The sequence below is a fragment of the Eretmochelys imbricata genome, chromosome 2 (assembly GCF_965152235.1).
Source record: "Eretmochelys imbricata isolate rEreImb1 chromosome 2, rEreImb1.hap1, whole genome shotgun sequence".
NCBI classification, from domain to species: domain Eukaryota; kingdom Metazoa; phylum Chordata; order Testudines; family Cheloniidae; genus Eretmochelys; species Eretmochelys imbricata.
This window is the reverse complement of record NC_135573.1, coordinates 149,209,429-149,281,517: the sequence shown is the minus strand read 5'-3', so window position 1 is coordinate 149,281,517 and position 72,089 is coordinate 149,209,429.

The following is a 72,089-nucleotide window of genomic DNA, read 5'->3' as shown; positions in this document are numbered from 1 at the left end:
GAGGGCAACCAAAATGATTAGGGGACTGGAACACATGACTTATGAGGAGAGGCTGTGGGAACTGGGATTGTTTAGTCTGCAGAAGAGAAGAATGAGGGGGGATTTGATAGCTGCTTTCAACTACCTGAAAGGGGGTTCCAAAGAGGATGCATCTAGACTCCTCTCAGTGGTAGCAGATGACAGAACAAGGAGTAATGGTCTCAAAAGTTGCAGTGCAGGAGGTTTAAGTTGGATATTAGGAAAAACTTTTTCACTAGGAGGGTGGTGAAACACTGGAATGCGTTACTTAGGGAGGTGGTGGAATCTCCTTCCTTAGAAGTTTTTAAGGTCAGGCTTGACAAAGCCCTGGCTGGGATGATTTAGATGGGGATTGGTCCTGCTTTGAGCAGGGGGTTGGACTAGATGACCTCCTGAGGTCCCTTCCAACCCTGATATTCTATGATTCTATGATTCATTATCATCATCTAGTCTGACCTCCGAATTGCTGCACTCAGCCCATAACTTCTGGTTGAGCTAGAGCAGAGTTGGGCAAACTATGGCTTGCAGGCCATGTCCAGCCCACGGGACTGTTCTGCCTGGCCCCTGAGCTCCTGGCCTGGGAGGCTAGCCCCTGGCCCCCCAACCAGTGTCCCTTCTCCCTTGCAGCCACATGGCTTGTGCCCACCCACCTCCTAGGCTTTCCAATAAGCCTGTCCTGCTGCTCTGAGTGGCATGGTAAGGGGTTGGGGGGAGAGGGGGTTGGATAAGGAGCAGGAGGTCCCAGGGGGTAGTCGGGGGCGGTTGGATGGGGCGGAGGTTCGGGGGGGAGGGGTGGTCAGGAGACAGGGAGCAAGTGGGGTTGGATAGCGGGTGGGGTCCCGGGGGGTTGGGCCAGTCCCGGGACGGGGGAGACAGGGAGCAGGGGGGGTTAGATGGGGGTGGGGTCTGGGGGGGGCAGTTAGGGACTGGGGTCCTGGGAGGCGGTGGTCAGGGAACAAGGAGTGTGGGGGGGTTGGATGGGTCGGGGGTCTGTCATGGCTAGGGATGTGGATAAGGGTTGGGGCAGTTAGGGGACAGGGAGCAAGAGGGGTTGGATAGGGGGTGGGGTCCCGGAGGGGCGGTTATGGGTGGGGGTGGTCAGGGGACAAGGACCAGGGGGTGTTGGATGGGTCGGGGGTTCTGAGGGTGGCATTCAGAGGGTGGGAAGTGGGAGAGGGCGGGGCCAGGTTGTTTGCGGAGGCACAGCCTTTCCTACCTGGCACTCCATACCATTTCGCAACTCCGATGTGGCCCTCGGGCCTAAAAGTTTGCCCACCCCTGAGCTAGAGCATATTTTTTTGAAAAACATCCAATCTTGACTTCATAGAATCATAGAAGATTAGGGTTGGAAGAGACCTCAAGAGGTCATCTAGTCCAACCCCCTGCTCAAAGCAGGACCAACACCAACTAAATCTTCCCAGCCAGGGCTTTGTCAAGCCGGGCCTTAAAAACCTCTAAAGAAGGAGATTCCACCACCTCCCCAGGTAACCCATTCCAGTACTTCACCACCCTCCTAGTGAAATAGTGTTTCCTAATATCCAACCTAGACCTCCCTCACTGCAACTTGAGACCATTGCTTCTTGTTCTCTCATCTGCCACCAATGAGAACAGCCTAGCTCCATCCTCTTTGGAACCCCCCCTTCAAGTAGTTGAAGGCTGCTATCAAATCCCCCCTCAATCTTCCTTTCTGCAGACTAAATAACCCCAGTTCCCTCAGCCTCTCCTCATAAATCTTGTGCCCCACCTCCCTAATCATTTTCATTGCCTTCCAATCTGGACTCTCTCCAATTTGTTCACATCCCTTCTGTAGTGGGGGGACCAAAACTGGACACCATACTCCAGGTGTGGGCAAACCAGTGCCGAATAATGGGGAATAATCACTTCCCTCGATCTGCTGGCAAAGCTCCTACTAATACAGCCCAATATGCCATTAGCCTTCTTGGCAACAAGGGCACACTGCTGACTCATATCCAGCTTCTCATCCACTGTAATTCCCAGGTCCTTTTCTGCAGAACTGCTGCTTCGCCAGTCGGTCCCCAGCCTGTAGCAGTGCATGGGATTCTTCCTTCCTAAGTACTGGACTCTGCACTTCTCCTTGTTGAACCTCATCAGTTTTCTTTTGGCCCAATCTGTTAGGGGGCTTATTCCTTCACCCACTTACTTCCCTGGTCCTTCTCGCATGAACAGAGAGCAACAATACCCGAAGTCCAAAGGTGCAAACAATTTGATGTTTATTGGGGTGAACTTCCAGAAAGCATGATTCCAGTTTCCTTCCTTAGTATCCTCCTTCCCAGCTCTGACACCACAGAGCCTTACACCTGTGTCCCTGTTCCCATTCCTACCCTTAGCCAAACATGATTCCAACTTCCTTACTCCCATTCCCTGTTCCCATTTCCCCCTTTAGCAAAACATGATTCCAATTTTCTTACCCCCATTCCCTGTTCCCATTTCCCACACCCACCCCCTCCCACCCACACCCACTCACTTCCTCACTGACTACAGATTATATAGTAAAATTTGAGTTCTGCTTAGCTATACCTTAACCAATCATTTTCCTGAAATTTAACTAACCAATCCTAACATATTGTAACATGATTATGTGACCAATTATATCCCACCACCTTAATTAGTTTACACCCAGCAAAATTAATTATACAGCAGACAGGAACAATCACAGAACCAGACAGAGATTATACAGACAAACAATAGCAAAGTGGGAACTATAATGATAAAACAATACAGAAGTGAGGATTTCACATCCCAGCTATTGATAAGTGAGTTCTTGCCAGACAGGATGCTATCAAACTAAGTTTCCTTTTACATTTTCTAGGCACTTCCCTTTCTCTGGAGGTGATAGGAATACAATCCTGTCCTGATAGTGCCTAACAGCCCAATAGCACCTTATTTCAGTGTGACTAGTTTGGAATGTGAGGATGTGACTGTTCGCTTCCCAGCTTATGGCTGCCTCTGCTGCTTAGCCAAAGGCCTGAGCCTAAGCACAGGGCCACAAACTGTCACAGTAAGAGAAGGCCCTTACACCGGCAGACAGTGATTTTGATTCTTTCTTTTATACCTCTATAACTAGCCAAGTGATAAGAATACACCTAAATTCTTAAGAGTATAGGCCTTTACAGACAGACCTGAATATCTATATCCTAACACAATCCTGCAATTTGTCTAGGTCACTCTGGACCCTATCCCTACCCTCCATCGCATCTACCTCTCCCCCAGCTTGGAGTCATCTGCAAACTTGCTGAGGGGGCAATTTATCCCATTGTCCAGATCATTAATAAAGATGTTGAACAAAACCGGCACCAGGACCAACCCCCAGGGCACTCTGCTTGATACCAGCTGCCAACTAGACATGGAGCCATTGATCACTACCCGTTGAGCCTGACAATCTAGCCAGCTTTCCATCTTATAGACCATTCATCCAATCCATACTTTTTTAACTTGCTGGCAAGAATGCTGTGGGAGACCGTGTCAAAAACTTTGCTCAAGTCAAGATATATCATGTCCACCACTTTCCCCATATCCACAGAGCCAGTTATCTCATCATAGAAAGCAATCAGGTTGGTCAGGCATTACTTGCCCTTGGTGAATCCATGTTGACTGTTCCTTATCACCGTCCTCTCCTCCAAGTGCTTCAAAATGGTTTCCTTGAGGACTTGCTCCATGATTTTTCCAGGGACTGAGGTGAGGCTGACCGGTCTGTTGTTCCCTGGGTTCTCCTTCTTCCCTTTTTTAAAAGATGGGCACTATATTTGCCTTCTTTCCAATCGTCTGGGACCTCCCCTGATCACCACGAGTTTTCAAAGAAAATGGCCAATGGCTCTGCAACCGCATCAGCCAACTCCCTCAGCACCCTTGGATGCATTAGATCTGGACCCATGGACTTGTGCATTTCCAGATTTTCTAAATAGTCGTTAACCTGTTCTTTCACCACTGAGGGCTGCTCACCTCCTCCCCATACTGTGTAGCCCAGGACAGCAGTGTGGGAGCTGACCTTGTCTGTGAAGACTGAGGCAAAAAAAGCACTGAGTACTTCAGCTTTAACCACATCATCGGTCACTAGGTTACCTCCCCCATTCGTTAAGGGTCCCACACTTTCCCTGACCATTTTCTTGTTGCTAACATACCTGTAGAAACTCTTCTTGTTACCCTTCACATCCCAAGCTAGCTGCAACTCCAGTTGTGTTTTGGCCTTCCTGATTACACCCCTGCATGCTCGAGCAATATTTTTGTACTCCTCCCTAATCATCTGACCAAGTTTCCACTTCTTGTAAACTTCTTTTTTGTGTTCAAGCTCACCGAAGATTTCATTAGGCCTATCTCGTTGCCTGCCATATTTGCTGTTCTTTCTGCACATTGGCATGGTTTGTTCTTGTGCCCTCAGTAAGGCTTATTTAAAATACAGCCCTCTTTCCTGGACTCCTTTCCCCCTCATATTAGCTTCCCAGGGGATCCTGCCCATCAGTTCCCTGAGGGAGTCAAAGTCTGCTTTTCTGAAGTCCAGGGTCCGTATTTTGCTACTCTCCTTTCTTCCTTTTTGTGAAGATCCTGAATGCAATCATCTCATGGTCACTGCGGCCCAGGTTGCCACCCACTCCTACTTCCCCTACCAATTCTCCCCAGTTTCTAAGCAGCAGATCAAGAGGAGAACAGCCTCCAGTAGTTGCACCAGGAAGTTGTCCCCAACACTCACCAAAAACTTCCTGGATTGTCTGTGCACTGCTGTATTGCTCTCCAAGCAGATGTCAGGGTGATTGAAGTCCCCCATTAGAACCAGGGCCTGTGTTTTGGAAACTTCAGTTAATTATCTGAAGAAAGCCTCGTCTACCTCATCCTCCTGATCCGGTGGTCTATAGCACATGCCCACCATGACATCACCCTTGTTGCTCTTGCTTCTAAACTTAACCCAAAGACTCTCGAGGCTTTTCTCCAGTTTCATACTGGAGCGCTGAGCAATCATACTGCTCTCTTACATACAGTGCAACTCCTCAACCTTTTCTCCCCTGCCTGTCCTCCCTGAATAGTTTATACCGATCCATGACAGTGCTCCAGTCATGTGAGTTACCCCACCAAGTCTCTGTTATTCCAATCACATCATAGGTCTTTGACTGTGCCAGGACTTCTGTCATAAATATAAAGGGAAGGGTCAACCCCTTTAATATCCTTCCTTGCCAAAGGAAAAACCCTCTCACCTGTAAAGGGTTAAGAAGCTAGGATAACCTCGCTGGCACCTGACCAAAATGACCAATGAGGAGACAAGATACTTTCAAAAGCTGGGGGGAGGGAAAAACAAAGGGTCTGTCTGTGTGATGCTTTTGCTGGGGACAGAACAGGAATGGAGTCTTAGAATTTAGTAAGTAATCTAGCTAGATATGCATTAGAATATGATTTCTTTAAATGCCTGAGAAATTAAGCTGTGCTTAATAGAATGGATATTCCTGTCTGTGTGTCTTTTTGTAACTTAAGGTTTTGCTTAGAGGGATTCTCTATATTTTGAATCTAATGACCCTGTAAGGTATTTACCATCCTGATTTTACAGAGGTGATTCTTTTTTACTTTTTACTTCTATTAAAATCCTTCTTTTCAGAAACTGAATGCTTTTTCATTGTTCTTAAGATCCAAGGGTTTGGGTCTGTGGTCACCTATGCAAATTGGTGAGGATTTTTACCAAACTTTCCCCAAGAAGTGGGGTGCAAGGGTTGGGAGGATTGGGGGGGGGAGGACGTTTCCAAACAACGCTTTTCTAATAAACCCAGATAAATGTTTGGCGGTGACAGTGGAAGTCCAAGGGCAAAGGGTAAAATAGTTTGTACCTTGGGGAAGTTTTAACCTAAGCTGATAAAAGTAAGCTTAGGAGGTTTTCATGCAGGTCCCCACATCTGTACCCTAGAGTTCAGAGAAGGGAAGGAACCTTGACAACTTCCAATTCCTCCTGCTTGTTTCCCAGGCTTCTTGCATTGGTGTACATGCACCTAAGATAATTAGCTGATTGCCCTGCTTTCTCAGTATGAATCAGGAGGCCCACCCGTTGCACCCTCCTCCTTGTGTTTCCTCCCAGTATCCCACTTACCTCTGGGCTTACGTCACCATCCCCCGGTGACCCTAGTTTAAAGTCCTCCTCACTAGGTTAGCCAGCCTGCCTGCAAAAATACTCTTCCCTCTCTTTGTTAGCTGGATCCAATCTCTTCCTAATACTGTCCTTAGAATTCTGCAAAACCCAAAGCTATGCCCACCATGGAAAACTGAAAGGCCTGAGCTAATCTTTATATACATGCATGAACATGAGATCCCTATTTCAAATAGTTTACTATCTAAACAGAAAACATAGAGGAAGGCATGCTAAAAACCAACAACATAGGAACTGAATGGTGAAGTTCAGCCCTCTGTTCGTTCGTTATTTCCACAGCTATTGTTTTGATATTGTGAGGAAAGGTGAAAGGTATCTTGTCATTTACTTTCCTCACACTCCTCTGAGGGGAGGACAGGAGCTAGGACTTGAAGGTGGAAAGTGTGGATACATTGGGTCAAAGCTGTAGATCCAGGCATAAGGGGTTACAAGGGGATAGGAACAGTGATTAGAGTCAAGCAGCAGCGAGGCTCTGCACCGCCTTCAAGATGAGGACAAGTGAATTTGCTAAGGAATTTGAAATCACTCTTCAGTTTGCCTGGAAAGGCGTCATCTTCCTATTCCACCTCTCTTTATCTCACACTTTCACAGTTGCTGCAGCTCTGCTTTTGGCATGCAGGGTAGCCCTGAAAATGCTAGATTTCAGACCCGGAACTCCCTGGAAGCTTGCATCTCAAGATAAAAGCTGATGTTAGGCAAATGGCCCCGACTCCCACAGCCATGATGGCCTCACAGTTGGCAGAGCTCCCACGTGGGCGGTAGGACTGTGGCCTGCCGCTATGTTCGAGAATGATAGGGCCGGGTTGAGGTGGGAAAGAAGGTGTGAGATCGTGGGGCTCCCCTACAGTTGCTTATTGGGGTCCCTCATAGGCTGTGCTTTAGAGAGTGCAAACTTCAGTGGCCCTCCGTGGTGCTGTGTGGGACTCGGACATTTTAAACCCTTCCCACTGGGGCATTGCTTACATCTCCCCCGTTTACATTGTCCCCAGAGCCTGCGAGAGACCCTGGGGGCTCCACAGAGCCTCCTGCGGACCCCAGCGAAGTGCAAAGCCAGCAAGCAGCTGCAGCTACTGATACAAAAGCAATCCTGCTCGGAGAATGGCGGGGGGAGCCGACGAGCCGCTGTTCTCCCTCTCGCTGCCTCCTGGTGTGAAATCTGCAGAGCTGCCAGCGGAGGGCGCCCGCCCCGCTCCACGCCTCCCGCAGCCGGTGGAGAGCCGGCAGCCTCCGGCCCCTTGCCGCCTTCGCTGGCCCCTCGCTGCGGAGTCCCAGTTCAGCCAGCGGGGCTCGTCCGCGCGGGCCGTGAAATGCTGCTCTCCGCTCGTGCGGCTTGTTCCCCTCCCCAGCCTCCCACTTCGTCAGCGTTAAATGACTGCACCAAAGGCAGCCCTGTGGCCGGACTACAGGGGGGAAAAGGACGAAGACGCTGTCTCCGGAGCCGATGCAGGCAAGGGGCTTTCCAAAGCTTGCACAAGGAAGTTAGCATTTCTCAGCAGCGCCCCAACTCGCCCTGTTCTCCAGTGCGCAACAGTTCACTGGAGCCTCGGAGCAGCCCCGCCAGCTGATCGGGCTGTAATTTCATGGCAGACTGGGAATCAATATAAAATTCAAATACTTTTGTGCCACCTGTTGGATTTTGCCGCTAATTACATGTAACTGGAAATAACGTTTATGCATTAATATGGAAGATGTTTCTTAAACTGGTGCTATTAACTGCCTTTGTAAAACTACTATTTTCACTTACCCTTTAGAAATATTTTCCCCATGTACGCTTGGTGGTGTATTACCCTTCATAATGATCTGGGCTGTTAATTATTGCCATCGTTTAAACTGGTTACAATCTGATGTGCAATGGGAGACAGAATTTTCTCTCTGAAAGAATATTCTAACCAAAATTCTAGTCACACAATAATGGAAGGTGGAAATAATCAGAAGTTCTCAGCTCTAAAAAACTGTGTACATACGTAGCACTAAAGAAGAGACATTAAAAGTAATCATGTTCTGTGCCCATGCTGTGTTCAAAGTTGAAGAAGTGATAGATATTAATAAATAATATAATATTACACCAACAGCACAAAGGACACTGACAATATTCAATATCAGGACATCTCAAGAAACTGTTTTGTCCAGCTTAGATGTAATAAAGATGTCAAATAATATGATTCAAGGTTGAAAAATAGCTTTCTTTGTAAACTTTTTTTTAAGAATAAGTTTTGTTTTCCTTTCACATTCTAGGGGACAGACTTAATATTTAGCAGGATATTTTTAATATACAAGGTAGTGTACATTTATATAAGAATAAATATACTCATCATTAACTGGTGATTTTATCACCTGGAAATTTTGAGCAAAGTACATTTATTAGAAAAGAAAACAAGATTATCTATAGATCACCAAAATATGCTATCCCTTACTCCCTTTCTGTGTATAATTATCTTATTCTCTACTTTTTTCCTGGAGATTATCTATAGATGAGCATGCACACAGATGTGTACACACACACACACACACACAGAGGGCCCAGCACATTCACGTATGAGTACTGCTGGACTAAATACTGGAGGCCCCTTGCTGCTGTGTTGCCTCTTCAGGGGTGAGCTTTCTCCCAGCTGCCACCCCTGCTGCTCCTGAGGGAAGGGGAGTAGAGTCCCTGCTGCCATTCCTGGGGAACATAAGAGGATCCCATGCCGGTCCACATGGGGGCACAAGGGCCATCCCTGAAGACTAGCACCATAAAATGGAGGGTAGGGGATAGAGTGCTACGATGTGGTGTGCCTAGAGTCCTGGTTTAATCTGGCCCCATTTTTTTCTGACTCCTGTTTTTAAGGGGAGGAAATGCTGCACTAAGCAATCCATGCACAAAATACTTTTTTTCACAAATATAAACATTTGTGCTGTGGGCATGTTTCCGCGATTTATTTTTGTGAGACATCAAGATACAAAATTGTAAAGAAACATTGTATAATGCAAATGTGTGGAAGAATTAGCTGTGGATTAATTCTAACAAAAAAATCGACACTAAAATTAATAGTTATTGTTATGGATTACACTTTATTGTGGTGATGACCTCTGTCCCTACACTCTTCGGAGGATTTTAGTGGTAGAGTTAGTGGTAGTATCATATTATCACAACAATGACTTTTAAATAGGTACTATTTTATCTAGCTTGGGGTTTAAAGTGATTTTGACCTATAGTTTCCCCCTGCCCTTACAAAGAGCCTAATTTTGCACGGTTAGTACATTGTGTAGCCATTTACAACTATGCAAAGCGACTGTAAAATATTACCAGATCAAAACAGTGTTTATACCCACTTTTTACTCTGTTTGCAAGAGTATAAATAACTTCACAAAGTGTAAGTGGAATACAATGGGCAGTGCGTATTACATGTCATCCCTGTGCCCAGTCTACAGAGGATGGGAGTATGTTAAAGTGTTTGGCTGTGAAGACTGGCTCTTTAGCTCAAGCTCACCCGTTTAGCTCTGGAAGGCATGGGTTCGTGGCTCATGTGATGACTAATATGGTGGCTGGAACAAAAGTAGAGTCCCATTCCTTTAAAACTGCTCTGCTGAGCTGTCTATTCCTATTCCCATTAAACAATCTTATTCCCCATTAACTATATTAGGTTTTGTCTACATCTTACGATTAGGTCGACACAAGGTAGCTTTAATCAACCTAGCTGTGGAAGTCAAGTATCAGGGGATAGCCGTGTTAGTCTGTATCCACAAAAACAACAAGGAGTCTGGTGGGAAAGCTTATGGCCAAATATATCTGTTAGTCTTTAAGGTGCCACCGGACTCCTTGTTGTTTTAGCTGTGGAAGTGTCTTCACTTAAATTTGGCTCCTGCTGATGTAAGCATCTCTCTACGCTGATTTAGTAACACTATCTCCCTGAGTGGCATAGATTGATGGTCCTTGTAATTAGGTCAACACAGTGTCAGTGTAGACACTGTGTTACTTACGTTGACTGTTTCTGGCCTCCAGGAGCTGTCCTACAGTGCCCCACATTGCCTTTACAATGCCCCACAATGTCACCATTGTGAACTCTGCTGCCCAGCGGTCAAGTAGACAGGAAGCTACCCCTCTCCTTTAAATCTCCGCTAATTTCTGAAATGCCTTTTTCTGGTTGCCCGGCTTGGTAAGCACACCTAGCAGCCATTGTTGAGTTTAACTGTCCAGCTGACCATGCCTGCTACACGCTCCTGCCTGGAGTAGACAGGAGGTGTTGGCTCTCCTCGGCCTGCGGGGAGGAGAGGCTGTGCTGGCACATCTTCGATCTAGCCATAGAAATGTGGACATCTACAAGCAGATTGCTCAGGGGATGCAGGAGAAGGGCTACAACAGGGACAGCCGCAGTGCCACATGAAGGAGCTGCGACAGGTGTACCAGAAGGCCTGGAGGCCAACAATCAACCTGGTATGGAGCTGCAGACCTGTCACTTTTACAAAAGAGCTGCATTCTCTGAGGAGACCCCACTGCCACCTCCAAGACCCACGTGGATACATCCAAGAAGCCCAAGTCATAGGCCTCTGCTGTGAACAGCGAGGAGGAGGAAGTGGACCAAGAATAGGAGGAACAGGAGGAGAATTGGGGGCCCAATGACCCAGGGATCCAGCTGCACAGCAAGCCAGGGCTTGTTTTTCACTCCCCTGCAGTCCAGCCAGTCCCAAGAAGTTGAGTAGGGTGAGCCTGATGCAGGGGATAGAACCTCTGATAAATATGCTGTTTGTTTTGAAATCACAGGGGTGGCACCCCCAAAGGAGCAGCACACATCTTTTGATTTGCTCATTTTTACTTGTACTAGAAGAGATAATGGAACAACCAAGAGAGGTAGAGTTTCTATCTGCTTTTCAATCCCCTCTAGAGTTAGGCAGCCGGGGCCACATGGAGCAGTGCACCAGGATGTCCCATGAATCCTATGTAGACTTCTCAATGAAACTTTCATGGATGTAATCTGCAGTCCTCTGCTGAAGGTTTCTGGGGAGGGCTGCCTTATTTCTTCCTCTGTGGTAGGACACTTTCTCGTGCCATTCAGTGATTACTTCAGCAGGCACCATTTCAGTACACCGGCTAGCAGTATACAGGTCTGCATGGTTTTAGGACACCAGCAGCAGCTGTGCTCTCTTTACCTCTGTTTACCCTCAGGAGCGAGATATCAGCTAAATTCACCACTGCCTGTGGAAAATGGTGCCCATGTTCAGTGCCATTGCCCTATACAATTAGAATCATGCAAGCAAGCTATCCCTTCCTCATGTCCCAAACCTCTGGAGGGCCAGACTCACCATGCTTGATGCTGTGACTGGCACCATAAAAATCTCAAGTGGAAGTGAGAATGTAGTGCTTACAACTTTGGGGGAGCAAGGAGAGTGAATTCAGCATCTTAAGTTTCAATTTTCATCATGAATACACTGACAATGATACTTCTGTGCTCACTTCCCTCTGCAGCCCATAGAGAATGCTGTATTGAAACTTCCCTGTACACCCCCTCAACATTCTTCTTGGCATCAGGGTTGTTGCACTACCATTACCATTCCACCCAGGTGGACATTAAAGAAAATAACAGCTTCACATACACTGACCTGTGAAAGACACGGTTTGTGTATGTGTACCTGAAATGGAAGTGAATGTTCTTTCCCCCTCATAAGTTCTTTTTTTCTTAATTTATTAAGTTTTATTAATTTCTAATTTTTTTTAATTGCCTGGTGTGATGGGATCCCCTAGGTCCAACCTGGAACGGTGGGACTGCTCTACCCCCTTAACTCTCCAGCACGGTCTGTCTCTCATAATGCTTCGCTAGTGACAAGCAGCAAACACCTGCAGGCACTGTTATCACTCAGACACCAGCATACAGAGACACACCCAACTAAATTGCATGAATGCTCTCTAAACCATTCCTGAACTATACAGAGGGGAACACCAGCAAATCATCCCAGTCCCCAACCTTGAGCCCCAGAAATGTACCATCTTACCCTGCTCAAGACCTTCTCTTGAACAATGCAAACTCATTAATTAGTTTGCCACTTGGTCAAAGGATAGTAGACATGCACCATATTTTGTAATCTGAGCAGATTCCCCAAGCACTTTAAACAAACTCACTGGTAAAGATAAAACATTAAAATAAATTTATTAACTACAGAAAGATAGATTTTAAGTGCTTATAAGTGGTAGGCATAAAGGTCAGAGACAGTTACATGAGAAAAGAAAAAGTAAACACATTCTAAATTGTAAACTTTCAGATTAAGCAAGATTTGAATCAAACTGTTTTTCTCACCCCACTGGATGTTGCAGGTAAATTACAGTTCTTAATACACAGAATGAATTTCTTTCTCAGCCTGGGACAAATCTCCCCAGTTTAAAGTTTTTGTCTTCCCAGCATTCTTGTTGCCTTCAGTGTAGGTGGGGGAGGAGAATAGTGGTCTCATGATGTCACTGTTCCTTATTCATGTCCCAGGGAAGATGTTGACCCAGACATGTCCTACTGGGCCTTGCTGAGTCACACAGTCAACCAGTCTCCATTGTGTGGTGCTTGCGCAATAAAGTCAGAGAGTTGAGCAATCCTCATTGTGTGGTGCTTGCACAATTGTCTCTTACAGAATTGTAAATTTCTTGTTTACAATTCCCCTGCTGGTCAAGGTCACTTAATACCCATTTGGGTGTGGGTCACCACTTTTTGTTTTCATTGGACAGCTAGCAGTGGGTGTCTCCCAAACTCACACCATATTTCAATAACAGCCATATAGAAGAATATCATAATTCCACATATTGTGATGATACACATTTTTTGACAGAAAATGATTACAGCAGCTCATGAACTTTCATATGGTAACTTATGAGGCATGCTTTGTATGAAATATCATAACCATATATAAATGCTGAATATGGGGGTTACAGGGTGCTACTTTGAGGCACAGTGCTTCAGACCTGGTTCATGTTCAGAATAAAATTCTTTTTTTTCTTTTTTTCAGAATATAATTAATGTTTATTAGTTCACAACATATGCTGGCTGGTTACGGGCAGGTCTGACAGTGATCAATTTCCTGTTACTGCTCTGTGTTGCACAATCCAAAACATTGTTCACAAACAATATTAATAGGAGTATTGCAAATATTATATTCCTACATACACAGCCATCACTACAGGTTTCGTTCTGGGCCACAAAACAGAAAGGGTAAGTAGAGCACACTACTTTGTCTCACTATTAAAATGGTCTTCCAGAGCCTCCCTGAACTGTGTAGCTCACCATTGAGCTTTTTTTATAGCCCTTGTATCTGACTGTTCAAATTCAGCAGACAGTCCCTCTGCCTCTCCCTCCACTTCAGTGGAAACTTTCCCCCCTTTGCTTTACAGATATTATGCAGGACACAGCAGGCAGCTATAATGATTGGGATATTTTTTTCTCACTGAAGTCCAATCTTGTAAGTAAACATTGCCAGCAACCCTTCCAATGCATGTTCAACTGTCATTCAGCACCTGCTGAGCCTGTAGTTAAAGCGCTCCGTTGTGCTGCCAAGGTGGCCAGTTTATAGCTTTATTAGCCATGGGAACAAGGGGTAGGCTGGATCACCCAGGATTACTATTGCATTTCAACATTCCCAATGGTAATCTGCCAGTCAAGAAAGAAAGTCCATGCTTGCCGCTTTCTAAAACGCCTGTGCATGTCATGCACCTTCTCTGACCAGCCCACACTGATGTTAGTAAAGTGTCTACAGTGATCCACCAGTGCTTGCATACCCATAGAAAAGTAACCCTTTCTTTTGATGTACTCTGTGGCAAGGTGGTCTGATGCTAAAATAAGGATATGCATGCCATGTATCATCCCACTGTAGTTTGGGAACCCCATTGCTGAAAACCATCTGCTATGTCCTACACATTGCTCAGAGTGATAGTCCTTCATAGCAGGAGGTGATTAATGGCCCTGCACACTTGTATAACAATGGACCCCATGGTGGATTTCCCAACTGCAAAATGATTCCTGACTGACTGATGGCAATCTGGCATTGAAAGTTTCCACAGTGCAATCACCACTTGTTTCTCAACTGTAAGGCTGCTCTCATTTTAGTGTCTCTGCGTTGGGGCAACGTCAGCACACAGATCCAAGAATGCACGCTTGTGCATCTGAAAATTCTGCAGCCACTGCTCATCATCCCAAACCTGCATAACAATGTGATCCACGAGTCAGTTCTTGTTTCTTTGACCCGGAATTAGTGCTCCACCATCTCCAGCTGCTCCATGAACGCTGCCAACAACCTTGAATTGTTTCTTTCTCTGTCCCACAGCAATCTAGCCTTCAAGGAATCGTTATGTTCCCTGTGGTTCCTCATGCAGTTCTTGAAAGACTGCAGAATCAGGCGCCCTGTGCTTTCAGTGCTTCTGACAATAGTGCAGAACTGTGCAGCCTCCATGCTTCTGTCAGAGATGGTGGAAGTAAGAAGAGACATGCGGGTTTGTAGGACTTTGAAAAGAAGGTGTGCAATATTATGGGTGTGACATTCTGTACCTTGGGGGAGTGTATTGTAACCCCCTTATTCTTCATTTTCATATCATCGTGATCTCACATATAAAGCATGCCTTGTAAGTTATCAGGGAAGAGGTTATGATCTGCTGAAAGTCATTTCTCTATCCATATATGTGTATCATTAAATCATATGAAGTTATGAGAATTGTGTTGTATGGTGGTCACTGAAGCATGCTGTAAGTTGGGGAATCAGACAGATATTAGCTCCCCAGAGGCAACAGCAAGGAAAGTAACCAATATCTGGGCTGGGTGTCAAACAGCCCATCAACAGCCATTGTCCAGCAAGGAAGCTACAATGCAATGACTCACCTGCATGAGGCCCCACCAGGGGATTTGCTCAACCTTGCTTGGAGAGACTCAGCAACGCCCCCCAGACATGCCTGGCCTTGTGTGCTACAGGCACATGGACTGAGGGTATAAAACAGACAGAGTGGACACATACTGGGCCCTTCTCCTGCCCCCACCTATGCTGCAAGCAACTCAGTCACTGAGAAGAAGGCAAGACTCCAACACAAGAGATTGGCCCAGGCTTAAGGAACAAACCTGTATAATAAAGACTGCAATATCCAGTGGGGTGAGAAAAACTGCTTAATCTAGTTGCTGCCCAGTCTAATAGGGTTGAGAGTTTAGACTGCTTGCTTATATTTTCTTTTCTTTTGGTAACCACTCTGACTTGTTATGCTTTGACTTATAATCACTTAAAATCTATATTTATAGCTAATAAATCTGGTTTTTTATTCTACCTGAAGCAGTGTGTTTGGTTTGAAGTGTGTCAAAGGCTCCCCTTGGAATAACAAGCCTGGTACATATCAATTCCTTTGTTAATTGACAAACTTATATAACCTTGCAGCATCCAGTGGGCATAAATGGACACTGCAAGGCGGAGGTTCCTAGAGTTGTTTCTGGGACTGGAGATATTGGCTAGTGTAATTCGCTTGTAAGTAGCTGGGAGCAGCTTACATGCCAAAGGCTGTGCATGAACATCCCAGGAGTGGGGGTTCTCACAGCAGAGCAGGGTAAGACTGGCTCCCAGAGTCAAGGATTGGAGAGGCCTAGCAGATCACTAGAGGGGAACGTCACAATGGGCTACAGATGAAATTATGGGATGGAGAACACTGTATTGTGGGAAGTTGACCATGCTCCCAGTCACCTCTGCACAACTTGCTTTGGCCCCATCAGGCATTGCAAGAACTTCCCAAAAGACTGTGCTGGAAAGTGCCAAGTTGCACAGTGCAATACCTACCCAGGGTGCACTGCTCCTGGTGAGGATACATACTACCAACACAAGGAGCCAAGTGTGCACATGTACAAGCAGCCACATGCCAACATAACTTAGGTTGACATAATTTTGTAGTATAAACATGGCCTGAGTTATTAGTAGGGAATGTATTACTAGATATTCAAATTAGCTAGAAAGTAAGGAAACTACAATCTAACACAAGTGTGATCTTGTCTACATGAGGAAATTGTGCCCATGTAACTAGATCAGTTTTGAACACCTGCAAAATGTGTGTGATTGATGGCTGAGGTTCCTTCCCCTGCCATCCAATCAGCACCCTCCCTGTTTCATTTGTTCCCTTGTCCTTCAATGAGTGACCCAGAGGGATCTGGAGGAGGAATCCAGAGCAGGGAGCCCTGAATAGCTGGCAGGGTAAGGGAAGAGAAAAGGAGAAGAACCAAGCAACCAGAGGCAGGACTTGCTGCATGTCTTGAGCAAGGAGCCCAGCTCAGCCTCTGTGTGAATGGGAGAAGAAATGGGAGGAAAAGAGGGGACAAAAAGGGAATGGGGAGGTGGAGAACTAAGGATTACAAAGGGAGAATGGAGTGGTTGGGGGGAGAAGACTAATGGACCGTGTTAGGAGATGGAGCTAAAGGACTGTGAAGGAGAGGGGAAACTAATGTACTGGAGGAAGCAGTAACTGAGGTACCAGAAGGTGGTGCCAGTAGTGGACTTAGGAGAAGGGAAGATTAAGGTAATTGGAGGGTGGAGTAGAACTGATTGGTGGAGAGGACGATTGATGTTTTTATGTGTGGGGTAATTTGATGGCTATGTGGGGGTTTTGTAGAGACACTCCAACTCTGGGGCTTTATGATATGCACACAATGTATGGGATTGGGAAGTCCATGGTAGGTGCAGTTACTATGTTGGTTTATATGGCATTACATGGAGCATTTCAGGGGCGTGTGATTGAAGTGGTAAATGTGCTGGGGATCACCAAAGAGTGTGGACAATCCCAAACCATACTGGAGCTACAAATAATACTTGTGCTCATTCCATCTACTCTCCCACCTGCACCCTCATCAAGTCTGGGGTATTTGAACAGAAAAGGTTATCATTCTGTTGTGATGCTCATCTTAGTAGATCACCATGGCTGTCTCTTGAACATTAATATTGGGGGACAGGTGGGAGGCAAAGACCATTATGTCAGATTTGTTAAAAACTCTGCATTTTAGAAGAGCACACAGAGGGAGACACTCTTCTCGACCCACTGTATTGTGTCTCCATCTCTACAGTGACTTTGGGTGGTGAATCAGCATATCCTATGTTGCTGTGGCCCTTGAAGCCATAGCCTGATTACATAAGGCCAGAGAGACAGTATGTCAACACTCAGCAGGTGCAGGATTGTGGTGAAGTATGCTCTAGCAAGGCTTAAAGAAAGGTGAAGATGTTTGTTGACACACAATGACAGTGACATCAGCAATGTGGCAATAACATCGTGTGAAAGACTGCTGGGGGCTAACAGGTGAGCCAGCACTCTGATCACTGGTACCTATTAGAGTGGGGAATGGAGTCAGGTTGGGTGGCTGGGGGAGCTAAATAATTAATTAGCTTGCTAGCTAGACATTGATAAAAGATACAGGAAGGAAGTGCTGGGAAGGAAGAGAAACAGGGCTAGCGGAGCCCAGACTGATGGATGTCTCAAGGAAGGGAAATTTCTATTCCTCTCAGGCCCTTGGACTGCACAGGACTGTAAAGGTGTCAGTGAAGGGAACGTAAATAAACTACACAATATTGCTACTTAACCAGCAAAGTCTAAACAGATTTCTGTGACACCAGAGAGCAAGAGAGGAGTACTGCCCTGTTAGACATCACCAAGCTGTATTGTGCACAATATCTGTGGAAGTAAGCATGATTTTTTCAATATATTGTGGGGTGATGAAGCTAATTTAGAACAGGCCAGACAAGGGGTGAGATACTTATTCATAGCTCCGGTCTGACACAAGGTAAAGGAGGCAATGAGGAGTAAAGGGCACTAAAAAGCCCCAAATCTGGTTGAGGGTGATTTCTTCTCATGCAGGACCTGAAGAATACAGCCATAAGGCTGTCTTCTAAGGACCTCCTTGAATGCCCTGGCATTAGGGGCATACTGGGGGCAAGGCAGGGGCCAGAAAGGATATGTCATAGGTGAGACCATAGCACAATAGAGAGACTGGGCAGTGTTTTGCCCATCAGGCAGTTTGGGGAGGCTGCCATAATTTAGACAGGACCCTCAGAGCTGTCCAAATTACACTGAGGGACAAAGAGCAGCTCAGGACTGGGAGGGTATAAAGGTTGCTTAAAACACCTTGATTCCCCTTCCAGCTGGGGGGCAAATCAGCACAGAATCTCATCCAGGGTGTACAACCAAAATCAGAAATGGTCTTTGGACATATTTGCAAAATGCAGAGGATTTTGGGATGGATAATACTTTATGAAACACTTCATATATGCAGACTTAAATGTTAGCATTTGTTACTATTGAATATTATTGTTTGCTGTGTTGGTAATGAGTTTATCCTTGTGTAGTGTCTAACTGTTATATAAAATTTATGAGTTAAGGTGAGAGATTCTGTGGAAGAGTGGATTAGGGATATATTGCAGTTAAAGTAAAGTATGCTTTGTGGGCTTTTGACACAGAGAAAATTAATAAAAGTAAACTTTATTGATCACAGAAACACTCAGCCAGCTGCAGTAAGTACAAGGTTTATAAAACTACAGGAACATTTAATTTAATAACTATAGCAACATGCTTGTAGTTCCATGGATTTTTTTTCTTCTTGCACTTGTAGGGGTAGAATGGAGATGATTTTTTAGTTTGCTGGCAGTTCCGAGGGGTAAAATAAATGGTTCAGATGGAACTGAATCTGAAAACTCTGAAAAAATTTGGCAAATTGAAAAAGTCCATTTCAGGTGAATCAAAACATGCTGGAGCTGTGGAATTCATTGCCAGGGAATGTTGTGAAGGCCAAAACTATAATGGGCTTAAAAAAAGAATTAGATAAGTTCATGGAGGATAGGTTCATTAATGGCTATTAGCCATGATGGTCAGGGATGCAACCGTATGCCCTGGGTGTCCCTAGCCTCTGATTACCAGAAGCTGGGAGTGGATGATGGATCACTCGATAATTGCCTATTCTCTTCATTCCTTCTAGGGCACCTGGCATTGGCCACTGTCTGAAGACAGGATACTGGGCTAGATGGACCATTGGTCTGACCCAGTGTGGCCGTTCTTATTTTCTTATGAGCCGCTTTAGAACTGAAGATGGGTGGGTGCTCCACTAGTGAGGGAGGCTCTACCAGGATCTGTTGGACAGCAAAAGTTCACTGAATGGGCCAGGCCTCCTTTCCATTTGTTTTACGTGGTAGTTGGAGACACTTTACTTAAAATTCAGTTACATTTTGTGTTTGCGGGTAATAAAATGCCATTGACTTTGATGAGAAATACGAAGACACAACGTCAACAGTGCATGTGGCTGGGGTCACCCTGACTGAGACTGCTGTCAGGCACAGAGAGGTACGGGAACCTGGACAGAGCTAAAGGAGGGAAAGAGAGCAGGTACAGTCCCCTGCTTGCTGCTGGGAGCATATCTCTGCTGCTGAGAACTCTGTCAAGGATCTTAGATACCACTGATCCCTCCCTAAAAGCTGAGCTGAGACTGCTGAACAGTGGACAGTGCAGACGGATGACAGTGGAGGGTATAGAGCAGCCTAAGGAAGCACATGAGATGAAGTAGTGGTGGTGGGAGAAACAGCAGCAGTTTGTCTGAGGTGATGGATGGAACTGAGTGGTGGAAGCAACAGCTTCTCCAAGATGGCTCAGAATGGCAGCAACACCTTCAATGGCATGGACAGCAAAGAGCAGTGGCACAGCTAGGTAGCTTGAGCTGAAGCCACAGAAAGAGCAGCAACCTACCCTAGAGACTCTGTGTAGGCCTCCCTGCCCAGAAGTTAAAGCTGAAATCAGTCCAGTTGGGTTAGATAAGGGAGCCAAGACTTCTCTGAACTACTAGAATCCTTGAACTTCTCCAGCCTAGGACAGCTAACTGTGAGTGGGGAGTTGAGGAGGGAAGTGGCCAGAACATATCAGCCACTCACAGTGGCCAAAGGAGAAGTGAGTCTGGGACTATTGTTAAGACACCCTGAGGGTTGGAAGTCTTACCTCACAGACTTTCTGAATTGCTGGTCTGTCCAAATTCATTCTGTTTTCCTCTCTTCCCCACCCCGCCCCCAGCCATAGAGATTCCGAGTTCAGAAGGACCATTGTGATCATCTACAGCAGGGTTCCCCAGTGCGGTGCCCACAGGTGCAATGGCACCTGCCGGGGCAGTTGTGTGCGCCCAAAGCACACTGCGCCGCTGAAATCCCGTAGAGCCGGCCGCCAAAATGCCGCAGAGAAGCTTTGCCGTTTTTCAGCGGCATTTCAGCTGCAGGGTATCTGGCACCCACCACAGTCTTCTAGAAATAGGAATATGCTATTCCCACAGAAAGGTTGGGGACCACGTGACCTCATCTATAGTAAAGGCCATAGAACTATTCCAAACTAGTTCCTAGAGCATAGCTTTTAGAAAAACATCCAATCTTGATTTTAAAATTGACAGTGATGGAGAATCTCCTGGTAAATTGTTCCAATGATTAATTACTCTCTCTGTTAAAAATGTCTGCCTTATTTCCCATCTGAATTTGACTAGCTTCAACTTCCAGCCATTGGATCATGTTTTACCTTTGTCTGTTAGGTTGAAGAGCCCATTATTAAATATTTGTTCCTCATGTGGACCTATAGACTGTGATCAAGTCACCCCTTAACCTTCTCTTTGTTAAGCTAAATAGATTGAGCTCTTTGAGTCTAACGCTATAAGGCATGTTTTCTAATCCTTTATTCATTCTTGGGGCTCTTCCCTGAACCCTCTCCTGTTTATCAACACCAGTCTTGAATTGTGGACACCAGAACTGGACACAAAGTTATCTTTGTTGTAACCCTAGACTCAGTGCTTGCAAGTGGGGAAGAATTGCCCATCAGTGGTGCCCAGGGCAATGTATATAGTTTTCCAGGTTTCTGGGTGGGGGTCTTGAGGAAGTGTTAGTTATATCTTTAAGGATACCCTTAGAAAATTGAACACAGCCCCTTTTGCTGCTGACAACACCTGGCAGAAGGGTTACATGTGTTTGCTTGCTAGTCCTGGATCAGGCACATCCTTATGTCTTGCCTCCTGGGACAGTTTTATTCTGTTCAAGCCAGCTATGCTTGTCTGGCTCAGTAATCTTATGTCACTCAAACTCTGCCTGCTCACTCTGACACCTGGCCTCCAGCTCCTTCTGACTCCTCCTCCACAAGCAGCTTTTCCTGCTCCAGCCTCCACGGCTCTGGAGTGCTTACCATCACCACTACAATCTGCTGGATTGTCTGGGGCCCCATTCGTGGCACTCAGTCACCTGCACGCCCTGTAAGAGAAAAAATGACCCTTCCTGGCCCTTGGTCTGGAGCTGGTGCCTCATCCTGCCTCTGGCATATGAATACATCATGGCCACCAGCTCCAATTTCTTCTGGTCAGCAGCAGGACCTTGCTGCCACATAGGCTCACAAGCTGCTCTTTCATGACCTGCTCATAATTGATGCTTACTAACTTACTGATATCTGAGACAAACTAACAGACTTGCCCCGGCTTTTAGTTTAAGACAAAAAGTGTAAGCCCTGCAACAAAAAGTGTTTTAAAAAGCTTCACACTATCACATAGATCCCATTAGCTACCACATCCTGCCACAGGTTCTAGCAAGCTCTCCTTCCTGACCACTCTCTAGTACTTCTGTGAAGTAGTGTGAAAGGAATCCAAGCCTCTGTGTGAAGGGAATCCAAGCCTCTGTGCTCTGAGTCACCTGAGTGTGAATCTTCTGTAACCTGAAGGGAATCCAGCCATTGCCCCAATAGTGGGGTCCCTAGACACACTCTAAGGGCACACCTTCTGTCTGCCACCCTCTTCTGAGACCTGGAACCCACTGTCCAGCCGCTTAGCTCCTCTGGGCTCAATGCTGACCTTTCTGACTCCCAGGTGCTTAAACACACCCCTCTGCCAGACTCCACCCAATAGTAGTGAAGCTTCTGGTTTACATTTAACTCTGTCAGGGGCACGCAGCAGTCATGAAGCAGTTACCATACAGAGAGACACTTTACTCACAGTTTAACACCTTCATGCTCTTTTATACTTAATTATGTAAAGTATGAGGGAGTACAGATCATACAAAAGACTAAACACGCCTTGTTTCAGTTTCCTCACTGCTCCAGGAAATTCTTTGGGAAGGAGTCTGAGTTCCTTGGGTTGTCCAGAGTCCTTGGGTCCATCTGGGCTCAGGAAAGCGGGAAGGGCCCTCCTGTCCCATGAAGTTGCTACCTCCTGGGTGACCTTTCCCTCCTAGAGCCCCTCACCCAGCTTCTGTGACTCACTTTTTCCTGCCCCATGCGTTCTCTTCCTGTGTGGTTCCCTGTTCCTGTGTTGTTTCTTTATTTTAAAGCCGTCTTGGTCACCTGGCCTCTTTTGTTCTACTACTTGTGAGTTTCTACTGCTTTTATGTTCTTCCCTCCCTTCTGAGGAATCGGTTAACCTGGTTTTTCTAAGGATTCAGCTGCTTTTTTATCTAACCTTTGTGAGGTCTCAGTACTGTCATTAGCCATAAGTATTTCTCATTGTCCCTGTCTGGTGTGTATTTGCTACGCAGTCTGTCAGTAATGGTGGATCCACATACATATAGGCACTCACAGAATAGAAGTTGTTCGTAATTCACAATATCAATTTCACGATATCAATCAGAATTCATACATTATACAGAGTCCCTGAATTAGTAACTATAAATTATAGGATCAAAACCATCAAAAAGGCACATCTATCCCTTGGAACACCAAAGAATATTACAACAGTAATAATTTCTTTTCATTTCTCATTCCAGTGTCTTCTTGAAAGGGACTCTGTACAGGGACTCCAAATGGCCAAGACATCAAATATAGTCTTCATACATAGCAATAAAGTAATGAAAGTAATGTTAGGATAGGTGAGGAATTAGGAGCAATGTGAACAGAGAATTTGAGTGTGGGTTGGGTACAGTTATGAACTAAACAACTTTTATGCATGGTCGCTTAGTAATCTCAACAGCCCAGTGTATGTGGGGCAAGACTTCACTTCCTAAAGAACATTCATCTTATTGAACAAAACAAAGGATCCATTCTCCAGGAAACTTTAATCATATTCAAATTTTATATGTAGTGCCATTTTTTCAAGCTGTGAGGTATAATATTCAAGTAATGTGACAGTTTTTCTTACACATTCTGAGCATTTTGCCATCTTCCTGGATAAGATTCAAGAGTGAGAGAGTGGCAACCTAAGAATATTTCTGCTGTTAAATGTGTTTAAAAGCGAAACTGGTCTTGTAAATAGTTCTTAGTAATCATGTCCCAGTTTGGAGTCTCAGTGAATCATTGTAATGTTCTCAGCAGTCTTTTCCTGGCTCCCCATTTTTACTTTCAAGTGATGTGTGTAATTAAAGGCCAACAGCAGAATAACAGCATAATTTTGTAACTCAAGGCAAGTGGCATAGCTTTAAGTAATTGTCACTGAGAATCCACCTCTTACAGACTTGGATAAAAGACAGAACAGATCCTATTTGGATCTGTGTTTGGATATTCCTATTCAGTGGAGTTGCCAGCCTAATACTAACAAAGAGTAATTTGTAAAGATAATCTTCTTTACCATGTGTTTTCTTACATAACCTTCTCAAGAGAAGCTTTTCTTCAATTCTATGAATCTGTGCAATGATAAGCAATGCCTTGGAATTGAAAGGCCTCACATTCTCAGTCCAACTGTATGATCCCATTATCCAGGTCTGCCCTAACCAGCCCAAATCAAGGGCCAAATTCTCTCTTAGAGACACAAACACGTTAGAAAACAGAATTTGGCCACAGATGTCAGCAGGAAACAGTCAATTTAACAAATCTTAAAGCATATTCTCTGATGTAAAAACTCTGCCAATGTGCCAGTCAATAGACTATGCATGATGAATCATCAAACAAATATTCTCGGGCATGAAAAAAATGTAGACTCTGCCAGCATGCCAATCAATCAGAGATTGCCTAAAGAATCACAAAACTTATTCAGAGACAAGTAAAAAATTTCTGGAATCTGCCAGTATGCTGGGCCAATCAATCACGGTGTGCCTGATGAATCATGAAACACATTCTGCAACATGTCAGCACATATACACAGCTGGCACAGCTCTCATCACCCTGAGTTTGTCTCGCAGTTAAATTGACTGAAGGTGAGTTATAGAAATGTTGTTTCTCCCACCTACTGACCTCCACAAACAGCAAGTCTTAAAATTGCCTAGTGTGTCTTTGGTTAAAACTGAAGATTTTAGACAAGGGTTCAACAAGATAGCTAACACCTCTTTGTGATGTCTAACAGGTTGTTAAACCACCATTGAAGCTGTTGAGCATATATTTTAACAAGAGAATGGACTCCTACAGAAATGTTTCTCTTTAAAGTCTTCCATTTTACTTAAATCAGAATGAGGGCTGAATCAGTAAGGCCAATTCAACACTAAGATCACAAGTGACCTGTTCTAATGCCCTTACACATTAGACTAATTCCTCCATCATGATTCAATACATAGGAAATTTGTGACTATTATTATTCTCTTATTTCACAGCCAGCACATATACAGTAGCTATTCATATCAGGGTGGGAAGGGACCTCAGGAGGTCATCTAGTCCAACCCCCTGCTCAAAGCAGGACCAATCCCCAATTTTTGCCCCATATCCCTAAATGGCCCCCCTCAAGGATTGAACTCACAACCCTGGGTTTAGCAGGCCAATGCTCAAACCACTGAGCTATCCCTCCCCCGCAATTATTCACAGATAATCCTTCCATTATAAATTGTAAAATGTTGAGAGCCCAGCATATCAAAATACCTTGGATCAAGTTAAAACATTGCATGTTAATCTCCACACATGAGTTTATACCAGTGTACAGTGGAATTGGTTAACTTTTTTCTGACAAATCTTTTTTTAATGATAAATGGCCTTTCCCTCCCCCCCCCACAACCTTTTCCCTCCTAATTTGCCAGAAATTTTTCATTTAGTTTGAAATTTTCCTGTTTATTTATAAAAAATTGAAAAAAAATTGGTAAACTTTTATGTTTCTAGAAACCAAATTATTTTTTAAAGTTTTTATTTTACCAAGACCCAAAACAGTTTTATGTTTAATCAAGAAAGGAAGATTCCACAAAAGATTTTGAACAACAACAAAAAAAGCTTTCATTTTGTTGTTGTTGTTGTTGAAGGCACTTACCATGTTCTTACCAGCTGTAATAAAATAAATAATAATAATAATAATACCTACCAGTTTTCATCAGTAGATCTCAAACCACTTTATAAAGGGAGTATCATTATCCCCATATTACAGATAGTAAAACTGTAACTGCACTTACTTTAATAAAGTTATTCTTGATTTACATTGGTGAAAATGAAAGAAGACCCAGTCTCATTGTTCTTACACTGAAAATTTCTTTTTTAGCAGAGAAATGTATAACATGGTTCAGTGGCTGGAAGCTGAACCTAGACAAATTCAGACTGGAAATAAGGTGTTCATTTTTAAGAGTAAGAGACATTAACCATTGGAACAATTTACAAATGGTCCTGGTGGATTCTCCATCACCTGACCATTTTTAAATCAAGTTTAGATGTTTTTCTAACAGGACTCTAGGAATTATTTTGGGGAAGTTCTATGGCCTGTGTTATACAGGAGGTCAGCTCTCCTGTTCCAGTCCAATTAAACCCCGTTGGGCCAATTAAGAGGGTGGGGCAACCCCTGGGGGCTATAAAAGGTCGATCAGAAGGGCAAGAGAGGAGAGCTGTCACAGATAGAAGGTGGTTTTTGAGAGAAGGTTGAAAGGCAGGAGACCAGAAAGAAGGTATTGCTGGTTGGTGTTCTTAAGCCAGAGAACTAGGGCTGGAGAGGGCTGAAGGCGCCTCATAGGGAGATGCCTTCTGGTTCTAAGATGAAGAGCCAGAGCCATTGGCCTACGAGGCTTAAGGAATGGGGAGCAGCAGAGGGGCTTACCCACTGACATCTCTTTGCTGGAGAGCTGGGCCACAAGGAACAATGAAAGGATCTGGGGGAGTGAGGGGTGCTCTGCTGGCAAGGATACTTCTAGCATAGAGGCTGTGGGGTTCCTGCTGTGAAGAGCAGAGTTGCACCACAGAAGGAAAACTGGGGTAGCTCTCCTGGCAGAGGGATTGAAGAGAATGGATAAGGAGCCTAGATGTGACAGAAGACACTGGAGCTATGGGACTATGTTTTGAGACTTTTGTTTTGGACTATTTGCACTATGTTTTGTTTATATACTGTGTTGATGTTAGTGGACAAGTTTGCAGGGAGTTACTGCAGACCCAAGAGGAAACTGAGTCAAAAGGCCACCTGTAAGGCTTCTCTGAGACCACAAGGAGGCACCCAGAAAGAGGCCATACATTTACATGAATCAGTGTATCAGAAGTTAATTATTCCAAGCTCCATTAGCTTGGCTACCACTTTGTTAAACAAGCACACTTTCTCAAACTTTCTTAATGACTGATCTTGGAATAGATAGTGTTACTTTACAGGATTATTAATGTAAACTATGGAAATATTCAGGGCCACAGAAGATGTACCTCTACCAAGTTATTCTGTCGTATATAACATTATTATTTAGTTTAATTTAACAAGTTTGGTGCCTAACTTGGCCAGTAATGAAGACCATTATTGCACCCACAACATCGTCTAAGGAATCAAGATTGCTCTGCAGGGTGAACTGTAGTATAACCTGGAGAAAATTGATCACTTACATTTTCTAGAACCACCCTTTTGTTCCTAAGTACCCAGTCATCATTTATTTTCCATTCCTGCTGCTCTGTAGCCATCCTGTTAATTTTTCAGAAAGCATCATTTAAAGTTTCAGAGTGGTAGCCGTGTTAGTCTGTATCAGCAAAAACAACAAGGAGTCCTTGGGGCACCTTAGAGACTAACAAATTTATTTGGGCATAAGATTTCATGGGATAAAACCCACTTCATCAGATGCATGGAGTGGAACATACAGTAGGGACGTATAAATACATAACATATGAAAAGATGGGAGTTGCCTTACCAAGTGGGGGGGTCAGTGCTAACGAGCCAATTCAATTAAGGTGGAAGTGGTCTATTCTCAACAGTTGACAAGAAGGGGTGGAAATCACTTTTGTAGTGCTAATGAGGCCAGTGTAAACAAGGTGGCCCATTTCAAACAGTTGACAAGAAGGTGTGAGTATCACTGGGGTTAAATTAGTTTTTTTAGTGACACATCCACTCCCGGTCTTTATCCAGGCCTAATTTGATGGTGTCCAGTTTGCAAATTAATTCAAGTTCTGCAGTTTCTCTTTGGAGTCTGTTTTTAAAGTTTTTTTGTTGAAGAATTGCCACTTTTAAGTCTGTTATTGAGTGTCCAGGGAGACTGAAGTGTTCTCCTACTGTTTTTTGCATGTTATAATTCCTGATTTCAGTCATTACTGAAGGTATAAGACATGCTATTGAAAAGTGCTATACACTAATGCAAGCTTCCGAGTACTCACCTGTTGATGTTGGGGTGGTGCTAAGTACCTTGAAGGATCAAGTCCGTAAACGTATATTATTACTGGAGGAAATTCCTGAAGCCAGTGTTGAGTACCTCATATAATTGAAGATGAATCACCCCAGATTACGTGTTAACCCCTCTTCTTTACACCTCAGAGAATGGGATTGAACCAGAGGCGGGTTAAGATATCCTGGGGCCCTGGGCCAGAGAAAGTAGGGGGCTCATCGCCACCCCTTCCACCTGCAGTCTCAAACCCATTTCGCTCCTTCTCCCTGTGGCCCCGCCCACTGCCCCACCCCATTCCACCCTTTCCCTCACAGCCCTGCCCCCATTTTGCCTACAGTCCTGCCCCATTCTGCCCACCCCCCACTCCCAAGGCCAGAGAAGTAAACAATACATTAAGCAACCCTCAGCTCCTATCCAAAATGAGAGCTGTGCCTATGAATTAAAGCAGTGGTTCTCAGCCTCTTCCCTACTGTGAGTCCATGTTACAACAGAAAAATGTTCAAGCGCCGTCCTCCAGCCCCCACCAGCACAGGCCAAAAGAAAGAGAAGTGTACCACAGCCCTCAGCTTCAGACACCATTAAAGGATAGGGGTGAAATCCTGGCTCCATTGAACTCAAAAAACCCCAAAATGGCTGCAAGTTCCTCAAGTAACATACAAGCCTCAAACATACATATTGCTCTTCTGCTGCCTTTACAATGTAGGATTTAGTGATTTTAAATAGCCAATGAATGTATTTGTCTTAGTACTTCACCCGAGTCCAGTATCAGTATTTTGACACAAAACAAAGTTGTTTTGTTTTGTTTTTGATGGGAAAGGGTCTAGATTTTATCATTAATTTTAAGAGGAGGAAGAACAACATGTTTGTTTTATATTCTGGTTTTAGGGATTTTGTACAAGCCTGCAGGAATTTTTTTCCCTCTGAAACTCAAGTATTCACTTCTTTTGGAGATATGTGTTTTATTTATTTTCCAGTTTAAGGAGTTTAGCTCTAGGTTAATTGGTTTCTCGATGCTTTGGGAAGTGTAAGAAGGGAAATATATTGCTGTCTAAAGAATGTTTCCCATAATCTCTTACCTTTGAGTCTTATTGGAGTGCTGGGGAGTGGAGTCGGGTCACAGGGGGCTTGCTCTGCCCCGCTCCGCCCAGGGTTCCTGCCGGGGAGAGGGGTCAGGGCACGGGGACTTGCCACCCCATCCCTCCCCGACTGCCAGGGAGTGGGACTGGGGTGCAGGGGCTTCCCCCACCCCACTTCATCTGGCACTCCTGCCAGAGAGAGGGTTTAGGGCATGGGGGCACACATTTTTCCGGGGGGTTCTACGCACGGGCCCCGTTGGCCCAGTGGCTAATTTGCCACTGGGTTGAACATGAGGCAACAAAGGTAACTGAGTAATAACCCAGGAACCTATCCTTGCAACAAAGCCCATTGCCAAATGTGTCCACATATTCAGGGGACACCATCATAGGGCCTACTCACATCAGCCACACTGTCAGAGGCTCGTTCACCTGCACATCTACCAATGTGATATATGCCATCATGTGCCAGCAATGCCCCTCTGCCATATACATTGGTCAAACTAGACAGTCTCTGCGTAAAAGAATAAATGGACGCAAATCAGATGTCAAGAATTATAACATTCATAAACCAGTCGGAGAAAACGTCAATCTCTCTGGTCACTTGATTGCAGACCTAAAAGTCGCAATATTACAACAAAAAGACTTCAAAAACAGACTCCAATGAGAGACTGCTGAATTGGAATTAATTTGCAAACTGGATACAATTAACTTAGGCTTGAATAGAGACTGGGAGTGGATGTGGCATTACACAAAGTAAAACTATTTCCCCATGTTTATTCCCCCCCCCCCACTGTTCCTCAGATGTTCTTGTCAACTGTTGGAAATGGCTTACCTTGATTATCACTACAAAAGGTTTTCTTCCCCCCCCCGCCCCCGCTCTCCTGGTGGTAATAGCTCACCTTAAGTGATCACTCTCTTTACAGTGTGTATGATAATACCCATTGTTTCATGTTCTCTATGTATATAAATCTCCCCACTGTATTTTCCACTGAATGAATCCGATGAAGTGAGCTGTAGCTCACGAAAGGTTATGCTCAAATAAATTTGTTAGTCTCTAAGGTGCCACAAGTACTCCTTTTCCTTTTGTGAACTAGTCTAGTTCTTTCTATAAAGAAAATATACCTGATCCATTAAAAATGGCTACTGACTGGCCATCTCTAGAATCATAGAATATTAGGGTTGGAAGAGACCTCAGGAGGTCATCTAGTCCAATCCCCTGCTCAAAGCAAGACCAACACCAACTAAATCAAATCTAGTCAAATCTAATTGGTCAGCTAACAAACCCAACTCATTCACCAACTATTCTCATGTAAAAAAACTATATTATTCAATAAAACTCTTTCTCAAACTCACAAATTACCACTGTTTGCTGTATGAATTCCAACAAATTTATGACAGATATGCACAGCTGTCTTTCTATCATTTTAATCCACTATAGTATGCCTGACCTGCTAGTGCTATTTGTAGACTGTAGAATGTATTGGAAGAGAAAAAGTACACTTATAAGAAAAAAAAATTTCTATATGTTCTCCTTTAATATCTTCTCTCTCTCTCATATTTCTGTGGGAATTTTATTTCTTTGGGGTATGGAAGTGGGGTACAAATGAGATGTTGGTTCAAAACCAGTAATTTAGATATAGAACTCGGCATTCAAGTTCTAAAGGAATCTGAGTATAAGTCAAAAATATCATTCTGGTAGCGCACATACCTCTCCTGAAGAAAGCTAGATATCATCATGTTTGCATTTACATATTTCACTGGCTTCTCTGTCTGTGATACACAATTCAAAAGCCTGAGATTTTCCTCTCAGATGACAAACACACTCTCTGCCCAGTTTCTGTCTGTCACAAAAGAAAAGAAGGTGAACTCAAATATATCTTTAAAAGAAATCAGGAACATAATATATCCCATACTCATTCAGGCTGGGGAGGCACAGCTCCAATGAAGCCAAAGCTTCAGTATCCAGGAGGAAGATTACCAGCAGTAGTTGGTGAGAAGAGGACCTTTAAACACATAGATACACACACTCAGCTTCAGTCTAAGACACTTTTGAGGTGGAAAGTAACCATTCCATTTGCTGCATCAGCCCCTACATCCAGCCCCATCAGTGGAGTGGATGAATCCTTTAAATGATCACAGCAGTCAGCACCAGTCTGAACGTGACAATTCTGATTTGAAGAGGAGGTAGAATTGTCACCACTTTGTAGACTTATGTTGGCATAGGGTGGTTATGTATTTGAGACAGGCCTTTACGAGTCTACTGAGGCGTTGAAAGGAACCTCTTGTTTTCAGGATGGGAAGGAGTCAGTTTTGTTAGGAGGTGGTTTTGATCTTCTGTTACCTCAGGACAGGATGCAGAGATAAAGTTATATATGTACATGTCACCTCAGGATGGGATGCAGAGATAAAGTTTTTTGACACTTTAAATGACTGCTTATTGGAGTCCTGGAACCCACAAGAGGAGAGGCAATTCTTGATTTAGTCCTAAGTGGAGCACAGGATCTGGTCCAAGAAGTCCAAGGATCTGGTCAAAGCTGGACCACTTGTGAATAGTGACCACAATATAATTAAATTTAACATCCCAGTGGTGGGGAAAACACCACAGCATCCCAACACTGTAGCATTTAATTTCAGAAAGGGGGACTACACAAAAATGAGGAAGTTAGTTAAACAGAAATTAAAAGGTACAGTGCCAAAAGTTAAATCCCTGCAGGCTGTATGGAAACTTTTTAAAGACACCATAATAGAGGCTCAACTTAAATGCATACCCCAAATTAAAAAACATAGAGAACCAAAAAAGTGCCACCATGGCTAAACAACAAAGTAAAAGATGCAGTAAGAGACAAAAAGTCATCCTTTAAAAAGTGGAAGTTAAATCCTAGTGAGGAAAATGGAAAGGGGCATAAACTCTGGCAAATGAAGTATAAAAATATAATTAGGAAGGCCAAAAAAGAATTGGAAGAACAACTAGCCAAAGACTCAAAAAGTAATAGCAAAAAATGTTTAAGTACATCAGAAGCAGGAAACCTGCTAAACAACCAGTGGGGCCACTGGATGATCAAGATATTAAAGGAGCACTCAAGGACGATAAGGCCATTGTGGAGAAACTAAATTAATTATTTGCATCAGTCATCACGACTGAAAATGTGAGGGAGATTCCCAAACCTGAGCCATTCTTTTTAGGTGAGAAATCTGAGGAACTGTCCCAGATTTAGATGTCATTAGAGGAGGTTTTGGAGCAAATTGATAAACTAAACAGTAATAAGTCCCTAGGACCAGATGGTATTCACCCAAGAGTTCTGAAGGAACTCAAATGTGAAATTGCAGAACTACTAACTGTTGCTGTAAACTATCATTTAAATCAGCTTCTGTACCAAATGACTGGAGGATAGCTAATGTGATGCCAATTTTTTTAAAAGGGCTCCAGAGGTGACCCTGGCAGCTACAGGCAGGTAAGCCTGACTTCTGTACCAGGCAAACTGGTTGAAACTATAGTAAAAAACAGACTTATCAAACACATAGATTAACATAATTTGTTGGGGAAAAGTCAATATCATTTTTGTAAAGGGAAATCATGCCTCATCAATCTACTAGAATTCTTGGAGAGGGTCAACAAGCATGTGGACAAGGGGGATCCAGTGGATATAGTGTACTTAGATTTTCAGAAAGCCTTTGAAAAGGTCCCCACCAAAGGCTCTTAAGCAAAGTAAGATGTCAAGGAATAAAATGGGAAGGTCCTCTCATGGATTAGTAACAGGTTAAAAGATAGGAAATAGTGTGGTCCCCCAAAGATCTGGAAAAAGGGGTAAACAGTGAGGTAGCAAAGTTTGCAGATGATATAAAATTACTCAAGATAGTTACATCCAAAGCAGACTGAAGAGTTACAAAGGGATCTCACAATACTGGGTGACTGGGCAACAAAATGGCAGATGAAATTCAGTGTTGAAAATGCAAAGTAATGCACATTGGAAAACATAATTCCAACTATACATACAAAATGACAGGGTCTATGTTAGCTGTTACCACTGAGAAACAGATTTTGGAGTCCTTGTGGGTAGTTCTCACTGCTAATTGTGCAGCAGCTGTCAAAAAAGCTAACAGAAGATTAGGAACCATTAGGAAAGGAATAGATAATAAGACAGTAAATATCATAATGCCACTATATAAATCCATGGTATACTTACACCTTGAATATTGCACCCAAATCTTGACTGGTGGCAGCAGCTGTTTGGGAACGGATCCTCCATATAAGGCTTCAAAAGTGATACATGAAACAGGGGGTGTACTTGGAGGGATCAGGGGAGATGCAGTTTGAAGGCAGTGGGGCTCATCTGCTGATAGATACTGAGAAACTGGTGGTCCAACTTGCAGAAAGGTCTATTCGTATGGAAGTGTCTCACAGCAAGCTAGAACTTTTGGCCTACTGAAAAAGCTGGGCATTCCCAGTGTCTCTGGTCCATGTACTGCTTATAGGTCTTTTCTGCATCCTCCAAGTGGCCCCTGAGTTCCTTCTGGATGTGGTGAATCCATTGGACCCAGTTGGGTTCCACACTGGGTTCCTATCATTTACGGGAGGGAATGACTGTGGAGCAGGGAGCCTTGATGGTGTCCAGCACATCTCCCCCTACCAGGCATGGGCTTGTGCATTTCCCAATTCTCGTCTGGATGGGCAAGAGGTGGGTGTGTCTGGGCACCCATAATAAAACCATAGACTATGATGGTGATGGTGTTCCTTCTCCTCCAGGGTTAAGTCACTGCAACTCAGGTTGATCTGCATTGGCTCCAGGCTTGGTATGAGAGGCTTTGGCTCAGATTAAGAATGAATGGGTGGCATCTTCCCCCACCCCACCTCCACTTTCTTCCTCTCTCGCACCCAAATGTCAATGCAAAGAGACAGATTAACAGTATTATATTTAGCTGTATTAAAACAGTATGTGTTTTAATACAGCTAAATATAAATGTACATCTAGGAACAAAGAATATAGGCCATACTTACTGAATGGGGAACTCTACCCTAGGAACCTGTGACTCTGAAAAAGAATTGGGGGTTATGGTCAATAATCAGCTAAACATGAGCTCCCAGTATGACACTGTGGCCAAAAGAACTAATGTGATCCTGAGATGCATAAACATAGAATCATAGAATATCAGGGTTGGAAGGGACCTCAGGAGGTCATCTAGTCCAACCCCCTGCTCAAAGCAGGACTGATCCCCAATTAAATCATCCCAGCCAGGGCTTTGTCAAGCCTGACCTTAAAAACATCTAAGGAAGGAGATTCCATCACCTCCCTATGTAACGCATTCCAGTGTTTAACCACCTTCCTAGTGAGAAAGTTTTTCCTAATATCCAACCTGGTAGGAGTAGAGAAGTTATTTTACCTCTGTATTTGGCTCTGGTGTGATCGCTTCTGAAATACTGTGTCCAGTTCCAGTGCCCACAATTCAAGAAGGATGTTGATAATTTGGAAAAGGCAGAGAGAAGAGCCATGATAACGTTTAACGATTAGAAATCATGACATATACAGATAGACTTAAGGGGCTCAGTCTATTTAGCTTTACCAAGAAACAGTTAAGGGGTGACTTGATTACAATCTATAAATACCTACATGGGGAACAAATATTTAATAATGGGCTCTTCTCATCTAGTAGCAATAGGTACAACACAATCCAATGGCTGGAAGCTGAAGCTAGACAAATTCAGACTGGAAATAAGGCATACATTTTTAATGGTGAGAGTTGTGATGAGATGTTTGGCTGCATGTATATGTTTTTCCTGTGTTCTGTCCCAGCTCTTCACAGACAGCTGGCACAGCAGACCTCAAGCGAACCACCCAATGACCACAAGATCCGTTAAGGTGCGAAGGCACCCAGCCAAGTTTATTGTTGACAAAGCTCGGTAATAGCAACTGGCAGACTCTATGAGGATATTAAGACATGTATGTCCATGACAAATGGATGCAACTCAGTGAATGCCTGGACTTTTCATTTCCTCTTTGGCTGGCCAAAGATACTTCCTTTGAAATACATCTTTATACCCTGATACAAACAAGTTATGTACTGCCTCTGACATAGTTAGTTACTGCCCCCTGATGTGGCTAGTTATCACCCATCACCTTGTATATGTTGGTTCGATCAAAACATTTTTATGTATTACACTGTTATCCTGACCATATCTTTTAGGAGTGGGGTCAGTGTGTTCCTGTTATCCTTGGGGAATGTTTCTGTAACATCTTTGATACCAGGATGTTTTGATACCACTTGATATCGGGATGTGTTTGCGTGAGTACATTGTGCTTAGCACTTCTTAGCCCTGTTCTTGCCAGATTTTGTAAGCAGGTTCTGCCTTATACGAGGCCTCTGCTACAGGGGCTTATATCTCAGGCTCTCTTCCTACTACAAGAGTCATTAACCATTGGAACAATTTACCAAGGGGCATGGTGGATTCTCTATCACTGACAATTTTTAAATCAATATTTGATGTTTTTCTAAAAGTCATGCTCTAAGAATTGTTTTGGGGAAGTTCTATGGCCTGTGTCCTATAGGAGGCCAGATTAGATTATCATAATTTTCTCTTCTGGCCTTGGAATGTATTAAAGAGGGGAATGGAGGGGAAATGTGAGGGCTGAGATGCTGGGTTTGACAGGGAAAGGGAATGAGTAACTGAAGGGTTTGACAACAGGTCTGTTTATATAAATGAGACAATGCATATCCATTGTTATGCAAATTAGGGAAACGTGATTAGCATAAATCCTCAGCATTTCAAACATACATCCTCAGCAGGTATGGTTATAAACTGTCATTCTGCTGGACATAAGCCAATCCTCAAATTATTGAAGGGTAGGGGTTTTCTTGCACCTACAACTCAAGGAACTCATCCTAACCATTGTGTGAGTCTTCTTCAGTTTGGGAATCCCTGTAGTGCTGTAGGACTAGCATTATTTACTCTTCAATAAAATATAACAGTAAAAATTACTGCAAATGATTTTTTAAAAAGAGAAATTTCTTAGGGTCAGATACTGATGCACTTACTTGTACTGAGTAAATATCTTGTTTCTTGATAAGTCTTACTGATTTCAGTAGGGCTACATGAGGAAAACATTACTACTCACTGTGAGTAAGAGTATTGGTCTCTGACCCAAATTAATTCCTACAACAGTAAATGCATGTAATGGGGTTCACTCACTACTCCTGGTGCCTCTTGCTGGCTATCTTGGGAATTAGCTCTGCATGTTAGTACACCCTCTTCAGGTAGTGCCTCACCGCTGTCATTCTTGCTCTAGAACCCATGTCTCTCCAAGGACCGTGGCATCCTCTTCAGTGACACAGCCCTCTGACTGTGCCACACACTTTGCTCCCCCCTTCTGGGGGATCTGCAGTCCACTGTTCAGCCACTTCCCTTAGTGGCTACTGCAGCAAATTGTCTGGCCACTTCCTCATGGCCCCAGTATCCTCTTTGCCCTTGACTCAGGGTCTCAGCCTGAAAACTCCAGCAGCCAGCTAGGAGCTGTCTCTGGCTACCCCAGTCCCTTCTAGCAGCAATGCTCTGTTCAGGGTGCTGGCAGTTCTCTCAGCCCTCGAGAGACACAGTTCTTCCTCCTTGGGCTCCCAGCAGAGAACTACCTTCCTCTGCTCTACAGATCCCTTTTTATATGGGCCTGCTTGGCCCTGTTGGCTGCTCCCTTCGATCCTTCTCTGGTTGGCTGCGCAGTCTCCCGAGGGCTCTGTTAACCCCTTAGAGCCCAGTGTGGGTCAGGCGCCCCATCACGAGGCCCAATTAACCCTATATCGTTCATTAGATCCACTGGCAGAACAATTAAAGTGTTAACCATTCAAACTAACTAAAACATAAGTTTTAGTCATCAGGTGGCAGATGACAGAACAAGGAGCAATGGTCTCAAGTTGCAGTGGGGGCAGTCTAGATTGGATATTAGGAAAAACTATTTCACTAGGAGGCTGGTGAAGCACTGGGATGCGTTACCCAGGGAGGTGGTGGAATCTCCATCCTTAGAGGTTTTAAAGGCCCAGCTTGATAAAGCCCTGGCTGGGATGATTTAGCTGGGGTTGGTCTAGATGACCTATTATTCTATTATTCTAATCTTATATACACTTTATATCAATCCCAATTACATAAACACTATTAAATTCAGTTTAACTAGATTATCTCTAGCTCAGTTCTCTCTTAAACTGCTGCTCCCATTGCAACTATACTGGTGAATCTGTTTTCAGTTCTTTTAGATAAACTGGTGCAAAACCTTCTAGCATTCCAACTATTAAACTTTTAATTATGATAACATTAAATAATTATTAAATTTTTAGATAATCTACAAGTTTGTACAAAGTAACTCCTAGCATTTCATTATCTCCAAAATTTGCATCTTTTTTATGTTTCAGTTCCTGTGTTGCCACCTATTAGTGAGTTCACATGCTGACCTTGGCAACAGAATTTTTTATTTCATCTGAGAGGAACCCTAGGAAATAATTGTACCTTATCTGGCCATATGGGTTAGAAAAACTATAGCCTTTTAATAGACCAGCCATCCCCAGAAGAGATATCTACATCAAGGTGATATCTACACAGATGGTATGTTTTGCATACAGTAGGTCAAATTCAGACCTATTGTAATCAGACACAACTCAACTGACCTTTACTTGCTTACACCAGGTCTTAGTTAGACCCAGTAAAGTAAATTAAAATAATTCCATTACTTCATAATGAAAAAGAAATACAAAATAGTAACTTGGGTTGTGCCTTGGTTAACTCAGACACTGCCTGTTCTCCTAATGTGATATAATTGATGTTCCTTTCTCTGAACATCTCTTAGATTGGGTTTCCTCTTTCTGAAGATTTATCTCTACAACTTGAATACATGTTTAGCCTAGCCATTGCATTTTTTTTGTCCTAATTTTTGGCTTCCTTTTTTGTGTCAGGGTTGACAAGCCTTCTGTTATTTCTAAGATTTTTAATTCTATAACTTTTGCTTTAGGATTTTTCTAACTAGCTTCCTATTTATTATTTTTAAATATCTTTCCTAAAGTTTAGTGCCACTGTCACAGTATTATTTTTTTATAGACACCTTCCTCAAGGACTTTGAATTCAGTTATGCGAGAAGAAACTAGTCAATGTGAGCAGTGCTACCAGAATTTTATCCTTCATAGAATCATAGAATATCAGGGTTGAAGGGACCTCAGGAGGTCATCTAGTCCAATCCCCTCCTCCAAGCAGGACCAATCCCCAACTAAATCATCCCAGACAGGGATTTGTCAAGCCTGACCTTAAAAACCTCAAAGGAAGGAGATTCCATTCCCTCCCTAGGTAACCCATTCCAGTGCTTCACCACCCTCCTACTGAAAAAGGTTTTCCTAATATCCAACCTAAACCTCCCACACTGCAACTTGAGACCATTACTCCTTGTTCTGTCATCTGTTACCACTGAGAAGAGTCTAGATCCATCCTCTTTGGAACCCCCTTTCAGGTAGTTGAAAGCAGCTATCAAATCCCCCCTCATTCTTCTCTTCTGCAGACTAAACAATCCCAGTTCCCTCAGCCTCTCCTCATAAGTCATGTGTTCCAGTCCCCTACTCATTGTTGTTGCCCTCCGCTGGACTCTTTCCAATTTTTCCACATCCTTCTTGTAGTATGGGGCCCAAAACTGGACACAGTACTCCAGATGAGGCCTCACAAATGTCGAATAGAGGGGAATGATCATGTCCCGCGATGTGCTGGCAATGCCCCTACTTATACAGCCCAAAATGCTATTAGTCTTCTTGGCAACAAGGGCACACTGTTGACTCATATCCAGCTTCTCATCAACTGTAACCCCTCGGTCCTTTTCTGCAGGACTGCTGCCTAGCCATTCGTTCCCTAGTCTGTAGCGGTGCATGGGATTCTTCCATCTTAAGTGCAGGACTCTGCACTTGTCCTTGTTGAACTTCATCAGATTTCTTTTGCCCCAATCCTCTCATTTGTCTAGAGCCCTCTGTATCCTATACCTACCCTCCAGCATATCTACCACTCCCCCAGCTTAGTGTCTCCTGCAAACTTGCTGAGAGTGCAATCCACGCCATCCTCCAGATCATTAATGAAGATATAAAAACAAAACTGGCCCCAGGACTGATCCTTGCGGAACTCCGCTTGATACCGGCTGCCAACTAGACATTGAGCCATTGATCACTACCCATTGAACCTGACAATCTAGCCAACTTTCTATCCACCTTATAGTCCATTCATCCAGCCCATACTTCTTTAACTTGCTGGCAAGAATACTGTGGGAGAATGTATCAAAAGCTTTGCTAAAGTCAAGGAATAACACGTCCACTGCTTTCCCCTCATCCACAGAGCCAGTTATCTTGTCATAGAAGGCAATTAGATTAGTCAGGCACGACTTGCCCTTGGTGAATCCATGATGACTGTTCCTGATCACTTTCCTCTCCTCTAAGTGCTTCAGAATTGATTCCTTGAGGACCCGCTCCATGAGTATTGCTTTGTAGATCTGCTGCATTTACTTCTGGTATCAACTCCTGTGTGTTATTTAGGACTAAGTAGCTCCTTGTCTTGTGAGCTCTGGAACTGATTATTTTAAGAAGTGATCACATATGACATAATGAAATTGCTTCTCTAAACTGTTTCCTATATAACGTTTGATCAGTTAATATTTGGATAATTGAAGCCACATATTTTTACTCTGAATTAGTTCTGATCACCAGAGCCATTTTCTCTGTTATTCATCTGATTCTCCCACTTTGTGGTTGAGATTCTGCTGGGCCCTTATGTGACAGTGCAGTGAGGTGGGAAGAAAGAGGAAAGAGGAAAGGTAGCCTTCACCCCACCACCTTTCTGTGGCTGATGTAAGGGCCATGCACAACTTCAGTGCTTGCACAACTGAACACTCTGAGAGCAGAAGTTACATACATAAATTAAAAAGGCAATCGATACTTCAGAAGACAGCAAGTATTAGCACTTTCCTTAGCTGGAATAGTTTGTGCATATACTTAGATTTTTTTGGAAGATGTTCAAAAGAATCTTTTGTTGTTAGGAAAATACACATGTTGCTTCCCATTAGCTTGGAATGTTTCTTTTCTTGGGCCAATTTCTTCTGTGCATGAGATAAGTTTAGAAGAGCCTCTGGGTAAAGAGTTTAAGGCAGTGGTTTTCAAACTTTTTTTTCTGGTGACCCAGATGAAGAAAATTGTTGTTGCCCACAACTAAACGGAGCTGGGGATGATGGGTTTGGGGTGTGGGAGGGGCTCAGGGCTGGGGCAGAGGGTTGGAGTGCGTGGGTGAGGGCTGTGGGGTGGGGCCAGGTATGAGGGATTCAGGGTGTGGGAGGGGGTCAGGGCTCTGGGCTGGGGCCAGGGATGAAGGGTTTGGGGTACAGGAAGGGGCTCTGGGTTTGAGGGAGGTCTCATAGCTGGGTCAGGGGATTGGGGCATGGGTTTGGGGCATGGGATTACCTCGGGAGGATCCTGGTCAGCGGCGCAGTGCAGGTGCTAAGGCAGGCTTTCTGCCTGTCCTGGAACTGCGGACCACGCTGTGCCCAGGAAGCAGCCAGCAGCAGGTCCAACTCCTAGGAGCAGGCGTGCAAGCGGCTCCGTGTGGCTCTCATTGCAGGCACTGCCCCCGCCAGCTCAGGGTGGGGTCAGCGTGTGGAGCTCCTTGGCCTCCCCACCTAGGAGCTGGATCAGCTGCTGGCTGCTTCCAGGGCTCAGCGCGGTGTCAGAACTGGTAGGGACTAGCCTGCCTTAACCAAGCAGCACCACCAACGGGACTTTTAACGGCCTGGTCGGCGGTGCTGACCAGAGCCACCGCGACCCAGTGCCTTACATTCCGTGACCCAGTAGTCGCAGTTTGAAAACCATTGGTGTAAGGTGTGGAAAGCATAAAACCCAGGGTGCTTTCTAAATGGGTTTCAAATATTTTTATAGGGATTTAAGTTAGTTGAGCACTAATTAGATGGAAGAATGAACATTTACACCAAATTTGCTTTACATGTTTTACAAAATTATATCACAGTAGCTGATGCTTTTGCAAGATATTTCAAGATGAACAAAATACATCTTGCCTAGTAACCATGATAACATGTAAATCATCTATGAATTAGTCATGCATGGAGTTAAGTTTACCAGCCACTGACTTTGCATTAAGTAGCACTAATAGAGGAATAGGGACCCAATGTACCCAACCCCTAAAGTCCTGAAAACGAAACAAAATCTCCGAATAAGAAGAGTGGTGTTTTTATTAAATACTGTGAACCTAGATTAGACTTGATAACTAGTTTTTTCTAACCATAACAGGAATCAAAGGATCCACGCCCCCACAACAAATCACCACAGACGTCAATATCTCTAAGCAATGGCAGCATTGCTGAAACCTATCAAATCCCATCAGGTATTAACTGAAGGGCCCAGGGCAGCATCTTCTCCTTCAGTATGGATATCCAGGGCAGGTAGTAAGAGTGGGTATCTTAAAGATACAAACCTCCTAGACTCCCAATAATCCACATCCCCAAATTCTAACTCTCTTCCGTGACTCATTCCCAACCAACCCGCTCTATGAGTCTGTCACCACGATGTAATCATGGTGTCTAATTCTAATTCTTCCTCCAAACTCAAACAACAGTAACAGAACTTCATAACTCCCAACCCATAACCCCCACTATCGTAACCTCACTGATTCACAAACCACTCTCCCCATATAAGTACATAAGAACGGCCAAATTGGATCAGATCAAAGGTCCATCTAGCCCAGTATCCTGTCTTCCAACAGTGGCCAATGCCAGCTGCCCCAGAGGGAATGAACAGAACAGGTAATCATCAAGTGATCCATCCCCTGTGGCCCATTCCCAGCTTCTGAAAAACAGAGGCTAGGGACACCATCCCTGGCCATCCTGGCTAATAGCCATTGATGGACCTATCCTCCATGAACTTATCTATTTTTGTTTTTAACCCTGTTATGGTCTTGGCCTTCACAACATCATCTGGCAAAGAGTACTACAGGTTGATTGTGCGTTGTGTGAAAAAATACTTCCTTTTGTTTGATTTAAACCTGCTGCCTATTAATTTCATTTGGTGACCCCTAGTTTTTGTGTTATGAGAAGGATAACACTTCCTTATTTACTTTCTCCACACTAGTCATGATTTTATAGACCTCAGTCATATCCCCCCTTAGTCTTCTCTTTTCCAAGCTGAAAAGTCCTAGTCTCTTTAATCTCTCCTCCTGCTTCATACCCCTAATCACTTTTGTTGCCCTTTTCTGAACCTTTTCCAATTCCAATATATCTTTTTTGAGATGGAGCAACCACATCTGCCCGCAGTCAAGATGTGGGCATACCATGGATTTAGATAGAGGCAATATGATATTTTCTGTCTAATCCCTTTCTTAATGATTCCCAACATTCTGTTCACTTTTTTGACTACCACTGCACATTGAGTGGATGTTTTCAGAGAACTACCCACAATAATTCCAAGATCTCTTTCTTGAGTGGTAACAGCTAATTTAGACCCCTTCATTTTATATGTAGAATTGAGATTACATTTTCCACTGTATTATTTTGTATTTATCAACATTGAATTTCATCTGCCGTTTTGTTGCCCAATCACCCAATTTTGTGAAATCTTTTTATAGCTCTTCGCAGTCTGCTTGGGACTTAACTATCTTGAGGAGTTTTGTATCATCTGCAAATTTTGCCACCTCAGTTTTTACCCCTTTTTTCCAGATCATTTATGAATATTTTGAATAGGACTGGTCCCAGTACAGACTTTTGGGGGACACCACTTATTTACCTCTCTCCATTCTGAAGACTGACCATTTATTCCTACCCTTTGTTTTTTGCCTTTTACCCAGTTACTGATCCAAGAGAGGACCTTCCCTCTTGTCCATGACTACTTACTTTGCTTAAGAGCCTTTGGTGAGGGACCTTATCAAAGGCTTTCTGAGAATCCAAGTACATTGTATCCACTGATCACCCATGTCAAGATGTTTACTGACCCCCTCAAAGAATTCTAAATGATCAGTGAGGCATGATTTCCCTTTACAAAAGCTGTGTTGACTCTTCCCCAACAAATCGTGTTCATCTAGGTGTCTGATAATTCTGTTCCTCACTATCGTTTCAACCAGTTTGCTTGGTACTGAAGTTAGGTTTACTGGCCTGTAATTCCCAGGATTGCCTCTGGAGCCTTTTTTAAAAATTGGCATCACATTAACTTTCCTCCAGACATCTGGTACAGAGGCTTATTTTAGCATTCAGTTACATACCAGAGTTAGTTCTGCAATTTCATGTTTGAGTTCTGAAGGAACTCTTGGGTAAATACCATCTGGTCCTGGTGACTTCTTATTGTTTAATTTATCAATTTGTTCTGAAACCTCCTCTCTTGACACCTCAATGTGGGACAGTTCCTCAGATCTGTCACCTAAAAAGAATGGATGAGGTTTGAGAATGTCTCTCACATCCTCAGCCATAAAGACGGATGCAAAGAATTCCTTTAGTTTCTCTGCAATGGCCTTGTATTCCTTGGTTGCTCCTTTAGCACATCGATCATCTACTGATTTTTGAGTTGAATGAAGTACCCCTTTCCCTCTCTCAGCTGTTTTGTGTGGAGGTAAGCTGCCTCTGTGCACGCATACAGAATCAGGTCCTGCAGCCAAGATAGAAGGAAGAATGCCTATCTTCTCCTTGTTCATGGATTGCAGTGGGGATTAGGTGTCTCGATGCCTAGAGTGAGGTAGAAACATGGGTGGCTAAGGAGGTTTTGCTTCAAAATTTAGATGCCGAGTGAGTTTAAGCAGCAGCTGACTGGGAGGTTGTGAATCTAGCCCCTGCCTAGAGGAGATTATAATTGTAGTTATAGATGGAGTGCTGTAGTTATAGATGAAGTGCTACCACCACAACTCTGAAGTTCTCTTAATTAGGAAAATGAAGCAGCTGTTCAAGCAGTCAGGAAGGGTTTACCCATAACCATAAGTCTCCCATCCAATTTGGGAGACTTAGCAACTGGTCTGTACATCTCTTCCAAAAATCTTGTTCATTTTTTAATTATTTGCTGGATATTTTTATTACCCATGTAAACGTCTAATACATTTTCAATCCAGTGAACATTTTGGTCTCCATGATATCGTATGGCAATGAGCTGCACAAACTAATTGCATGGAAATAAGTATTTAATTTAATCAATTTTTACCAGTGATTACATAGAGTAACTAAGAATTATTTCATTTTTGTTAGTAGTTGTAAAAGTATTTTTAATTATTGATATGTAGTAAATTTCATAAAGTTTAAGACCAAAAGGTCATATAGTCTAACCTGTAAATCACAGGTCATTAAATTTCATTCAGATACCCTTATATTAAGGCCAAGGATTTTAGTTAGACTAAAGCATTTCAGTCCTCAGGAGTCTAAACTATGCCACACTGAGAGAACAAGGTGTCACCAATACCCAAGGCTCCAGGGAATTGATTGGGTGAGACTTTTGACTTGTGCAATGTTGTTTTTCCCAAAAACTGGAAGATGCCTGTGCGGGACTTCTTTTAAAGTGGAGAGACTGGTGCACAACAGTCACCACACTATCCTTGACAGATAGAGGACTTGAAACCAATGGCATGGGCACCATGACGATTGGAGATCCTCTATTTCCTGCAGCCTTCATCCACCTTCACAGCTGTTGTAACATTACAGGACCTAATAGAAGAACTGATCGTAGAGAACAACCTCAGTTCAAATAATCATGAGCTAATTCAGTTAAACTGAATGGAAGGATAAAAAAAATAGGTCTGCAACTAGAGTCCTTGAGTTCAAAATGGCAAACTTAAAAAAACAAAGGGAAGTTAGGGAAGTGGACTGGACTAAAAAACTCAAGGATCTGAATGTGGTGGAGGCTTGGAATTACTTTAAGTCAAAGTTGCAGAAACCATCTGAACCCTGCATCCCAAGCAAGAGGAAAAGAAATGTAGGCAAGTGTTGCAGGCCAAACTGGATGAACAAGCATCTCAAACAGGGAAGAGAAAGCATGAAGGCTACAAGGGATGGAAGAAAGGATGTAACTTTCTTGCTGATCCATTGTGAAGGTCAAAGTATAGTGAAAAAGTGAGAATTGCCCAAAGTCAAGAAGAGTTGGACCTTGAAAAAGAAATTTAAAAAAATAGTAAAAGGTTCTTTGGGAATATAAATGAAATAAAACAAGGGAAGAAGTAGTCAGACCACTAAGCACTGAGGATGGGGTGGAGATTAAAGATAAACTAGCCATGGCCCAACATGTAAAAAAATACTTCGCCTCAGTTTTTAATAAGGGTAATGAGGAGTTTAGGAGTCTTTAGCAGGGTGGTTAATAGAAATGAGAATAGGGAATTAGAAATTACCACATCTGAGGAGGAAGTCAAACTCAAACAGCTTAATGGGACCAGAAAGAGCTGGGTGTATTGGTTGATCATAGGATGACTATAAGCCACCAGTGTGATGACGGCCATGAAAAAGGCTAGTGCAATCCCTAAGATTCATCAGGTGAGGTATTTCCAGTAGAGATAGGGAAGTGTTATTACCATTATGTGAGATACTGGTGAGACATCATCTGGAATACTGTGTGCAACTCTGGTCTCCCATGTTTAAGAGAGATAAATTCAAACTGAAACAGGTGCAGAGAAGAGATACTAGGATGATCAAAGGAACAGAAAACCTGCTGCTAAAGGGAGAATGATTGCTCACTATAAATACCTCAGAGGAATAAATACCAGGAGGGAGGGAGAGGAATTCTTTAAATTAAGCACCAGTGTTGGCACAAGAACAAATTAATATAAATTGGCCATCATCAAGTTTAGGCTTGAAATTAGACAGTATTTTAACCACTCCTCTGATGGTTAAAATTAGATGCCTCTGGAAGCTGACAGAAGGGGAAAAGGGAAGAGAAGAGATTTGGGTCAATTGGGCCAGGCTTGGCTGGATTCACTCAAAGTTCAGTAAGTGATATTTTAAAATTCCAATTAGAAAAAAAAATTTCAAAAAAGACAGCAAACCCCAAGTATGGGAAAAGTGTTTAGCAGAGAATAAAACTGATTTTTTTCCAGTGCCTGCTGTAGCCTGAGATACACAAGTAACATTTTACTGTCACTGTCTTCAAGAGAAAATACAGCACAAATATACACACAGCTTAGCAATATTAAAGGATGAGTTCAGCAAATAACCTGAAACTAAAGAGCTGGTAAAAGAAAATGGTTAATATTCACTAAATGGTCTCTAAGGGCAATTGTCCCTACATGTGTATTGCACTGCATGCTGAATGTACAGTTCTTGTTGGATAAGGACTTTCTCAGAAAGAACCACTGGACAGAAGAGCTAATTGGTACTGTCACAAAAATCTGTTGCCACTTTTCTAACTCAATAAACTGTGCACAAAGCATTGAAATCTGTGCAGCTAGAAAAGCTTCTTTTCTGACCCATAAAACCACTAGTTCAAATATTATGCTTTCAATAAGCAATCGGGGGCTGATGAGAAGGTCTTGTTCCTACTCTGGAGCGCTCTCAGACTGCAACTCATGATGTTATTTAAGAGACGGTAAACTTGACTCACAGTCTACTTCATATTCAGTTCTTTGTTTCTCACTTAGGTGGCATGATACTCGCTAGCTAACTTTTTATTTTATTTGGGGATAGGTGCTAGATTGATAACCATAGAGTAAAGTCTTCTTTTAATTCAGTGCATGGGTAGAATATTGGCAGTAGATAAGTAGATATAGAAATCCAAGCTTTGCCATGATGCTCTGCTAAACTCCGTAAGCCTTGACCTGGAAGGCCCACCTAAGAGGTAATAAATTAGGTCCCTTTCCTTGCCATCTAGTCTTTGCCATCTCTGTTGAAGCTGTCAATCAGTGCCAACTGTGATGGTATCTTGTGAAACATCTGACTTGTATACTTGTGGCCAACAAAGGGGAAATAGATATGAAAGGTCTCAAGCCAATTTGGACTGTTTTCCAGAGAGACTAATGGTATGTTTGATTTCACTGGCAGTGTAAGGCTGACTTGAGGAAGCAAGATTGTTTTATTTTTTTTACTGTAGGAAATAATTTAAATGGTCAGCCTTTATTTCCCCATAACGTGTAATACCCACAGCCTTGTTAAATTAGAAAACTATTATTCTCACAGCTGACCATTAAATTGATAGTGCTAATGTGGATATCAATCATTCATCATTAGTTATCCATTTCTGCTCTCAAAATCAGTAACTAATAACTATCAGATATCAAAGAGACAATAATTTCTGTTTTTAATCCTGATCTTACAAAGATTTTTTTTTTTATGTACTTTCACCATCTAGGAAGAAAAACTCAATTTTGGAACAAAAAAAATCTGTGTTCTCATCTGTATAATTATACACACACATGCACACACACACAAGCCTACAATAAAAGAACATTATTAAGGTTGCAAAGTCAAGTACTCCAAAGTAAGGAAATGCCAGCATTAACATTACCTGGACAACCCTAATTCATGTCCCCAACCACTTCTGTTCATGAATTATGCTACAGTCTTTAATTACATGATCATATACTGTTTTTTTTTAAAGGACCCCTGCCTTATTCACTGCACAGGATGGATGTTGCCCATTTAATGAGTAATATTTTGTTTTATCCACATTGTTTGAAGTGTGACCCTGCGCCTTATTTACAGCACATTATTCCAACCCCATAGTTTGAAGAAAGGCTCTGAAGAAAGAATTATTAATTTCCTCATAGGTTTTTCTAAGGTGCTCATCATTATAGTTCTTGTGAGGTGAGAGGGCATTATAATCCCATTGTAGAGATGAGGAATGGAGGCACAAAAAGCTAGATTCACAAAGGTACTTAAGTGACTGCCTCTTTAAGCACCAATGTCCACCATTTAGGTGCTACTGCCATTGTCACAACAATGACAATTGACATTGTCAAAAGCCTATCCCCATAGGAACCTATATTTCTGTTGGTGGGCATGTGCAACACTGCTTAAATCCTGATGTCACCCTCAGCTAATGAGCTGCTCAGAGCCTAAGTGCAAGTCAAAGCCCCGGTATGGGATTTGCAAGATAGGTGTTCCCCTGCCCATTTGACCAGTGGGCCCGATCCTGTAGACATCCTTGTGATTAAATTGCACAAAAATATTGTCAAGCTTGCAATGAACAAAGGTATTAGCAATGTTAGGCCTCAAACTTCTGGATGCTTCAAAAAGCAAACCTTGCAAAATTAAGCTTAAACTTGTGGTCAAGATGCGCTGCAACCAGATAACTTTTTGTTCTGACTCCTATGTATCTATCAAACCCACATTACCCACATTTAGGACCCAATTGGCTACAGGAGATAAATAGGCCTAAATTATACGACAAACTAACAGTTGGCTACAAGGAGATAAGTATGCATCAATTATACGATTAAGGCAACCACACTAACCACATTAACAACGTGGTTCACTCTGATTGGTTGGTCTGTTTTAAAACACGGCCGACAGACCAGATAAACATTACGAAGGCACAGAACCAGTGAGTGTGTTTCGGTCACAAGGAAAACCGGACCCACACGCCCTAAACATGAAGGGACGTGCACTTCTCGACTGTCTGTACCTGGCCAGTGCGGAAAACGGCCGACTGAAGGGTAACGTATTTTCGGACAAATGCAAGGTAAGATTATGGAGTAAAGAAGTCTGCTTGCTCAAGCTGAATTATCTTAGTAGTATCAATATTGTAGTGTAAAACCAGTGGTAGGTAACTGGTAAATGATAGCTTTACATATGCTTGTCTTCAGTGCTTTCAATATAACCTATCAGGACCAGTGTATGTAGGGTTGCAGTTCATTAACTCCTAAATGCACGGTAACGTTACTTGGACTTGTGCTTGTCCTCAATATAACCTACCATTTATACTAATTCTTATTCAATGCTGGTCTTTGCTCTTTCTTTTCTTATTTTGTCTGTGTTGTCTTTATAGTAGAAAATCATTAAAAACCTTTTTTGAGGAATAACTAGTAGTTCTTGTTTGTCTTATATGAGCACGCCTCAACCTCATTACATTTGTGTTGGGTGGTGGGAAGTAGCAAACACCCAGGGCTGAATTAGGGCCCTGAGGAGTATCTCCTTCTTCCTTTATCTCCTCAATGCTCAGAGCATGCCTATAGCCTCATGTCTCATACAGAAGGGTGTGTGCATAATTCAATAGCCGCATGGTTAGGGCACTCAGCAGGGATGTGGGCGGTGTCTGGGATGTTTCTATCCTCATTCTTCCTGAGGTACAGCATAGAGTTGAATACAGGTCTCCCACATCTCAGGCTCTTGGATAGCTTAGGGTGGGTTTCTCTCAATCTCTCCTGCTTTGTACAGCCAATTAACTTTTTTGGAACAGGGACTGGAATCTGGCTTTCCCCCATCTCAGGTGAAAAGAAAAGGAGTACTTGTGGCACCTTAGAGACTAACCAATTTATTTGAGCATGAGCTTTCGTGAGCTACAGCTCACTTCATCAGATGAAGTGAGCTGTAGCTCACGAAAGCTCATGCTCAAATAAATTGGTTAGTCTCTAAGGTGCCACAAGTACTCCTTTTCTTTTTGCGAATACAGACTAACACGGCTGTTACTCTGAAACATCTCAGGTGAGTACCCTAGCCACTGGACTGTACAGACAATATCTTTCTTACTTGTTTGTGCTGGCCCAGTGAATATTTAATTAGTTAAAGAAAGTGGAACAACTTCAATGCTCTCTGAGAATGGCCTGTCTTAGAATACCCTATAGCCAGGTGGTCAGGCTATTTCCCTCAGAATATAAGAGTCCCAGGGTCAAGTTCCTGTTTCAAATCAGGAAGGGCAACAATCTGAGTCTGCCTTCCCCAAGTCCCAAGTGAGTTCCCTAACTATGGGGCTATTGGCTATCACAGTCTTTTTCTGTTTTTTTCACAGAAAAGGACTGACCTGGCTTAGACACCTAACTCTAGGAAAGAGTTCACAGCTGGGAATCCCTCGGGCCTGTTAGACAGGCACCTAAAACCATTTTCAGGCTCTCTGCACAGATACTACCGTGGAGAAGGATTTGGAAGAGCCCTCTGCGGGAAGGGATCAGAAGGAGACCCCATCGGCCAGAAGGCATGGGATATATTATCCTAGGGATGGGGGTGGTCGGGGACTCCCTCCTAAGGGGGACGGAGTCATCCATCTGCCGACCAGACCAGGAGACTTGAGAAGTGTGCTGCTTGCCTGGAGCTAGAATCCATGATGTGACACAGTGTTTGCTGAGAATAATCAAGACCTCGGACAACTACCCCTTCCTACTTCTCCACATGGGCAACAATGATACTTACCAAGAATGACCTTGAGCGGATCACTCCAGACTACGTAGCTCTGGGAATAAGGCTAAAGGAGTTCTTGTCCATCCTCCCTGTTGCAGAAAAAGGCCCAGGTAGGGATAGTCAAATTGTGGAGGTGAACACAGGTGGTGTTGGAGAGAGGGCTTGGGATTCTTCGACTGTGGGATGCTGTTCCAGGAGGAAAGATTGCTAGGAAGAGATGGGATCCACCTAATGAAGAGAGGAAAGAGCATCTTCACAGGTAGGCTTGCTAACCTAGTGAGGAGGGCTTTAAACTAGGTTCACCGGGGGATGGTGACCTAAGCCCAGAGGTAAGTGGGGGAAGAAACACAAGAAGGAGGGTCCAAGATGGGAAGCCTCCTGATTCATACTGAGAAAGTAGGGCAATTGGCTAGTTATCTTAGGTGCATGTACATGAATGCAAGAAGCCTGGGAAACAAGCAGGAAGAATTGGAAGTCCTGGCACAGTCAAGGAACTATGATGTGATTGGAATAACAGAAACTTGGTGGGGCTGTTCACATGACTGGAGCACTGTCATGGATGGGTATGAACTGTTCAGGAAGGACAGGCAGGGGAGGAAAGATGGAGGAGTTGTACTGTATGTAAGAGCGGTATGATTGCTCAGAGCTCCAGTTTGAAACTGGAGAAAAGCCTGCTGAGAGTCTTTGGGTTAAGTTTAGAGGCGAGACCAACAAGGGTGATGTTGTGGTGGGTGTGTGCTATAGACCACCGGATCAGACGGATGAGGTAGATGAGGCATTCTTCAGACTACTAACAGAAGTTTCCAGATCACAGGGTCTGGTTCTCATGGGGGACTTCAATCACCCTGACATCTGCTGGGAGAGCAATGCAGCAATGCACAGACAATCCAGAAAGTTTTTGGAGAGTGTCGGGGACAGCTTCCTGGTACAAGTGTTTGAGGAACTGACTAGGGGCCTCTTGACCTGCTGCTTACGAACAGGGAAGAATTGGTAGCGGAAGTAGAAGTGGGTGGCATTCTGGGCAGCAGTGACCATGAGATGGTTGAGTTCAGGATCCTGACAAACGGAAGAAAGGAGAGCAGCAGAATATGGACCTTGAACTTCAGAAAAGCAGACTTTGACTCCCTTAGGGAACTGATGGGCAGGATCCCCTGGGAGCATAATATGAGGGGGCAAGGAGTCCAGGAGAGTTGGCTGTATTTTAAAGAAGCCTTATTAAGGGTAGCAGGAACAAACCATCCCGATGTGCAGAAAGAATAGCAAATATGACCATCTTGGCTTAACAGTGAAATCTTCAGTGAGCTTAAACTCAAAAAAGAAGCTTGCAAGAAGTGGAAATTTGGACAGATGACTAGGGAAGCATATAAAGATATTGAGCATGCAGGGGTGTGATCAGGAAGGCCAAGGCACAATTGGAGTTGCAGCTAGCAAGGGATGTGAATGGTAACAAGAAGGATTACTACAGGTATGTTAGCAACAAGAAGAATGTCAGGAAAATGGTGGGATACTCACTGAATGGGGGAGGCAACATAGTGACAGATGATGTAGAAAAAGCTGAAGTACTCAATGTTTTTTTTTTTGCCTTGTTCTTCACAGCTCCCACACTGATGTTTTGGGCAACACAGTATGGAGAGGAGGTGAGCAGCCCTCCATGGTTAAAGAACAGGTTAAGGACTATTTAGAAAAGCTGGACATGCACAAGTCCATGGGGACAGATCTAATGCATCAGAGGGTCCTGACGGAATTGGCTGATGTGATTGCAGAGCCATTGGCCGTTATCTTTGAAAACTTGTGGTGATTGGCGGGAGGTCCCAGACAATTGGAAAGAGGCAAATATAGTTACCATCTTTAAAAAGTGGAATAAGGAGAACCTGGGGAACTACAGACCTGTCAACCTCACCTCACTCCCTGGAAAAATCATGGAGCAGGTCCTGAAGGAAACCATTTTGAAGCACTTGGAGGAGGGGAAGGTGACAAGGAACAGTCAACATGGATTCACCAAGGGCAAGTCATCCCTGACCAACCTGATTGCCTTCTATGATGAGATAACTGGCTGTGGATACGGGGAAAGTGTGGCTGTGATATATCTTGACTTTAGCAAAACTTTTGATACAGTCTCCCACAGTATTCTTGCTAGCAAGTTAAAAAAGTATGGATTTGATGAATGGTCTATAAGATGGAATGGACTATAAGGTGGATAGAAAGCTGGCTAGATTGTCAGGTTCAACGGGTAGTGATCAATGGCTCCATGTCTAGTTCTCAGCCGGTATCAAGCGGACTGCCCCAGGGGTCAGTCCTGGGGCCAGTTTTGTTCAACATCTTTATTAATGATCTGGATGATGGGATGAATTGCACCCTCAGCAAGTTCGCAGATGTCGCTAAGCTGGTGGGAGAGATAGATATGCTGAAGGGTAGGGATAGGGTCCAGAGTGACCTAGACAAATGAGAGGATTGGGCCAAAAGAAATCTGATGAAATTCAACAAGGACAAGTGCAGAGTTCTGCACTTAGGATGGTAGAATCTCATGCACTGCTACAGGCTGGGGTCCAACTGGCTAAGCAACAGTTCTGCAGAAAAGGACCTGGGTATTACAGTGGATGAGAAGCTGGGATATGAGTCAGCAGTGTGCCCTTGCTGCCAAGAAGGTTAATGGCATATTGGACTGCATTAGTAGGAGCATTGCCAGCAGATTGAGGGAAGTGATTATTTCCCTTTTTTCGGCACTGGTGAGGCCACATTATTGCATCCAGTTTTGGGCCCCCCACTACAGAAAGGAAGTTTTTTTTATATTCCTTTATGGTAACTCATTTAAAGTTAACAAGTCCAGTGGCATGTATGATCTCAAACTTATTATTCAGATGCCACGACCTATATACTATGCAATTATATGTGTTTCTGAACTGTTCCAGTTGGTGTTGTAGTATAAGCCTCCAAACCACAAAACAAGGAGAATTTCTCTTGAAAAAATAAGTTGAAAAATTATGCATTTTGGAAATAAACTCTAAAGACAGGAAGTGGGTCTCAGGAGAGCAATACTGGGGGATGGATACAGCTTCTGAGGATGAGCACCTCCTTCCAATAACACCAGGAGCCTCCTTCAGAAACACAACTAAATGCATGAGAATCAACATAGGAGATAACTAGGTCAAAAGAGTGAGTCTGAAATAATGAGTCTCCCAAATGCTACCACTTACACTTCCCTGTTTAATATTGGTCCTGCTCTTCCACCTAGGTATTCCCTCCCATGTCTGCACCTGTGGGAGTCCAAGTTTTATATTTGTATCCCTGGAGTTCTCCAACCTGTTGCCTGCAGTAACTGTGATGCATCCCAACAAGAGTTTGAGTGTTTTTTTCTGCTGTAACTGACAGAAGCAAAACCTTCTGGGATAATTAGTGCTGCTTCAATTGGACAAGTAGCGGGTGGGAAATAAACAAGCTCAGGAGCTCTGGGGACATTACTGTTGCTGTGGGCATGGAGGCAGCAGAAAATAAAAATAGCTAAACAGTTGGGGAAATATTGATTTATTTTTTTCTGCTTCCCTTCTGCATATGAGACAGGGGCCAGATCAAATTTAAGGTGCAAATATAAATCTCTAAGCAGTTGCCCCCTCCCTCCAATGACACCCCCACCCCAGTGTATGGTTAAGTACAATGATGACCCATTTGGAAGGGGTTCTTCTTGTTGTTAACTGCAAAAGAAGATAATTTGTTACATAAATAATTAATTAGATGTGTATTAATTTAGAAGCACTTGTCTGAATGGTTTGTAAAACAGCTGTGTGATTTTAGCCAGTCATATGCTGTCAATTAACAATTTATTCTAAGCTAAATCTGTTTAAGCTCATTATGTGTATCACACAGTTTGGAATTTCTTCAGAGGGTCTTACTGATTATAGCTATTGGCTGTACAATAGTTTTAAACTGCCAAAGATTAGAAAAGATCTACATCCAAATTATAGATGGAAATGGGGAACTCAACACACTTGTTCCTATTTTACTCTGCATTCCACTGTTAATCCGCTTGTGTTATTTTTACCAATGCTGTAAAGACTCAGGAAAATTCATCAAAAGAGCAAATTCTTCATATATTTTCAAGTCTAAGCAAACGAAATTAAAGTTGAACATTTTCTTATTATTTATGATTAATTAAGGGATGTTGCCTCTCAGTCCGTATTTAAGGATGAACTAAGCTTTTCATTATAAATATAAGAACATAAGAATGGCCATACTGGGTCAGACCAGTGGTCTATCTAGCCTAGTATCCTGTCTTCTGACACTGGCCAATGCCAGTTGCTTCAGAGGGAAGGAACAGAACAGGAAATCATCAAGTGATCCATGCCCTGTTGTCCACTTCCAGCTTCTGGCAAACAGAGGCAAGGGAAACTCAGAGCATGGTGTTGGATCCCTGGCCATCCTGGCTAATAGCCAACAATGGACCTGTCCTCCAGAAAGTTATCTAGTTCTTCTTTGAACACAATTTTAGACTTGACCTTCACAACATCCACTGGCAAAGAGTTCCACAAGTTGACTGTGTATTGTATGAAGCACTTCCTTTTGTTTATTTTAAACGTGCTGCCTATTAATTTCATTGTGTGTCCCCTAGCTCTTGTGTTATGAGAAGTAATAAATAACACTTCCTTATTCACTTTCTCCACACCAGTCAAGATTTTATAGACCTCTATCATATCCTCACTTAAGCCATGTCTACTCTAGCAAGCTTATAGCGGCACAGCCATACCGTCAACATAATAAAACCACATAAATGAGCGCTAGCTATGATGGCTGGAGATGCTGTCCCACTAACATAGCGCTGTGCACATGAGTGCTTATGCCAGCAAAATTTATGTCTTTTCATACCCCTGAGCAACATAAACTCAACGTAGTTAAATCCCAGGCAGACTGCAAAGAGCTACAAAAGGATCTCACAAAACTGGGTGACTGGGCAACAAAATGAGAGATTTCAGAGTAGCAGCCGTGTTAGTCTGTATTCGCAAAAAGAATAGGAGTACTTGTGGCACCTTAGAGACTAACCAATTTATTTGAGCATAAGCTTTCGTGAGCTACAGCTCACTTCATCAGATGCTGATGAAGTGAGCTGTAGCTCACGAACGCTTATGCTCAAATAAATTGGTTAGTCTCTAAGGTGCCACAAGTACTCCTTTTCTTTTTGCAAAATGAGAGATGAAATTCAGTGTTGATAAATGCAAAGTAATGCACATTGGAAAACATAATCCCAACTATACATATAAAATGATGGGGTCTAAATTAACTGTTACCACTCAAGAAAGAGATCTTGGAGTCATTGTGGATAGTTCTATTAAAACATCCACTCAATGTGCAGTGGCAGTCAAAAAAGAGAACAGAATGTTGGGAATCATTAAGAAAGGGATAGATAATAAGACAGAAAATATCATATTGCCTCCATATAAATCCATGGTATGCCCACATCTTGAATACTGCATGCAGATGTGGTCAGAAAAGATATATTGGAATTGGAAAAGGTTCAGAAAAGGGCAACAAAATTATTAGGGGTATCGAACAGGTTCCATATGAGGAGAGATTAATAAGACTGGGACTTTTCAGCTTGGAAAAGAGATGACTGAGGGGGGATATGATTGAGATCTATAAAATCATGACTGGTGTGGAGAAAGTAAATAAGGAAGTGTTATTTATTCCTTCTCATAACACAAGAAGTAGGGGTCACCAAACAAAATTAATAGTCAGCAGGTTTAAAACAAACAAAAGGAAGTGTCTTTTCACACAATGCACAGTCAACCTGTGGAACTCTTTGCCAGAGGATGCTGTGAAGGTCAAGACTATAACAGGGTTAAAAAAAACTAGATAAGTTCATGGAGGATATGTCCATTAATGGCTATTAGCCAGGATGGGCAGGGATGGTGTCCCTAGCCTCTCTTTGCCAGAAGCTGGGAATGGGCGATGACGGGATAGATCACTAGATGATTATCTGTTCTGTTCATTTCCTCTGGGGCACCTGGCATTGGCTACTGTCAGAAGACAGGTTACTGGGCTAGATGGACCTTTGGTCTGACCCAGTATGGCCGTTCTTGTGTTATGTTAACATAAATTTTGCCGACATAAGTGGAAGTGTAGACATGGCCTTAGTTGTATCTTTTCCAAATTGAAAAGTCCAAGTCTTTTTAATCTCTCCTATATGGAAGCTGTTCCATACCCCTAATAATTGTTGTTGCCCTTTTATGAACCTTAGCCTATTGCCCGTGGCTAGTGTGGAGGGTGTTGGGGAGAAGAGCAATACTACTAAGGTTGTTACTGGGATGGTTTTCAAAAAAGACTAGCTGCTCCAGATTTCTGAGGCTCTGTTGTCCCTAGCCCATGGAGAAATCTTGGGGCAAATCCTTCAGGTGCTGCTGTTGGAGATGAGGAGTAGCTTTAGAACAAGAGGCCCTGTTCCTGGAATGTCAATGTATACATTCATGCAACTGTCATGTGGCATACTCAGCAACTGAATTTTACATATGACTGGATCTGGGATATATTCTGTGGATTCCAGATCTGACATGACACTACAAATGATGCAACTTCAACTACAATTGTAGTAGCTAATCTGCAGATTTGTTTCTCTTTGTTACTATTTCTACAAGTGCTTCACTTGATCTTCAAAATGACATTATCAAAACAAAACATATACTTAAAGAAAATTCTTTACATATGTTACTAATAATACTCCAGATTATTAAAAGGGATACAAATTTAAATATCTAAATTTTCTTTTCACCACTAAAGTTTGTTTACATTCTTATTTCACTAAATTTAGGCAACTAAATAATGAGTTTCACTACAGTTTTTGATCAGATTCCATTCCTGATTCTCATGAACTAGTAAAATGTGCCTATATTTGAGTTTGAAAAACTACTGTTTCTTGTGATACAGGAACAATGGGATGTTCAATGAAACTGAAAGGAAACAATTTTAAAACAAATAAAATGAAATACTTTTTTACACAAAACCTCCATAGCCTGTTAAACTCATTGCAATAAGCTGGCATTGAGGCCAGCAGCTTAGTTTGATTAAAAAAAGTACTATATATTTATACTAGACATTTATATGGATAGTGGAAACATCCAATTGTTTTAGACAGATTTTTTTAAAAATAGGACATAAAACCTGAAGCTTCATCCCACTACTGTCTGATTAGGATGAAACTTCACCAGCAGCACATTTCATAATTACCTATTACAAAGTTTCTTGCCCCATCTTCTGAAGCATCTGGTACTTGCAATTTCCAGAAAAAGGACACTGGATGGGATAGAATACCTAAGTTTTGTGCATTATTTCTAAGTACTGGCATCATATTAGATAATATGCAGATATTTTTATTTAACTTAGAAAAAACACAGCACTGTATAAAGAGAAACTGATGGAGATACAGCTGACCTCCTTAGAACACTGTCTTTCCCCATTGCTAAACCAAACATCCTGTTACATTATTTTCTCCTTCTCCTTGTTGTGTTTGGATTTAATAATATTGTGAGATGTCAAATTAATAGGCTTAAATGGAATTATTTAATCAACAATTATTAATAAAAGATTAATATAGCATGCAGACAGAAAACATGCTTTGCCACCTTCTGTGAATGGTGAAAGGATGCACACTTTTACATCCCTCTCTAACAGGAAATATGCTGACAGTGTTCATTCCCAATTTAATTCCCAAAACCTCTTTAATTTTATAGGGTTTGAGACAAAGAAATTCCTTTTTGGAAGGAAAAATTACTTTCCCAGAATAACTACTATTTTTGATATCTCAATTTACTTCATTACTTATGGAATTTCTTGTATGATATCTTGGTTTATGTGATTGATTAAATACATTTGTAATTCCATTAATATTAAGAACCTCTATTGTAATAAGTACTTCCTAATGAGATAAAAACATCTTTCAATGGGTCATTATTTCACAAATCACAGAAAACTTTTGCAATAGCAAAAGTTTATTATAACATGCTTTTGTAGGGTCTCTTCATTAGTTTCGAGGGGTCCCTTCTCTGGATGCCTTAGAGGCACAGGGGATAATTAGGTACAGCCCAATACTTAATTATATACATTCCTGAGCATTCTCACACCCTCAGTTCAGTTTAAGGATAGAACTTTTCAGCTTCATAGGAACAGGAGACTAAATTTATAGATACACACTATAAAAATAATGTTGGTTAACATATAAACCATTTATGAGAGTTTAATATACAGAAATCACAAAAAGTTAATATTTACTAACATGTTCTTCTTCCTAGGTCACTTTTGACCTCCTCTTTTCCTCCCTTTTGTCCAGTTTGCCCCCTCTATCTCCACATACACAACTCAATTCTCTTCCCCCTCTCTTTGCTCAGACTGGCAGGTTCTCAATGCCTAACTGCTTTGGTCTATTAGTGAGCTGAACAGCAAAGTGAAAATAGCAAGATATTTATGTAGCTTCTTATTATTTTACTTTATTGATCAGTTTGCCCATATGGCTGAGCAGCTGATAAGGTAGAGAAAAATATCAGAACATTGCACAGACCCAAACCAGCCCACTTCCAACTCTAGTTTTACAGCAGGAGTATCAGAATAGAGTTCCTACTTCAAGGTCCTTTATCAATGCACACTATAAATAAGAAATTACAAAAGAACATTTCCAATTAGAATTCCTGAATTTACCATTCTTACTTAGTAATAGTCTAGGGACTTGGTGATACTCCCATTGAGACTGGGGGCTCATTAGTTTGACCTTAATTTTATGCAAAGTCTTAGAACAGAGTTTGAAAAAGAGAGTAGTTTAAGGACATAGAGATAAATGGTAACTGGGATAAAACACAATGTGGTTTTACAAAAGGTAGATCATGCCAGACCAATCTGATCTCTTTCTTTGAGAAGATAACCAATTTCCTAGAAAAAGGAAATGAAGTAGATCTAAACTATCTGGATTTAAGTAAATCATTTGATACAGTTCCACATAGGAAATTATTAGTTAAATTGGAGAAGACGGGGATTAACATGAGAACTGAAAGGTGGGTTCGAAATGGTTAAAGGGGAGACTACAATGGGTCATATTGAAATGTGAACTGTCAGGCTGGAGGGAGGTTACTAGTGGAGTTCCTCAAGGATTAGTCTTGGGACCAATCTAACATTTTCTTTAATGACCTTGGCACAAAAAGTGGAAGTGCACTAATAAAATTTGCATATGACATAAAGTTGGGAGGTATTTCCAGTAGAGGAGATCTAGAATATCATACAAGAATATCTGTGGAGGACCTTTAAAACTGGAATAATAGAAAGGGAATGAAATTTAACAGTGCTAAGTGTAAGGTCATGCACGTAAGGAATAACAACAAGATTTTTTGCTATCAGTAGGGGGCGTATCAATTGGAAGTGACAGAGGTGGAGAAAGACATAGGTGTATTGGTCGACCACAGGATGACTATGAGCAGCCAAAGTGATGTGTCCATGCAAAAAGCTAATGCAATCCTGAGACTCATCAGTTGAGGTATTTCCAGTAGAAATAAGGAAGTATTATTACCACTATACGAGGCACTGATGAGACCTCATCTAGAATACTATGTGTAACTCTGGTCTCCCATGTTTAAGAAAGATTAAATCAAACTGGAGCAGGTGCAGAGAAGGAATACTAGGATAATCAGAGTAATGGAGAAGCTACCTTATGAGAGGAGACTTAAGGAGCTTGACTTGTTTAGCCTAATCAAATGAAGGCAGAGAGGAGATATGACTGCTCATTATAAACAGACACCAGGGAGGGAGAGGAGTTAGATAAATTAAGGGCCAGTGTTGGCACAAGAACAAATGATAAAAATTGGGCATCAGTAAGATTAGGATTGAAATTAGACAAAAGCTTCTGACCATCAAAAGAGTGAAGTTCTGGGACAGCCCTCCAAGGGGAGTAGTATGGGCAGAAATCCTAACTTGCTTTAAGCCTGAGCTTGATAAGTTTATGAAGGAGATGGTATGATGAGACTGTCTACAATGGCATATGTTCCATCCATGCCTGCTATTAGCAAATATCTCCAATGGCCAGAGATAGGACACTAGATGGGGGGGAGCTCTGGGTCACTACAGAGAATTTTACCAGGTGTTTGGCTGCTGAGTCTTGCCCGCATGCTGATTGCCAGATATGGGGTCAGGAAAGAATTTTACCCCAGGTCAGCTTGACAAAGACTCTGGAGGTTTGTCACCTTCCTCTGCAACATGAGGCATGGGTCACTTGCTAGTTTGAACTAGAGTAAATGATACGTTCTCTGTAACTTGAAGTTTTTAAATCAAGATTTGAGGACTTCAGTAACTCAACCAGAGGTTATGGGTCTATTGCAGGAGTGGGTGGGTGAGGTTCTGTGTCCTGAGATATGCAGGAGGTCAAACTAGCTAATCATGATGGTCCCTTCTGGTCTTAAAATCTATGAGTCTGTGCATTTGATGGTGCAGAATCAGGCACTTTGGTGTTGCTGTCACTGTTGGTCTGTCAAGTTTTCTTTTTCCAGTTGATTATAGGACCTGGGAAAGAGTTTTAAGACAGCATGACTGTTATTTTTCCTTGTGACTACTCTCACACTCCCATGTCTTGCAAAACAGAAAACGGTAGTGGAAAACTCACACTGGTGTGAAGGGGAAAGGCTGCGTGCTCTGTCTACCAGGTTACTGCACCTGACCCCGAGGGGCTTCTCTCAGGTCTACTGTCTTTTCCTGTCTTCCATCACCCTCACTCTACTCTGTTATATAATTTTTTATGGTTACTCATTTATCAAATGAAAACAGTCATATGTGTAATGTAGAGCAAGCTGGAATACTTAACCTTTCACTCATTTTTTCCAGCAGACTTTATTCAGACTTGGATAGATAAGATGATGTGCTAAAACAATCTGTGAAATGATGCATGGATTTTTAAGCAAATTAATAAGTGCCTTGGAGAAAAGATATATAATCACTAAAAAAAACTGAATCTTTCATATCAGGTATATTCCTGAAATACTATTTTATCAAGTTAATTAGCGATAAGGGGAAAATTGATTGCTTTCCTGAGAGTAAAGAACAAATTTAGAATATTCAGATAGGATTTTTTTTGTAATTCACTGCATGCACACTTAAATATTAAAGTTTGATCCTTTAATATTTAACCAATGGACAGTCCACTGAGACACCTATTTCATTTCCACTGGGGGCCTGGTACAAGCATCAGCTAGTTTTAATAGACATCACACATTTAAAAAAAATTGGCACAGCTAAGTCGCAGTTCAGCTAAGAGCCATGGGGCACAATATGTTGCATGGGTCAAAAGCGCACGTCCTAAAGGAACTAGTGAACTAGAACAGTGTCTTTGTTATTAATCCGGAAATTGCATTTTTAGAACATATATTGCTGACTGTATAAGTCTCAGTTTTTTCCCATGTTGTATTTTCTCACAAAAACAAAACAAACCTCTCCCTTTTGTTCCTCATACAGATTTTTTTCAGTGAGTTCCTGTTTGAACTGATCAGCACCATTTTTTAATTTGCACCTGGATATTATGTTTAAGCAGGTTAGAAATGTTCATGTTTATACTCATACTAGGCATTTTTTAATATATACTCCCATCTGCCAGTGACCTGCACATAACCTTCTTTAAAAATGCAAGGTAACTTGGCTAGCTCTACTTCAGGTCTTTCTGAAGAATGATTGTCAGGTCAAATAGTGACAGTTTAAGTGTGATGTTTGGTATTGACTGCTGTACAGTGGCTATAAATGCCACTTCTCCCACTTCATTCAGGACCTCAGTATTGACTTGAACTATTGTTCCAAGTTAGTCTTTTCTCTTCTAAGTTTCCAGACATCGTAATAAGTCACACTGGGGTGTGCATTATGAAGCTGTTGTCACACCGTTCAGGTGCAGGGCTGTATGCCTTCAACTACCCAGTTATAGCCTACTAATGCACACCCTTGGGGTATAGCTGTTGTTGTTTTTGTCATTATTACTACCACTACTATGATTCTAGAGCATATTTCCATAATTAACCTTTAAATCCAACATTTCAAGTGTGTTTGTGGGGTTCATACTATGTACCATTACTTCATAAAAAAATAGTTCCTAGTAGAAGAATATGGGGGAATAAGAGGGGACATACTATAGAGCATTGCTCTCTACTATTTTGACTATAGTTATTGTTAAATTACTTCCTTTCTGAACTTTTTCTCACCCCATACCAATTGCATGGAGTTGCTGAATCTCTTATCTTTGCACCCAGCATCTCATGCTTCCTGTGCCCTTCTCAGTAGCAGTTCATGGTCTAATGGTACCTTTAATCTGGCACTTTATCCCGTAAAAAACTAAATGGGAGATATTAAAGCACTCTCAGTGAAGTTTTTACAGTAGAAAGTGAATTTAAATAATGAGAGGGCCATAAACTACAGCTGAGATGCCATCTGGGATTACAGAAGAGAGTGGAGGGAAGAGACAGTTGTATATTGCCATCTTCTTTTCTCTCCTCTCCTGCCGTCTCTGCTTAGCCTCCCCAGACGACTCTTTCCCCAAACCTACTTGTGTGTGGATATGGTGAAAGAGAGAGTGCGGGGAAAGAGACATCTGGGCAAGGGTGTTACACTAATAAAAATGATACCAACAGGATCTTGTAAGAGGGACAAGGCAAATTGCCACGTTTATTGTAAATACAACAAAATATTCCTATATGCAATTTCTGTATAGATCCATTCACACACACAGACATTCACACACAGGTTCTACAAAAAGGTTGTCATAGTTACCAGCCTAGACGTTGCTCATGCCAAGTCACTGGCCAGGTGGCCTGGACACGAGAGTGGAGCCCAGTCGTTGTCAGATGCACATCTGATGCTCCTGGAGGGTGGTCATAGAACCAGACTCAAAGAACACAGTCCCTGGATCCAATTTTTATAGGTCTCTGGTTCAGTACAAGTCTATGGAAGTGGCTTCATCATGCAGAATTTACAATTGAGATGACTGTTAGGATATAGATATTCAGACCTGTCGGTAAAGGCCTGTACTCGAAGAATTTAGGTGTATTCTTATCACTTGGCTAGTTAGAGGTATAAAAGAAAGAATCAAAATCACTGTCTGCCGGTGTAAGGGCCTTCTCTTACTGTGACAGTTTGTGGCCCTGTGCTTAGGCTCAGGCCTTTGGCTAAGCAGCAGAGGCAGCCATAAGCTGGGAAGCGACCGGTCACATCCTCACATTCCAAACTAGTCACATTGAAATAAGGTGCTATTGGGCTGTTAGGCACTATCAGGACAGGATTGTATTCCTATCACCTCCAGAGAAAGGGAAGTGCCTAGAAAATGTAAAAGGAATCTTAGTTTGATAGCATCCTGTCTGGCAAGAACTCACTTATCAATAGCTGGGATGTGAAATCCTCACTTCTGTATTGTTTTGTCATTATAGTTTCCACTTTGCTATTGTTTGTCTGTATAATCTCTGTCTGGTTCTGTGATTGTTCCTGTCTGCTGTATAATTAATTTTGCTGGGTGTAAACTAATTAAGGTGGTGGGATATAATTGGTCACATAATCATGTTACAATATGTTAGGATTGGTTAGTTAAATTTCAGGAAAATGATTGGTTAAGGTATAGCTAAGCAGAACTCAAGTTTTACTATATAATCTGTAGTCAATGAGGAAGTGAGTGGGTGTGGGTGGGAGGGGGTGGGAAATGGGAACGGGGGTAAGAAAATTGGAATCATGTTTTGCTAAAGGGGGAAATGGGAACAGGGAATGGGAGTAAGGAAGTTGGAATCATGTTTGGCTAAGGGTAGGAATGGGAACAGGGACACAGGTGTAAGGCTGTGGTGTCAGAGCTGGGAAGGAGGATACTAAGGAAGGAAACTGGAATCATGCTTGCTGGAAGTTCACCCCAATGAACATCGAATTGTTTGCACCTTTGGACTTCGGGTATTGTTGCTCTCTGTTCATGCAAGAAGGACCAGAGAAGTAAGTGGGTGAAGGAATAAGCCCCCTAACAATGACCATCAATCAGCTCAATCAGCAGGAGGTACATCCATGATGGCTCCATGATGGCTAGATGTTATCTTCTTGTTCTTCCTTGATGCGTTTTGGGTGGATTCTGGTTCGCCCTCCGGGGGTCATCCGGTTATCTCCACTTTGCATATTATTCGGCCCATCGATACCAAGGTTGAAATTCTTAGGATTAGGCTGGCACCATTTACTAACCAATTATTTCCCTGCTTCAGGCTCTCAATTCCATGGACTCATCATCCATTCTTTTACTTAACAACACAATCTGTGACTCTTGTCAAGGTTCCTCCCCCACTCTGAACTCTAGGGTACAGATGTGGGGACCTGCATGAAAAACCTCCTAAGCTTATCTTTACCAGCTTAGGTCAAAACTTCCCCAAGGTACAAAATATTCCACCCGTTGTCCTTGGACTGGCCGCTACCACCACCAAACTAATACTGGTTACTGGGGAAGAGCTGTTTGGACGCGTCCTTCCCCCCAAAATACTTCCCAAAACCTTGCACCCCACTTCCTGGACAAGGTTTGATAAACAGCCTCACCAATTTGCCTAGGTGACTACAGACCTAGACCCTTGGATCTTAAGAACAATGAATAATCCTCCCAACACTTGCACCCCCCCTTTCCTGGGAAATGTTGGATAAAAAGCCTCACCAATTTGCATAGGTGATCACAGACCCAAACCCTTGGATCTGAGAACAATGAAAAAGCATTCAGTTTTTTACAAGAAGACTTTTAATAAAAAATAGAAGTAAATAGAAATAAAGAAATCCCCCCTGTAAAATCAGGATGGTAGATATCTTACAGGGTAATTAGATTAAAAAACATAGAGAACCCCTCTAGGCAAAACCTTAAGTTACAAAAAAGATACACAGACAGAAATAGTTATTCTATTCAGCACAATTCTTTTCTCAGCCATTTAAAGAAATCATAATCTAACACATACCTAGCTAGATTACTTACTAAAAGTTCTAAGACTCCATTCCTGGTCTATCCCTGGCCAAGACCCAGCATACAGACAGACACAGACCCTTTGTTTCTCTCCCTCCTCCCAGCTTTTGAAAGTATCTTGTCTCCTCATTGGTCATTTTGGTCAGGTGCCAGCGAGGTTACCTTTAGCTTCTTAACCCTTTACAGGTGAGAGGAGCTTTCCCCTGGCCAGGAGGGATTTCAAAGGGGTTTACCCTTCCCTTTATATTTATGACACTCTTGATTCATTTAACAAGTTTTATCCCACTATCTATTTTTCCCTCTTTGGATACCAAGATTTACCTAGGCATGACAAGGGGCCCCCGCGGGGGAAAAGCATCAGAGTGTTGTTTTAAAGAACAGCATTGTTTTCTCAAAGTTCTTATCACTTTCCAGCACAGACTCTTTGTCCTGTACCAGCCTGAAATAATTAGCACTTTGGCCTTGCATTTGTTACAGAGTGAAATTCAACAGCATGGAACTGATGTTCATACTTTTTTACAATACCTATATACTCTTTTGTCTATCTTTATTTCTACTACTACATAATTATAATTCTATCTTACTTATATAACTTTGAGGGCTACCCAACAAGGGAAGGCAGACCAAGTGTGGAGAGAGACAAATAGGTAGAAAAGGGAAGTTACAGGCTTGGCTGTTTTTTCACATAAAGCCCGTAACATTTTTTTTTAATTACCAAATTAAAACAGAGGAAATTAATATTTTCTGCTTGCCACCAACTGAATACACACACACACACAAGTATATGGGGGCAGATTATTCATGTTGGTGACCACTGACTCATGCCTGTCGGCGTGCTGAAGGCTATTATGGAGGCATCAGTCATGACTCCATAGTTTATGCTGAGTTCCATTTTTTACTTAAGAATTTATTCAACCACTTTGTTTCTACGAATAATGCAGAATAAACTCTTCAAATATATAGCACTTATTCTTTATGTATAAAAGGAATTTACAGATCATTTACAAATAAATCCATGTATTAGTATATGAGTTGAATTTAATTTAAAACTGGATCCTCTAAGACTTCATGCATATGTCAGTCTTTTCTTTGTCCTGAATTAGCTTAATAATAGTAGCACTGACTCTTCAAACTTTTTGTGTTATAAAGTTCAGTAAAGCATTTGATATAGAGCCATATGGGAAAGTATTAGTTAAGCTGGAGAACATAGGGATCAGTATAAGCACTGTAAGATGAATAAGGAGTAGCTAAAAGGGAGACGACAACAGATTATGCTGAAAGGGGAACTGTCAGGCTGAAGGAAAGTTACTAATCGAGTTCCTCATGGATTGGTTTTGGGACCAATCTTATTCAATAGTTTTTATTAGTAATGTGGGTATAAAAAGTAGGAGTGTGCTAGTAAAATTTGCTGATGACACAAAGCCTGGAGTCTTTGTCAATACAGAGGAGGATCAGAATATCATGAAGGAAGAACTGGATGACCTTGAGGACAGGAGTAATAGAAATGGCATGAATTTAATAGTACAAAGGGCAAGATCATGCATTTAGGGAATAATAACAAGAATTTCTGTTATAAACTGGGGATTGGAAACAACAGAGAAAAAGAAAGACTTGGGTGTATTGGTTGTTTCATCAATGGGAAGCAGACATGAAAAAGGTAAATGTGATCTCAGGTTGTATCAGGTGAAGTGCTTCCAGTAGAGAAAGAGAAGTATCTTACTTGTCCAAGGCACTGGTAAACCTCATCTGGAATACTGTGTGCAATTCTGGTCACTCATCTTCAGGAAAGAGGAATTCAGCGTGGAAAAAGTACAGAGAAGAGCTACTAGGATAATCAGGGGGATGGAGGGCTTATTTTATGACAGGAAAATGGAGGAATTTGGCTTGTTTAGTCTAACAAAATGAAGGCTGAGAAATGTTACAATTTCTGTCTATAAATACATTGAGGGGATAAAGAACTATTTAAGCTAAAGGACAATATTGACTAAATTTAAGATGGAAATTAGGAATTTTCTAATCACCAGAGGAGTAAGGTTCTGGACCAGCCCTCCAGGAAGAAATTGATAAGGGAAGCAAAGGGACACAAAGAGAAATTTATGGCCAGTGGAGTTAAGTACAATAAGAAAGAGATTTTTAAGTCTATTAGGTACTAAAAGAATCCTGATAATGGTTTTGCTCCATTACTAGATGGAAATAGTAAAATTATCAATAATAATGAAGAAAAAGCAGAAGCGTTCAAAATATTTCTGTTCTGTATTTGGAAAAAACAGATGACATAGCCATTTCATATCATAATACTCTTTCCCTTCCACTAGCATCTCAGGAGGCTGTTAAACAGCATTTAATAAAGTTAGACATTTTTTAATGAGTAGGTTCAGAGAACATGCATCCAAGAGTTTTAAAAGAGCTGGCTGATGAGCTCTCTGGACTGTTAATGTCAATGTTTCATTAAGTCTTGGTGCACTGGGGAAGTTCCATAAGACTGGAAAAAAGCCAATGTTGCGCCAATATATTAAACGGGTAAATGAGGATGTGATGCTCGTTGACCAGGTGCCAGTTCATGCCAAGGCCCAGGTCTCAGTGAATATTGACAAATGCTTAGCTGAAAACCATTCTGACTTATTTATGGGTCAGTACAGTTAAAATACATATTAGTGTTAGAAGAATGTGCTTAGTGTTTAGACTTTATGGAATGCTTGTAGGATGCCGCAGGTATCGATCCTACTTATAATATCTGTAGTCCCTTGTATAAAATTATATTGAGTGTTTGCATTGTAAACCTCTGTAATTCTGTAACTCACCAAATAGGATAAGAAGCATTAATTAAGGTAAAGTGCTAGTTCTGCACACAAGATAGCCCACTGACAGCAAATGAGGTATTGGGTAACATCAAAGGACAGAGACCTTGTTGATTGCAGTCCACGCTCCCTCCAGGAAGGGGAGGACTGAGCATGAATTCATCCCACCAGCTTGGATTGTGTAGTGAAGGGGATAAAAATCCCTAACAAGGAGAAACTGAGATCTTTATGCTGTCTGAACTCTGAGGGGCAAAGATTCCTAAACATAAGTAGAGATACCCATGCTTCTTGGCATAGGTCAGCCTTAAAGGACATATAGAGCTGCTTTTAATAGAAGCTTATATTATCTTTTTTAAATCTCACACTGTAACACATTTATGTGTATATGTTTCCTGTTTTAACCTTGTAAATAACTCTTACTTCTTTTTTCTAGTTAATAAATCTTGAGGTAATTTATTACAGGATAGGTTACAAGTGTTGTCTTTGGTTTGAGAGCTGAGTGCAATTGACTTGAAGTGATTGGTCCTTTGGGACTGGGAGTAACCTGAATATTGTTGTGATTTTTGGTGTAAAGTGATCATCTATCACATAGTCCAGCTTGCCTGTGTGTCAGGACAGACTGGAATGTCCAAGGGGACTGTCTGTGACTCCATGGTAAGACTGTAATAGTCCTTTACGAATTCACACTTGATACTGGGTTGGAGAAATCTAATTATAGAACATAAAACTAGTCTGGACTTTCTGGACTACTTTTTGACAGTCTGGCCTGAGATAGGCACTTGCGATCATGAGTCACTCCCCTCCAGACAGCGTGCTAGAGGATTACGTGGGTAATTATAAGCCTGTCACACTGACACTGATATCCTGCAAGCTAATGGAGCAGCTGATATGGGACTTGATTTATAAAGAATTAAAGGAGGGTAATATAATTAATGCCAATCAACATGGGTTCATGTAAAATAATTCCTGTCAGACTAACTGGATCTCTTCTTTTGATGATATTACAAATTTGGTTGATAAACGTAATAATGTCGACCTAAAAGATTTCTGTAAAGTATTTCACTTAGTATGACATAACATTGATTAAAAAATTAGAACAGTATAAAATTAAGATGGCACACATCAAATGGATTAAAAAGTGACTGACTGATAGGTCTCAAAATGTAACTGTAAATGGAGAATCTTCATTGAAAGAAAATGTTTCCAGTGAGGTCCCACAAAGATTGGTTCTTGGCACTATGATAGTTAACGTTTTTATCAATGACCTGGAAGAAAACATAAAATCATTACTTATAAAGTTTGCAGATGACACAAAAATAGAGAGAGTGATAAATTATGAAGACAGCAGGTCATTCATTCAGAGCAATCTGGATCTCTTGGTAAACTGGGCATTAGCAACAATATAGAATCATAGGGTTAAAAGGAACCAAGACAGGTGGCTATCCAGCCTCCTTCTGAAAACCTCCCGTGAAGAAGCTTCCACAACCTCCATTAGTAGTCTGCTCCATTGTCCTACTGTTCTTACAGTTGGAAAGTTTTTCCTGATATTTTATCTAAATCTGCTATGCTGTAGTTTGAACCTATTGCCTTTTGTCCTGCCCTCTGTGGCAAGAGAGAACAACTTTTCTCCTTCTTTTTTATGGCAGCCTTTTAAGTATTTGACACTATAGTGTCTCTCCTCAATCTCCTCTTTTCCTTACTAAACATACCCAATTTCTTCAGCCTTTGTATTTGTGGCTTGCATTGCATCTCTTTGATCATCTTTGTTGCTCACCTCTGAATCCTTTCCAGTTTCTGCACATCTTTTCTACACATTGGTGACCAAAACTGGACAGTACTCCAGCTGTATGTAGAGCAGTACTATCACTTCCCATTACTTGGATGCTATACCTCTTTTAATGCAACCTAAAATTGCATTTGCTTTTTTTGCAACAGTATCACATTGTTGACTCATGTTGAGGCTGTGATCCTCCACAACTCCTAAAGATCCTTCTCAGCAGAGCTGCTGCCAAGCCAGTTTCCCCCATTCTGTATTTATGCATTTGTTTTTTCTTCTTTAAGTGACATTTGTCCTGACATTTGTCTTTCTTGAATTTCATTTTGTTGTCTATAGTCCAGATCTCCAAATTCTCGGAATTTTAGCTGTATCCTCCAAAGTGTTGTCACCACCACCTCTTAGCTTTGTGTCATATGCAAACTTGATCACTATGCTCTCTATTTCTACATCCAGGAAAGATGTAGAACCTGGAACAGATTCCTTTGGAACCCCACTTGAGAGCTCCCTCCAATCTGACATTGTTCCATCACTTTGTTTGCAGTTGTTTAAGCAGTTATGTATTCACTTAATGGTAGCTCCACTAAGCCCGCACTTCCTCCAGCTTACTTATCAGAATGACATGTAGGACTATGTCAAAAGTTTTGTTAAAGTCCAGGTATTTTATGTCCACTGCATTCCCCTTATCCACCAAACCAGTTACCCTGTCAAAGGAAATCAAGCTAGTTTGTCGTGATTTGTTCCTGGTAAATCCATGCAGGGTGCTAGTGATCACCCCTTAATCCTTCAGGTACTCACAAATTGAATGTTTTTAACATTGCTCTAGTAGTTTCCCAGGTACTGAGGTTAGCTGACTAGTCTATAGTTCGCCAGCTCCTCCTTTTTCCCATTTGTAAAGATGGGCACTATGTTAGCCCATCTCCAGTCTTCAAGGATCTCTCCTATCATCCATAAGGTTGTAAATATTATTGCCAGTCACTCTGAAATTTCTTCAGCTAATTCCTGCCATACACTTCGGTGAACAGCATAAGCCCCCACTGATATGAGCTTGTTCATGTTCAGCTGGCACGACTGGCGGGATTGCAGTAGAGTCTTGAACAGGTCCTGGCTCACAGCCTAGCTGGACCCATCCCCCATGTCTCTCCCCTCTTCCTCCTCCTCTCTGTTCACAGCTGAGGTGTCTGTCTCAGGCTCCTCAGAGGTGTTTGCAAAGGTCTGTGGGGTGTACCTGGGGTCTCAGCCAGGTATTGCATGCAGCTCAGTGTAAAAGCAGCAGTTCTGTGGCTCAGCTCCAGACAGATTGTTGGCCTCCCTGGCCTTGTGTATGCCTGCTGCAGTTCCTTCACTCCGTGCAATACTGCTGCTGATCCTGTCACTCCCCTTCACCTGAATACCCTGTGCAATCTATTTGTAGATGTCCATGTTTCTAATGCTGGTCTGGAGCTCTGCCTACACAGCTTCTTCTTCCCACAGGCCCAGGAGACCTAATACCTCCTGTCTACTCTAGGCAGGAAAGCATCTAGTGCATGGAACCGACATGGTTAGTTGGGAAATTCCATAGAAGGAAGAGCTGCTAGGTGTGCTCACTATGTGGGCAGTCAGGAAGGATATTTCAAAAGACATTCCAAAAATACATGGGGTGTTTTATGGAGAGGGGTGGCTTCTGGTCACCGTGACCTGGGCGGTGGAGTTCACACATGTGATCAGAGTGGTCACCATCAGGCATTGGGGGACATTTGCTGGAGGACTGTCAGGGTCCACAAAGACAGTAGGTCAACCATTTCTCAATGCTGTTCAGAGAGGTAGTTTTATTATGTCACCTTAATGGGGTGCTTACGTCAGCTGGAAACAAATTTGAATATAGAGACACGGTCAAGGTGATTTACTTCACAGAATCATAGAAGATTAGGGTTGGAAGAGACCTCAGGAGGTCATCTAGTCCAACTCTCTGCTCAAAGCAGGACCAACACCAACTAAATCATTCAAGCCAGGGCTTTGTCAAGCCAGGCCTTAGAAACCTCTAAGGATGGAGATTCCACCACCTCCCTAGGTAACCCATTCCAGTGCTTCACCACCCTCCTAGTGAAATAATGTTTCCTAATATCCAACCTAGACCTCCCTCACTGCAACTTGAGACCATTGCTCCTTGTTCTGTCATCTGCCACCACTGAGAACAGCTGAGCTCCATCCTCTTTGTAACCCCACTTCAGGTAATTAAGGCTGCTATCAAATCCCCCCTCACTCTTCTCTTCTGCAGACTAAACAAACCCAATTCCCTCAGCCTCTCCTCATAAGTCATGTGCCCCAGCCCCCTGATCATTTTTGTTGCCCTCTGCTGGTCTCTCTCCAATTTGTCCACATCCTTTCTGTAGTGGGGGGAGGGGGAGGGGGGCCAAAACTGGACGCAATACTCCAGATGTGGCTCACCCGTGCCAAATAGAGGGGAATAATCACTTTCCTCAATCTGCTGGCAAAGCTCCTACTAATGCAACTCAATGCTCCTACTAATCAGCCTAACTCAGTAGTGTAGACCAGGCCTAAAATAGAAAGATAGGTTTTTCACTCCTTTCTCCCCATCTGCCATGACTGTCTTGCACAGACATATTACTGAAAGGTTAATGTGGTCAGTATACTGCATAGTATGATTTCCA